Source organism: Adiantum capillus-veneris, chromosome 6, assembly GCF_014529385.1.
Source record: "Adiantum capillus-veneris isolate H3 chromosome 6, ASM1452938v2, whole genome shotgun sequence".
NCBI lineage: Eukaryota > Viridiplantae > Streptophyta > Polypodiopsida > Polypodiales > Pteridaceae > Adiantum > Adiantum capillus-veneris.
This window is the reverse complement of record NC_140936.1, coordinates 83,673,191-83,745,279: the sequence shown is the minus strand read 5'-3', so window position 1 is coordinate 83,745,279 and position 72,089 is coordinate 83,673,191. Positions and strand designations below refer to the sequence as shown.

The following is a 72,089-nucleotide window of genomic DNA, read 5'->3' as shown; positions in this document are numbered from 1 at the left end:
AATCACTGGCTTTCTCTCTATTCATTCGTAGCAACTCTAGAGAAAGAATTCTTTCTTGCAACTTGTCATTATGCTCACCTTGCATTTTTCACAACAACTTCAAGACATCTAACTGCACTTGTATGGGCATAAGAGCTTCTTTTCCATAAACAAACTCATATGGTGTAAATTGTGTTGACACTCTATACGCAGTTCTATAAGCTCATAAACACTTATCCAAGTCCAAGTCCCACTCTTTAGGATGCTCTCAAGCATACTTTGATAGCATCTTCACAATTTGACTATTGCAGTTCTCAACCAACCCATTGCATTGTGGGTAGTAAGGAGAAGAGTGCCTATGCTGAATTTTCAATTTCTCCATGAGAGCAGCAACAAGTTTTCCCCTAAACCCTGGTCCATGATCAGAAATGATAACCATAGGAGCTCCAAACCTGCAACACACTTGTTCATATAAAAAAGAAGCCACTCTTCCTACTGTTACATCTTTTACTGCTCTTGCCTCCACCCATTTTGTCAAATAGTCTACAGCCACAAGGATATACCTTTTTCCATTGTTGGTCCTTGGCATTGGACCTATAGCATCCACTCCCCATTTTTCAAATGCATCAAAAGACATTATAGCTTTTTAAGGCTCAGCTAAAAGCTTCCGATTTGCAAACACTTGGCATTCATGGCATGACTTGCACCAAAAATAAGCATCTCTCATCATAGAGGGCCAATAGTAGCCTACTCTCAGAACACAAAAGACAACCTGATCCTTGCCTTGACGGCCTGTTTCTTCATGGCAGTGCTCCAAAATCAAGCCTATCTCTTCTTTGTATGGCACTTTTCTCAAAATGCTATCCTTGCCATAAAGCATGAGATCCTCACCTACCAATGTGTAGTTTCTTGCTTTTGCAACTATTCTCTTACTTTGAACCTTTGACATGCCCTCTGGACATTTCCCTTTACCAAGGAATACTTCTACATCTTGCAATAATTCCCTTCCTGCATACAAGGCTTCCTTGACCTTTAAAGAAGCTACCAAGGCATCCAACTTGTCCCTAGCCAACTCATCAGCTTCTTTATTCTGCTCACGAGGAACATGCTTAAACTGTATCTTCTCAAACTCATGCAAAAGCTTCTTGATGCCATAGAACCACTTCTTCAAATTGTCTTTCTTAACATTCCACAAACCAAGCAACTGATTCATGACTAGCAATGCATCCCCTTTTGCAATGACCCTCTTCAGTCCAAACTCAACACACTGCTTCAACCCAAGGAAAAGCGTGAGATACTTGGCCTCATTGTTTCTTTAAGCTTCATCAAGATCATAAGCTCTAGAAAATATTACATCGCCTTTTGGGTTCTTAATGACTACCCCACCACTTGCCTTTTGAAGAACTTTCCCGTATGCACCATCAAACATCATTGTATACGCATCTGTAATATCTACTTCCTCTTCATGATCCTCCTTGTCCACCCTTGGGTAAGATGGAAGCTCCCCCCCCTTATGTACCACTATGTCTGCCAAGTGAGCTTTAACAGAATGATCCACTTTAAACTCAAACTCATACTCTTGAAGCTCCAAAGTCCACTTTAAGATGCGCTTGCTAGGCTTCAAATGTTGTACTACATCAAGAAAAATATTCGATATGGTGAGCACATAGAACTTTTGGGGCAACAAATAGGTTTTGAACCTTTGACAAGCAAGAACCAAGGCAAATACCCACTGTTCCATTTCTGTGTAGGAGAACTCGCTTACATTCTTCATCTTGCTCTCAAAATAAATTGGCTTGAAGTTCCTTCCTTGCTTTTGTAAGAGAACCGACCCAAAAGCTATTGACCCCACACTAATAGATACATAGAAAATGGACTGCAAGTCAGGAGGACTCACTGTTGGTAAAGCACACAATACCTCCTTGATGCCATCAAAAGCCTGTTGCATGTCTTCATTCCATTCAAACCCTTGAACTCTTTGACTCAATTTCTGGAGAGGATACACACACTGACATAGCATCCAGAAAAAACGTGACAAGTACCTGAGCTTATGCACAAATGATGCTAAATCCTTTGTGTTGTTGGGCGGATCCATAAGCAATAAAGCCTTAACTTTCTCTGGGTCAGCTTCTATTCCATTTTGGGAAACCACATGTCCTAGAAAATGGACTCTGGCATGAGCAAGCTTACACTTCTTTGGGTTGAGTTGCCCACCCTCTTGTTGAAGCCTTTCAAAACTCAACCTCAGATTCTCCAAATGTGTGACCCTTGAGCTATAACACCCAATGTCATCCATGAAAACACGAATGAACTTACCCAAGTAGGGACCAAACACTCTATTCATCCATCCTTGGAAGGTAGCATATGCATTAACCAGCCCAAAAGGCATTCTTTTGTAGGCAAAACAACCCCAGGGAGTAATGAAGGTCGTCTTCAATCGGTCTTCAATTGCTATCAAGATCTGAAAGTAGCCAGAAAATCCATCCATGATTGAGTAACGTTCATGACCGGCAACCTGATTGAGGATTTCATCTAGGAAGGGTAGTGGATAATGATTTTTTTTGTGGCAGCATTCAAAGGTTTGAAATCAACACATATCCTAAATCTTCCATTCTTCTTGGGCACAATAACAAGTGGAGAGACCCATTCAGACTCCTCCACTCGAAAGATGAAATCTGCTTCCAAAAGCTTCGTCACCTCTTCATGAAGTGCCTTCTCATGAATGACCCCCAACCTCCTAAGCTTTTGAACCTTTGGCTTGGCACCTTCTTTTAGATTGATTCTATGCTCGACTCCTTTAGCTCCTTGCAACTCTGTATATTCAGTGGGGCGAATAGCTTTGGAAATTCCTTGAACATGTCTTCTTACTCCTTTTTTTCTTTTTCTGTCAAGTCCTCTCCTAGCATGCTCCTTACATTCACTTTGGCAGGCTCTACAATTGCTTTTGGACTATCCTTCTTCTCCTTGACATTCACATCATGCATCGATGCTTCCTTTTCAACACTTATCCCAAGAAGATCAGGACATAATTGCATCAATCCTTCCTCTACACTTTCTTCTGATGTCGTAGACGACGCATCACTATCGTATGACGTAGTTCCTGTCGAATTTGTATCTTGCATCTCCAATAGGGGCTGTGTACGGCTCTCGTGCATCTTCATGTTGTAGACAATGGTCCTTCCTTTCTCTTTATCGAGGATGGTGATCAAGCCCGTGCCCCAATCTTGCTTAGCACCAAGGGTTATAAGCAATGGCCTCCCTAAAATGATCAGATAAGCATTCTCACCTGCTTGCATCGCGTAGCAATCAACCAAGCACTCAATCCCCAAGACTTTTATCTTCACATCTTCAGCTATTCTAAGACACCTTGCCTTTTTGTGGTTGGCCATCCTCATACGGATCGAAGCATTCACTGACATCTTAATGCCTGCTTCTTTCATGATAGCCTCGGTCATGACACACACCTGGGCACCACCATCCACATATGCTTGCACTTCCGTCTTCTTTCCCGACATAGCTTCAACTATTGGCACCATATCCACTGGATGACCAACCCTCAAAGATGACACCATGCTTTGACGCTTTTCCTTCTTGGAAGGGAGCCGCGTACTCACACACTTGGTCGACTGCCTCCTCAATTTAGCGTTCAAAACCACCAACTGACCAAAAGATATATTTGCCTTTTGATTTTGTATGTCGTCGACAATATCATAGTCTTCAACACCTTGGCCAAGGAGGTAGTCCTTTGGACCAATTTTCCTTCTTCACCGCCTCTTGCTACTTTCTGGTTTGTCTTCTACCTTAGCCTTTCCTTTCCTTGCTCTTGTTTCCCTCTCTTCTTCTGTCTCTTTCTCCCTATCATGCCTAGCTCTCTTATTGGCCAAAACATCCACATCTTGATGCTCAAGGGTAATGATGTTGATAGCCCTACCTTCTCCATTTGCAGGCAACGGTTGTGGTGGTTGTTGCGGCGGTGGTGCTTCTAGTGCTCGATCTTGATGATTTTCTTCTATTCTCCCTCGACCACGTCCATATTTAAGGGGTATATCCCTACTCTCTCTCGTGGTGGTTCATGAAAATCAGGGGCGTAGTGACCCTCTTCATCATAATTGTAGCATCTACCTTGTAGCCTTCGTCCCCTACCTCTCCCGGCTGGCCGCTCTTCTCTTTGGTACCTATTCATTATGTTAATTCTTAATTCTTGCAACTGACCGGCAAGATCATGTAGAACCCGGGCCGTAACAGGATCTGGACCTTGAACCACTCGCTCCACTCTATCATCCGTTGCTAGAGGGACCATTGGTTGCACCACAACTGGCTCAACTTATGTCATGCCTTGCTCCCACCTTCTCTTGATCTTCTTGCTCTTGGCCTCGACAATTTCCACAGCTCTTTCAAATGTAGTAGGCTCCTCTTGATCGACCTTCTCCCTTACACTTGGATGGAGACAATCCATAAACTGACGCACTTTAAAGAAATCCCCTGGAGGTACTTGGGATGCCGCCTCTAATTGAACCCAAATTCCTTTGAAGTGTTGCAAAAACTCTTTAAAGTTAGCATGAACATCTTGCTGCAAACCTCTCAATTTTGTCGTCGCTTCTGTTGCGGTTAGTTTCTTCCCAAACCTGTCAAAAATTGCCAACTTCACTTGCTCCCATGTTTGCTTTTTGTCTTCCTCTAAACCTTCAAACCACTCCCGAGATTCTCCTTTGAGTGCCAGAATAAATACATGAAGCTTTGCTTTGTCATTCACAATGTGCATACCAAGCGTATGCCACTCAAAATCCGCAATCTAGTCCTTCACATCCTCCTTCCCCGTGAACACTGGCCGATTATAAGCCATCTCTTCGGAGTCGCTTCTGTTGCTTAACTCTACAAAAGTTGAAGTCTTGCACCTCAAACAAACCACCACTTTTATTCAATGAAGCTCAAACTTCACAGCAAAACCGCTTCACCTCGGTGCACAACCGGCAAATTTCCGCTCCCCAGCGGGATCGCCAAAGGATTATGGAGAAAAGGATGTTGTGCGCACACTCACACACCCAAAAAACTCAACACAATACAAGGAATTTGCTTAAATTCCTCACCTCACTCACCACCACTCAAAAGCTCCCTAAAAATTCTACCCACAAGCTCAATTCAAACTCCAAACGCCTCGACCTACAAGCCCTTGCCTGCCCGCAGACACTACAAGGTGAGTCGAGGTGATCAACATTGGAAATCACGCTTGATGGTGACAAAAATATACAAGCAAAAACATTAAAAAACCCAAAAACTCCAGCCACAAAAGGCCACTCTCAAACCATTTCAAAGCCTTCACCAAATTCCACTCTGTTGGACTCTTTGGAGTAGCGCCAACCCTAATGGCACCAATACAAGGTCACATAGTCTTGCAGAAAGCCGCACCTTCTTCCCTCAATTCCTTGCACACACACATCCATGGAAACCTCAGAACTTCCATGGAATCTCCCAAGTGCAAAATTGAAGAGAGAAATCTCTCATTCACTCCTCCATACACTCGAAAACAGGAAGGGACTGCACTAGACCACCTGTAGGAACCCTGCTTCCTTCCCCACACAGAGAGGTGAAAGTGCCAAAACTTGGCTTCCAAAATTCTCCTTCATCCCAAGCACTCACGGAAGCGTCACTGATGTGGAACTTTGATGCATTTTCACACCTTTTTTGACCTTTTTTTGGGCCAGTTTTGACCGCCGACAGGCATTTTTCGCGGGAAAAACCCCAAACGGACTCCAAAATTCACCAAATTTTGAATGCTTAATCCTCAATACCCAAAGCACTTTTTCACATCCCCACATTCTATTTTTGACCACTTCTAGGGAGATGCACGCATCACCGCAAATCAGGGACAGAAGATAGACAGTTATTGCATGTTTCAAACTTCTCGAGCGGGATGAGAGTACCCATACTTGTCACTTGCATTATTTACATTCTAGAAAGCTCAAACACATTATCTAAAACCAAAATAAGCCACCTAGAACCATATCCAAGGCCCCGATACCCTATCCAGGCATGTACATATGCTCGACTGTCGACACGCAAGCACGCATATTTACAATGTGCACACGTTGCACCTTTTTTCGAACTTGAAACCACTTTCCAAAGCTCCCAAATGCATGTATTTACATCTTTTTGTACATATGACCATGCATATAAACGCTACTTTGTACACGCCAAAAGCGGTCTATCAACATGTGTGTGCATGCGTGTGTCTTGGCATGTGCGTGTGCATATCCATGGCCTTGTGTGTGTCCGTGTGTGCGTGTGTGTGTTTGTGCCACACACAACATGCACACACGCATTGACGTGTGTGTATGTGTACACACACACGTGGACTTTCCAATGTGTGTGTATGTGTGTGTGGAGACACACGCATGTGGCAGTCCACGTGGCCACGGAGCGGCCACATAGGCCACCTCGTGGCCACGTGGATTTTCCACGTGTATGTCGACAGCCGACGGTACACATGGCGTGCCACGTGGCCTAGGGAACTGCCATGTAGGCAGCGTGCAGGCCATGTGGCATGCCATGTGTATTATCGTTGGTCGACAGTACACGTGGCATGCCACGTGGTGCGTTGGCAGGACGTAGGTCAGGTGGCGTGCCACGTGTACTGCTGTTGGTCGACGTGGCACGTCGCATGTACCATCGGCTGTCGCTAGGTGTGGCAGTTCGCTAGGCCATGTGGCATGCCACGTGTACCATCGATTGTCGATGGTACACGTGGAAAATCCACGTGGCCACCAGGCAGCTTGCGTGGTCGCTCCGTGGCCACGTGGACTGCCACGTGTGTGTGTCCACACACACACACGCACATTGGCGTAAATGTGTGTGTGGAGACTACATCCGCTGGCCACATGTTGGCCAGGGACGGACACATGCCTCCACGTGGGGGCGTGTGGCCGCCCATGGCCAACGCGCTGGCCAGGGACGCGTGGCCGCCCATGCTCGCCAGGGGCGCGTGGCCGCCCATGGCCAACGCATTGGCAGCCCGCACACACAGGAGCCCCGCCCCTGTGTAATGGCCATCGGCAAACCGTGCCCCACCCCCCCTAATGGGGCCCCTCACACATGCCCCCGCCCTCGGTAGCGCCCGCGCTCGCACACACGCCCCCGGTAGCGCTAGTGCACACGTCCCCCTCCTTCCTCACCGCCCGCATGGCGGGGGAGGTGGCGGGGTGTACTATCGACCGCACGCCCACATGACCTCGCCTCTCCAACCCTTCGACTTACAATTTCTTGCCCCCCTCCCGTTAGCACACCCGACCGCTCACACATCCCCCTTACACACAAACATTGGAAGAAAAAGTTTAAATAATTATTTGTATGATTTTTTTTTAATCTATTGCATTAGACTAATATTCACGTGCTCATACAGTCAAAAACAAATATTTTTTAATTAAATATTTTGTATATTTTTTTACATAAATTCATTAAAATAATAAAATATTATTAAATTTAAATTTATAACGGCTATATTCATAGACGTGAGTATATAAACAATTTGTTAGTTTATACAATGTGATCTTGTGCTTAATTATTTGTTTAGCATATTATTATGGCTTGCTCTTTATTTTTCCTGGGTAAAGAGTTTTGTTATCCTTTTTACAATGGTAAATTTATAATATCTGAATCATTTCTTTTAGAATTAATTTCTCTAATGCAATTTACAACTTTAGATGCAGTCATCTAAGTTGGTGATATTGAAATGAATTTGCCTCTTGAAAGGACGCTCAACAATTTGGGTGAATTCATCTATGTATTGGGATGAACAGCTTTCACGTAAATACAAAGTCAACGTATCCCATCAAACACAATATGCAGACTCACCTAACACGACTCCAATTGCCATTGTGGATAGTCCGTCTCACAGGTGCAATTCGCTCAATAGGAGTTAATAGATCTATGCACCCCACCTCGAGTTTTTCACTCAAATAGCTTCAAAAGGAGTACAAGACAAAAACTCTTACAAGCCGAAAAGAAGGGCACATTGACAAAGCTTTTAATGCAAATAGAATAAGTGGAACAAGTTACAGAGATTCCAAGGTCTTACAATGGTGATCTTGTTTTAGAATTTCCACCTACCATGGGAAAGTTGCACCATATGGATGCAATGGAACATAAGTATGATCCTTATTTGTGGTCGAAGCCACAAACGTCCAATATAGTTTTTCTAGGTGTAGTGCGTCTTAGTCATTGCATAGGATCTCTCAAGTGCATGAATGAACAATGTGTCCGCTTGGTTATTTATCATATTCCCAATACAAGTCATTTCAACGGGTACATACAAAAGGCAACTGCACCCAAACAATATTGTAAGATTGGAGATAAGAGCCTTACATGCCACTTTTGTAACGCAATTTCTTTCTATATTGCAACATGTGATTGTATAGTATGCTATGTCATGCCAGCCGATGAAACTGCCACTAGATTCATGATTCATCGTGGCACACATCGACACGATGTGGACAGCGGCACCTCCAAAACACTAACGGACAACAATTTTGACTGTTGGCCCACATGCAGGAGCCAGGAAGTTTCAAATGTGTTTGGTAAAAGAAAGTATAAGTACAACACTTCTTTGCAACAACACCAATGAAGGAATTTTAGACGAGCAACAGCTATTTGCAATCGCTGAGGAGTTGGGGCCATTGGTGCAAGATAATTGGTATGAGCATTTCCTAGATTCTCATTTCGATGCAAAACTCTATGCTAAATTATTTTTTATCTAAACACTTTGAACATTGTTAGGTTTTGAAGGTCGGTATCTATTTTACGTAGAGGGATTGACAAAGAATCTTTCGGCATTGATGCACTTCTAAAGCTGAAGCGAGACTGCACATATGACTTTTTCCATGGAAGCCGGTTTCTTGGTCAAGGTACGGAGGGGGAAAAATGTTATGTCTTCAAAATGTCCACAATTGGTACAGCATCTGGTGTGGACCTGGTGAACCGAATGATACAAGATCAGGATGGCGATCTTCGACGTGTGTGGATCCAATTTGATCACACCAGACATGTTAACGAATGGGTGACTATGGCCTATCATGTCTATGATCCAAGGTACATGGTGCACCTTAATAGCTTTGTGGGTTGCCTTTTACTCTCTAAAATAATTTGTTTACAGCATGCAAGACCTTTTGACTACTGCAACTTGTGAAATGAAACAGGAAGACATGGAAACGCAATGTTTGTTTTGGGAGCGCCTCAATGATGTAATGATATCATGTGGGTGTGACAGAGCTAATTTCTTTGGCTTCATGGTGGATGAAGCTCAAGAAAATTGGAATCTAGTTTGCATTGTTTTCAATGGTGGTGACAAGACCAATACAATGAGCGGCCGAGAGCGTTCTTGTTTTTTCCATTAGAAGCAAAGCTTAAATCAACACACAATGAAGTATGTGGTGCAAGCTTCTGAACACACACACAGAGATAGTGTGAGAAGTGGAGGCAAGCACCAACAAAAGAGGCTCTGCAATAGAGGCTCGTCTGATACGACAATGGTGGCGTAACGGTCATTGCATAGACCGTAACATTCCATACATGGATTCATGGCTTAGTTGGTGGAAAATTTGTATTGCACATTGGGGTGGCATTATGACGTGCGTAGAAAGTAGCTCTGATGGATCAAACACTCCACGCACAAACCTTGCGGAGACGAAACATGGCAGCTGGCTAGCAAGGGGAGGGTTTTCGTAAACACATTTCATTATATGCTGTAAGTACAACCGACCTTGTAAATTCCATCTTACAGTGCATATAGGCCATTTCATACAGCCATGGAAAACATGTTGGGAAGGGTCCATCAACACAAAAGCTTGTGGAACGCCATGAAAAATTTCCCAGCCAAGTGATAAGAGCAGTGAATGAGGCTACTGAGTGCACTCCAATGTATAATCAACCAACTCCATTGACAGGAGATAAGGAGACATCAAGGAAAAAACGCAAGCCAAATGATGTTATCAACGTGAAAGATGATGCATCGCATAGGCCTGAGTACAACTCGGTCACCAAATATCGCAAGAAGTGTGGAATACCACGTAAGATCAACTTTGTAGAAGAAGGGATGTCACAAACCCCAAAACAAAGTATAGGTTCTGGTGGGTAGTATGTAGTTGAGCGCAAGGTCAATGATGCAATGTGGTCCATACACCGAACTCCACAAGGTAGTAGGGTCAGATGTAGCGGCACGCCAAGAGGAGGACGAAGGTGTGGATGCAGTATTGCAGGTTCTAGCCTTGGTATAACGGCCCCATCTTTTGAAGAATATCGAAAGCATCCAAAAGATGTGGTGCGTCAATGGTTTTGGTTTTGTCCGGATCATGTCTTGCATTGCCATATACTAGACCAAAACATTGAGCCACAGCCTCAGCATCCACCACACACTTGGCCCGTGCATGTGGGCACCAAGCTATCGGAGGATGAGGTGCAAATATTACATGAAGGGGGGTATCAAGTGGAGCTCAGCAAAGAAGGAATATCTAATGTAATGCCCGTTGTTCCTACACAAAATATGACCAACTCTCCTTTCAAGTCAAAAGATACATCCACTCCAGAAGGCAGTGCAAGAGCCACAGTGGGAGATGGTGTGTGTGTACGATATCGGACTTCCATTTCCCATGATGCTACTCGCAAGATCAGTTTAGTACTATCCCTGAGAGTGAAGGTCGTAGAAGAGATATGTGCAGCAGATGGTGTTAATGAGGTCTTCAATGTAGAGACCAAAAGTGAAGATGGTCATGTCGGGATGTACAAAGTTTGTATTTGCAACCAGCCATCATGCACATGTCCAAACTTCATGGAACGGGTGTCAAATCAAAAACCATATCTTGCATGTAAACATTTTTATTTTATTTATCTGTGTGTGCTAGGGTTAAGCCAAAATGAGAACATGTTTATCCATCAACCAATTCTGGCAGATGCTGATATCTTCAGGGCACTGAGCCGAAGCTAGACCTATCCAGGCATGGATGCATAGCATTTGTCATTTCTCACTTTTTGTTTGTATGCTTCACAAAATGGACAATTGTACTAGTTTCTAATTTTACCTTATGATGGCCACATTTTGGTACATTGATTTTGCAGTTTTTTTCAAATTTGGGAAATGGTTGTTTATTTGTCAAATCCTAAATAAAGTAGTATAATATCTGCACAATGGCTATGAATTACCATTGCTTGAATTTATTTTTGTGAAATCATCCATTAGCTTTCGTTCCACACCTCTATTACTTTTCACGATGACCGATGATCTTGAGAATAAAATCAAGTCTTCGTGGGATGCCATGTAAGCCATTCCCAACGGAGAGGAGTTGTATGGAGCCAACTTGTTTAGGGAGGCTCTAAAGGCAACAATCAATGTGTATCATCTCTATCATTTCCACACAGAACTCAATATGCGAACCTTACTCAGCTTGGTCGAGAAGGGACAATTTTCTTTCTCTTGCAAGAAGAAGACTGGGCTTATCACAGAGCAGAAAATGACGTAGCAGGTAGGGAATGTGGTGAATCTTCTTTTGCCACTCGAAGGCAGCACATCTACTCCTAAAAGCGGGCCTTCCAAAAGATGAACGCTTCTTGCCTATGTAATGCAAGTGCAATAAAATGTAACTTTCTATTATTAATCGATGTTATTGTTTTAAGTACCCTTAGCTCACATATCTTTGTCTATGTCTCAACCTCTCTCTCTCTCTCTCTCAGAGATAGAGATATGAAAAAGGTGAAAGAGTCGACAAGGAGGAAGAGAGAATCTCTTTAGTAATCTTCTCACCTGATTCCTAAAAAGCGCTCACCAAAAATTGCTCGCCTGGAAATTTTCCCCATGATTATTCTGCAAAGATGCTCTGCATTGGGATACTTGATTTTTATCTTAATACTTGAATGTGATGGAGGTGCTAGTATTTAGAATGAGAATTCTGTGGCTATGTTGCAAGGTGTGAATGTTTTAAAAGATCTAAAAACAGCACAAGTTGCTCTCAGCTACTTTATGTCTGTGCAATAATAGTAATATTCAAAAGCTTCCAGAGAAGATATTGTGTCTCTGTCAATGAGTCTATTACATCTCTCTTTAGATAAAAGAAGCTTTTATGTTCATACTTGCACTCCTTTGCACATACATTGTAAACACCTAGCCATGGGACCACATGGTAATTGGGTGAAAGCATGAATACGTGGAAAGCTATATATGTGATATAATTAAATAGCATAGCATGACACTGGGGGTGTGGTCACTGGTGCCATATTTCAGACATCCAAATTTATATTCTAAAAAATGTTATACTTAAAAAATTCAGCCTTCACACACCCACTTTCTTTTATGAGTAGTTGGCAGTTTCAGACACCATGCCACCCCCCCCCCCCCCCCCCCCGACCCCACGCCTCTCTCTCTCTCACACACGCGTGCGTCCTCAAGGTCTACTGTGCTTAGATCTTCTACTGTGCAAGCTTGGCTGCTTCAAGGACAATTGCAGTAACCGCCCTCTTCTCTTCGAGGTATGTCTCTCCCATTGAACATGTACACTCTCTACTGCTTGAGCACACGCGCCCCACCTGGGATCATTTAGCTACATTAAGCTGCATTTGGAGCTGCATGAGTGCCACACCTTGCTCATTTGCAACAAGAGGCGAGCAAAACCTAATGTTGCTACTGGTTGCATGAGAGGACATAGACTTCCGAGGTAATTTTCTAGTCCACAAGCTGCATGCAACCTTGGGGCAAATCCCATAGCACATCACCTTGAATGCTCTGCTTACAAGAGCAGGCCCATGAAGTTCTTGTTTCTTTTTAGCAGGGATGATAAGAGAGGGCACACCATGTCTCATGAGTTCATTGGATGGTGTGTAGGTATATCACTTGAGACTGCATCATGGCACCTTCCTCAAAGCATCTGATTCAAGCAAGCAGCAGTCTAGTTAGGAACATTGAACCACCTCTGCATAGGAAGTTTTGTCGTCTTGTTGAGGAATTTCATATGGAGCGTGGATTGCCATTGGAGGGAGTTGATACACATAGCTTGACAGGAAACAATGACATCTCTGAGGAGGACTGGGAAGCTGTCTTTATATGCCCAAAGCCTGCTCCGGGTATCCAGAAGAAAGTGAAGGCATACCATGCTCGGTCGGAGTTCTTACAAATTAAGCTTGTGTGGAGACACTAGGATGTCTACCAGGAGGGTCGCTTCATGTATGAAGTAGGGACTCAATTTGCAAAGTCCTTTGCATTGGAAAACTGCAGCGAATCTGGCAAACATCAAATTTCTTGGGCTATCTTTGTAGAGAGGGCAATGAGAGCCTCAGAAGAAAGACACAACTTGCAAAACAAGATCAAGAGGTGGGAAGAGCAGATGAGTGGTAGAGGGAGAGGTTCCAAAACCACTGCTAACTCTACTTGATCATCATTGAAAACAGAAAGTACATTTGTACCATTGTCAAGTGTGTCTACAGGAGGATGCCTGGTACAATTGGCAGAGAAGGATAGCAGGGCACTTGCAAAAATGAAGAATATTGCAGAGGGCAGATTGTAAGACTATAAGTCAAGACTAGAGGGTGCAAAGAAGCAAGTAGAGGATCAAGTCAGAGAATTGTATAGGGCTGAGGGTGCTCAAGCTCAAACACTTTGGCCATAAAGTTGCAAACGGAGATTGATTCCGTGCAAGACCTTGTAGCTCGACAACGCCTAATTGATTTGATTGGATAGTTCTTGAGTACTACTCGAGAGAACGTTGCTGAATTAGAAGCCAATGTGGCTAAAGCAAAGGTGCATACCCTCCTACATGTGATTCACGTTTTTTTGGAGTATGTGGTTCACTTCCATGTGGTTATGTGGTTAGAGTGTTTTGGATTGTATGGTTATGTAATGTATGAGCATATTCTATTTCTTCTATGTGCTATATATCACAAAATATGTGCTATATGGTCACAACATAGCCAACATCTTCATGGAGTGGGTGGTTATATGCTATGTGCCATGTGTGGTTATGTGCTATGTGCTTTATAGTTCAATCTAGGTGCAGCATGTTCACAATAGTACCCTCATCTATTTGGAATGTGTGTGATTCTATGCTATGTGCTCTGTGTGGTTATGTGCTATGTGATACATAGCACAATGGACATGTGTAATATTAGATATATAGCATAACGTGCATGCTATATGCTCACAATATAGCCCTGAAGTGTGTGTTGAATATTGATATGTGCTACATAGCACAATCTTTTTATGTGCTATGTGCTAAATAGCACATTTTGTGTGTTATATGTTCACAATATAGCCCTGGAGTGTGTGGAATAGTGAATTGTGCTATATAGCACAATCTCTATTTTTGCTATGTGCTACATAGCACCATCTCCAATTGTGCTACGTGCTACACAACACAATATTTGTGATATATGCTATGTGCTATGTCTCATATAGCCCACTGCATATCATATACCCAACAAGCTTGTGCTATATAGCATATAGAGAAGTCTCTCTGCTATGATCTACAGTGCATACTCTATGTAGCACTTATAGCACATTATACTTGGACTTTGCTATGTGCTATATAGCACAGTGCATATCATATACCACATCAAGCTTGTGTTTATAGCATATAGAGTAAGTGCTTGTCTTATATGTGGTATTGCAAATAAGGAATAAGATTCACGCTGCATATTATTTTCAGCAATCTGCTTTTGTTGGGTTATTGAGACTTAAATTAGATGTGTTGTCTTCTTTGTTTCACACACACTACTTGCAGAAGTAGAGACCAACTTAGCAAAGGAATCAAAGCACTTTAAATTTTGTGTTACCATGGACAGGACTTCACATAATATGGGGGCCAGTTTGATGAAGCCTTTTCCTCCTGTGGATTTTGAGCAGAGCATTAGCGAGGTGGCACTTAATGGGTTCTACCATTGTGTAGGATGTGGATTCCCATTCGATGCCAGAAGCTTGGATGTATTCTCCTTGCCTTGCAACCATGTCTACCATATGCTATGCTTCATGAATGTATGTAGGGACTATGGTTATTGTGTTGCACTAGATTGCAACATGTCTGTTCCCCCTAGAGCTAAGCATATGATTGGTCTGAAGGTGAAGAGTGAGATGAAAGAATCAAGTGCAGGTAGTCACTGTGTCAATTATTTACTAGTACTATTGCAAGACAACTTTCCATTGGGAGTTTAAACTCTTGCATTCAATGAAATTATTTGCAAGTACAGACATGGCAGTAGAGACCTGTATACAAGAATCATTGAGGAAAAAAACAAAGAGAGTCTCTACGCAGGTCACTGGTAGGTCCAAAATCAGTATTTATGTGCTTATTTTGGGATACTCCAAGTGAGACTTTGTAAATAGCTTGCTTTGTAGAACAATCATCACATGCTTGCTTCAACAAGACAATGCATTTCACAAGGAAGAATGGCCTGATTACCCCAGGGATGCAGCCAGCCCTTGAAGCGGAGTCTGTCGTAGGGGATGCAGTACGAGTAGTTGAAGACCTCTTGATGGCAAAGTCTTCTGCAGTCAAATCACCTAGGCAACAACTAACTCCAAGAAGGCTTTTTCCTTCTTTGTTGAGTGCCAAATCATCACCAAGTGTGGACACTAGAGATGAAGCATCAGATGAGGCAGTCGCAGATGCGGTGAAAGCAACACCCCCTCCGGTGGGGAAGAAGCCAACACCAAAGCGCAAGAAATCGACTCCCAAGAACTGAGGTGGAAGTCCCACAATCGATATACCTCTTAACTCATTTAGGAAGAGGAAGAAACCAAATGCAAAGCAATGAGTGTGTTTTTGTTGTAGCTTCATGCAATTAGAAGATGTCTTTAGAAGGCATGTGCAATCCATTGCACCTGGATTGCACCCCTATTGTATCCATGCTCATTGATGAATCAAGTGTTGAAATTTGTTAGTGACATGTCTCTTAATTCTTTGCATCGAGTAGTTGCAAACTATTTGATTTATTTTATGTACATGTTTAGTAATATGTTTCTACTTTCTCTTGTCGTAGATAATCAAGAATCTGAAAAAAGAGGAACTTGCATGAGACACACTCACTCTTCAGGGTTTCTAGATGAGGGGTCTGTAGGTTCACTGGCTCAGTCTTATCCTATGAAGAATCCAAGAAGGGGTGCTACAGCTTCCAGGGGGGTTACAGGCAAAAAAAAAGTGTCTTTTGATACAATTGAGGGGTCTGTAGGTTCACTGGCTCAGTCTTATCCCGTGAAGAATCCAAGAGGGGGTGCTACAACTTCCAGGGGGGTTACAGGCAAAAAAAAAAGAGTCTTTTGATACAGTTGATCCCTGCACACCTACTAGTACTGCTGAATTTTTTCCAAATGTGCCTAATGCAATTGATGTGCAGGTTGTGCATGATGATGTGCATACAAATATTGACCATGCTAAACTTGAAAAGGGTACATTACCCACCCCCACCCCAGTTGAATCTGGCACATATGCCATTGATGATACTATGGTAGTTGATGCCTGCACAGATGCCATTGTTGATGCTATGCTAGTTGATGCCTACACAAATGACATTGTGGATGCTATGGAAGTTGATGCTTGCACAGATTCTGTTGGGCTGATGGCAATGTTAATGATGGTGGAACAGAAAGTATTGTTCATGCTGTCATGGTGCAAGTGATGTCACAGCCCAAGCCGAGGTGGTTTGTCCAAGTGATGCAGTTGATGACATTGTTGATGTAGAGGAGGCAAAGGGTACAGATGCCGCTGTTGAAGATATGGGAGGATTGGGTGAGGAGGACCTCACTAAGAGAGTACCTGGAATAGGCTCAGCAGTGGGTAACAGTGATGTCGCAGCTTCTGCCGGCACAACTGAGGCAAGTGACAGAGCAGTTCAATCGGGAGAGGCAATGGGAGAAGTTGTCGTGGCTGCAACAGACATGAAAGAGGAAAATACACATAATACAACTGAGGCATGTATAGAGCAAAACAATGAGGCAGGGAAAGGCACAGAGGTGCTCACTGACAGAGCAGCTCAATCGGGAGAGGCAATGGGAGAACATTTCATGGCTGTTGTGGACACGAAAGAGGCAGTTACACATGATACAACTGATTCTTGTACAGATCCCACTATTGGGAATACCAAAGGTCCAGAGGTCCCTATGGGTCGAGCGGCTGCTACAGATACAAATGAGGCAAGTACAAAGAATGCTGATAAAGAGGCCAAAAATGGACATGAATATGAGAGGCAAGAGAAGCCAGAGTGTCTTGTGGTAATGCCAGTACAGATTGTTGCACCACCTCCTATGTCTTGTGAGGACAACAAGAGAAGGGACAATTTACGCATCATACTGGATGTGAATGGGCTTCTCATAAGGAGGTATAAGGTCTCCTTCTACAAAGGAATAGCGAGAAGCAGTACTCTTGATTGGGCAAGATCAAGGTATCAGGTAGTCACTAGTCCAAATGCTACAGGAAAGATGCAATTTGAATATGTGGTCAGGCCCAATGCATCAATCTTTTTGCATGCACTGCTGCAAAGATCACAAGTTGCACTATGGAGCTGCATGACCTAGAATAATCTAGCACTTGATTTGAGTGCATGCTTTCCTAGGCTGAACAAACAACTTTTTCTCGATATTATCGGTCAAGAGAAAAGCCCATATTTTTCAAGTGTTTGAAAGACTTTTGGAAGCACTATCCTAAGTTCAACTCTGATAATACACTGGTGGTGGATGACACACTCTACAAGTGTTTGCTCAATCCTCCTGCGACTTGGGTATGTCCTGCTTCATTTCAACCAATAGAGATTTGTCAGTCCCCAATTTACTTGGTTAGCACATTGTTCCCTTGGTTAGTCAAGTGGACAATCTCACACAGCCCTACTGCTTATGCAAAGATGAACCAGTTTGAAAATCCTTTGGACATAGTGTCTGCTCGTGTCATCAGCCACTATAGAAGTCAACGACAAGTATGTAGGGAAGGCTGATTGTGATTATGAAATCATGTATACAGCATTTTGCGCACTGAATGTACTTACGATTACTATACAAAAAACTGACATGTTCAAATTTCTCTAAACTTAATGATTGAATGATGTAATTTTATTTTGGTGATATGATGTTGTCATACTGTGATAGAGTCCTGCTACATGGCACACATAATATCATAGACAGGACCATCGGGCTATTATTACACATAGTTTATGCTATATAGCACTCATACTGCAAGAAATACTATGACATAATAGCATAGATAGGGATATTGTCCTCTTATTACACACACTTACGCTATATGGCACACATAGTGCTCTCAATATGTAATATATCCCTTTCACATACCACACATCATATCATAGACAGGAACATTGTGCTATGTGATACACACACTTTTACTGTATAGCACACATGTTGCTATCTTACTACAATAGAGTCCTTTTATAGCATAGACAGGGACATTGGGCTATTATTACACACACTTGTGCAATATAGCACACATAATAGCCTAGGTAGAGACAATGGACTATCTTGACACATTACTTGGCTACATATCACATATAGTAGCATGTGCACAACTCCATAACACCCAATGGGTAGCTATTCATAAGAGTGAGATGTTTAACTTGAGAGTTATTCATTGTAAGAATGAGACATGTTTACCTGAGATTCATCAAGAAAGTGAATGGGATGCTCTTGATAATGTTTTCTTCCCAATCGTTTCTGACAAATATCTTGGCTAACTTTGTTCAAGGTGCAACATGTTCACAATAGTAACCTCATTATCTGAAATGTGTGTGATTCTATGCTATGTGCTCTGTGTGGTTGTGTGCTATGTGATACATAGCACAATGGACATGTGTAAGGAGGTACTGAATGGTGAAGGCTATATAGAACATAATATAAGCCTGTTAAATAGGTATCATGCTGCTTCATAGGGCATGGCATTGTAAATGGTTTCATGTAGTTCCGGAGATAAATAATATGTATTTGAGGTAGCATCTACCAAAGGCATGTCAAACTTGATTGCCCGAACAAGGTGAGAGTACAGGTTAGTAACTCCCCTGTCATCAAGTAGAGTGTAGTGATTTGGGTCCCCCTCTTGCTATTGATAATAACACCCTATGACAACATCAGTGTTTTTATCACATTTGTTTTTCCACTTATCTCTTAAGATGCAATCTGTCATCCATTTTCTCTTTGTACATCTCAAAAGAAAGAACTCTACACCTTCTGCATTGCCGACGTCTGCATTGACTGCAAAGTTATCACCTTCAATGACATACTCACTCAGCATATCCTGGGATCCCTCAAACATTGCAGCTTCATCTTCAGGTACCTCAGTCTCTTCTGGTACCTCAAAGAGTGGTTTCAATGCCTTATGTGTCTACTTGCCTGCATATCGTTTGCTGGAACAAGTCCTCCAATGGCCCTTCATGCAAGCATCACAAAAACAAGAAAGCCGCCTGGTCCTTAATTGAGTAGGATCATGACGACAAAATCCTGAAATGCAATGGAGTGATCGAGATCCTTGTACTCTCTCACAACCCCATAGATTAGACCTGTCCACTTCTGTCTCTTTTACTAGCCAAAATTTCTTGTTTATAGTAGGACCTGCTTTAGTGGATTGTGCATAGAGTTACATGCAGCATTGGACATTGTTCTCGTCAAAAATGCAACCACATCTGCAGATTGCCTAAGAACAACTCCATTACTCTTGATTTGTTCATGTGTAAGGGCTCTCTTTATCACAGTGCCAACGCCATCATTCTCCCCCTTGCCATGACCAGAGCCGAAAAAATTCCATGTCATCTCTGTACCTGTTAGTTGGTAATATCTAGCAACAAAGTAAAATGGTCTTGCAGCCTTGAATTGCGAGGCTACACCATCTGACCACACCCAGTGCTTCTTGAAATTCAGCCCCTGGTCTTTAAGCCACATCACAAAGAAGAAAACAATGTTGGACAAATAGCGTATCATGTTGCCTATCATTGGAGATGTAGAAATGCATATGCTTGATAATACTGTCATCTTAGTTGTCACGCATGTACGTTATGTGAACAAGGATGGTGCATTGATCTGTATGCCAATGCATGGATTGTACTTCATTTTTCTCTTTGAACGAGTAATTTTCAGCAAAGTCTACTACAGATATAATGGTATCTGAAGGAACACCTTCAAACATTCTCTGTATTGATGTGCCTACCATCTGTAAGTGAAATTGTGCTCGATGAAGATTCTGATGTCGTCTTTTATCCTCCCTGTCAGCTCACGTAAATCCACCTGTTTGAGTGACAACATCCTTCTCTTACTTAGACCATGCTTAGTTTGAACTTTAATGTCCTTGAAGACTTGCAGTGGAATTGTCTTTGTCATCTCTGCACGTTCTTGTGGACAAAGGATGAGCTTTTCCACACCACAGTTTTTGCATTGGCCCATCGAGCAGGTGTGTTTATGGAACATATCCCCCTCAGCCTTGTACATACGCATGATTCCCACAACTTCGTGATCCTTGAAAACGAGTGCTCAACAATAATACATTCTGCATTCACCCCATCTGATTTGAAAACATTGCACTTACATGTACATGACCTCCCATGAAAACCAAAAGCAGATGAGCGCATAACATTAAACGCATCTTTGAGATACATCAGTTTGATATGATAAACACAACAGCAAGTATTTTGATCTTTCATAATAGCCTAGGTAGAGACAATGGACTATCTTGACACATTACTTGGCTACATATCACATATAGTAGCATGTACACAACTCCATAACACCCAATGGGTAGCTATTCATAAGAGTGAGATGTTTCACTTGAGAGTTATTCATTGTAAGAATGAGACATGTTTACATGAGATTCATCAAGTAAGTGTATGGGATGATCTTGATAATGTTTTCCGCCCAATCGTTTCCGACAAATATCTTTCTTGTTTGGAGACACCCTATTGTGCTCTATCCAAAATGTAATAATTGTCTGCTTCAATTCCTCCGATAAGGACCCAGCATTTCCAGACTTTCTTTTGCATAAGTCGAACCTCAGCGTACTTGACATAGGATCGCTGTCAAGTCTACCCAAAGGTGAATATAAATTCCTTGGATGAACATTTAATAGCTTTGCCACTTTATGTAGGGTAACACCTCTACCTTGGATCCCATTATCATGCAGTAATCCATTCACCAGCATGTTGAATGTGCTTCGTTTTAAAAACATCTCTTCAGCTGATTTTGGAATCTTTAATTCCTGTAAGGAGACCTTGAGTGCAGAAATAAGTCCATTTGCAGGAAGATACAAATCTTCACAGAATGGCAAGATTCTATCATCATTGAAAACATCTTGAAGGATTGCATTCTTATCTTCTTTCCCGTAACTATGCAACTATCTCACAATGTGTTGAACAATATTCTGAATAGTATGTTGCTTCTTGTCTTCCTTTGTGTGTACATCGACGTCCTCCCTATGAAAATCTTCCGCTCCAATGTTGACGCTTGGCTGTACTTGCTTTCTTGCACGACATCGCTTTCTGTACTCACGTTTAACCTGTGCTTCATACTTCCTCACTGCAATAATTTCATCCTCATTTACACAAGCCTTTCTCTTGGAGTGCACCTTTCTCTATTCCATGTGCCTCATCATAAAATCCTTCGTCCACCATCCGGGATCAGTCTGCAGTAGTTTGAAATGAATGAAGTCGTACAAAACTTCCTGATTGTAATAGTGAACTGAAATCCATTTGTGCTGCATTTTTGAGTTCAAGAAGCTCCATTGCTGCCTGTGAGGAAGTATGAGCTGGAACCAAAGCGAGAGGAAAAGAGTCTCCATCATCCATGTTCTGAATAGGAGAGTAGGAGAGAGAGAGAGAGAGAGAGAGAGAGAGAGAGAGAGAGGGATGGAGATGGGCATTGGAGGCCATCTGAGATAGAGAGAGAGAGAGAGAGAGAGAGAGAGAGAGAGAGAGGGAGAGCTCCACGCGTGCTAACCGCTCCATGTCTTTCAATCCGTGTAGTGGAGTCATGAAGTCAGTTATCTTACCTATATTCTTTTACCAATATTCTTCTAAAAATTATTGACTTAAAAGCCCAGCTATGGTGCCATCCATAGCATCATACTTGGTGTCCATTGACACCAAGTATTTAGACACCATGCTATGCTTTCACCCAATTGCCTTATTCTAAAATAGTGTGACCTTGAGAGCAACATCTCATTATTGGACAAAACAAAATTTGTTTAAATGTATCTTGTGAATCCTGTCGATCAAAAAAGAGGGTTGCAGGGTGTTTGGGCAAAATATTGTGTCACTGTACAGGAAAACAGCCTTTGTCCGGATGAAATCACCTGCGCGTGCATATCTTGATTGCATCAATCAAGGGTCTCTCTCTTATGCAAACACATGCGTGTGCATCTTGAAGGCATGTGGCTCTACCCAAGATGCTAATATGGGCATAAAAATTCACACTGATATTCTTGGTAAAGGGTTGCTAAAAAAGATATCGTGCTGCCTTGGTTGACATGTTTGCTAAATGTGGTGCACTTCAGAGAGCACCATAACTTCTTGAAAAGCATCCTATTCAGAGTGTGGACTGATTGCAGGATTTACCCCATAGGGGGCAGGCCAAAAAGCTTTAGTCTGTTCTCAGCAGATTTGAATCGATGGCCTCTCTCATGATTGCAAGATTTGCTCCAAAAGGCAGCGTAAGAAAGCTCTAGGCTGTTTTCAACAAATGCGAAGCAAGGAATCTTGGAGAAATATGTCATACTTGGCTGTATTTTAATCAATATGTATGTCAAATGGGGTGCCCCAAAGACTACGACTTTGTGTATGTGTGCATGTGAGCCTATGGACGAACAATACGGAGAATTCAACATCAATCGACATGTTTGTAGAAGTTGTAGAATGGATGACGATGGAAAAACGTATACTGGTGGGAAGGTGGCGGAACAATGTAAGGAAGGTCTAGAAGCGGCTCCATCCAAGATTGTGCGTTGATCCACACGATTGATACCAAAGGTACACTTATATTCCGTATTTTGATTTCCTTTATGTGATCTCAAAAGTACTTAGATTAAATCATGTATACATTAAAACAATAAATTTACATCATTTTTATTTAAAAGATTATAGATAAGCGTGACAAAGGCTAAAGAATTTTGTGATGCCCAACAAAGGGACACGTTGACAATATGCCACGGAAAGGCAACGTGGAATGATACATGTCTTCATAAAACATTGGTAATGAGTTCTTCCTTGTAAAGCTATAGTATTTTTACAATAAGAAAGTCCCTATGATGTTAAAGGAGAAGCATAAGTCCCCCTTCAACACTGAACGGGATAAAAGTGGCGGGGGAGGGGCACACTCCCTACGGTATTATTATAAATGTAGAGAATGGTGCCAACTCCACACCATACATATGTATGGTTTTTCTTTTTTTTTATCGGCACAAGCATTGTAAATGCACGAAATGCATCTCGTTTGTTTTTATTATAATGTGGAACTGTTTACATTCATACATCTTTTCATGAAAAATCTCATTTGTGATGCGAGGCCGAAGAGCTTCTAGTGAAAGCTTCGAGGAGATATGTTAACGAGCCATCAGCACAAACTATGCCATGAGGTAAGAGCCACACCATTATCACTTTTTGAATTCTTACCATGTGCATAGTAAAGCAATCAAGGCAAACTAGTTTGTTTCCAAAACATCTCCCCTTTACTCACTAGCTCTGATACCAATGTAGAACCCTTGGGATTTCCGTGAACGATCGTCCACCCAACCACCCTTTTATAGCCTCTTGGCTTGTAGGATCCCTTCTCCACTGGGTAGACGACCCCCCCTTGGCCAAGTCCCTGACACTAATATGACAGCAAAATTTCACAATTATATTGCTAGTTAGAGGTTGTTGAAAAAAAATAATGATATGGGCAAAAGATTGCACGATGATACTAACAGTCAGAGGCTGTTAGAAAAAAACATCCAAATTGGTCTGCCTTGGTCGATATGTTCTTGTGTCCAAAACATCTTCTCTTGGAACGCATTGATTGGGGGATAGGCCTAACATGGGCGGGACCAGGAATCGATGGGCTACTTTCAGCAGATGCAAGCAAGGGAACCTCTCCATATGCAATCATCTACACTTCTATCTTGACGGCATGTAGCACCATGCATGTCATCTCTTGGACTACATAGATTGCAGAGGCTAAAGAGCGATGCACCTCCTTGCACCTTGAAACAGTCTTGTAGGAGGAGAATGTCTTGTTGGACGTAGGTACTGGCTGGGACCCATAACAAGCCGTGAAGGAGTGCTTAGTATCTTTTGGTTTTGGTTGAACATGACTATGGCAAGGAAGCTGCTCTCAGCACACCCAACGTTGGAGCAGCCTTGGAGAAGGAGAACATCATGTTTCTTTGGTGGGAGGAGCGTGTCTATGTGATATTTCATGGGAGGTTATGTGTATGTATATCATGTAAGGTGGGACCTAGGCAAATGTGGGAGGTGGTGATTGGTAGGTAGCTGGGGTATGGTATGTGAGGAGATGAATCATCTACACAAATGCAATGAGGAATATCATGATTATATTGAGCACAAGTCAACCTCTATGTGGCCAATCGAATCTACAGTTGTGGAGGTAAATATGGCATGTAGCAGCTCATCAACAAGAAGATCAACCATGGCAAGAGCATGGTGTGAAAGAGAATAGAAGGGCTCGTAGCCACATGGATACCCTATAGTTGGCACCATGATAGATGTCCCAAAGACGAAGAGACCTTGATAGGGAGGATGAATATAGAAGGGATAGTCACCAAGGGAAATGTGACAGTCAGCAGGATGACAAAGGTTGCATAAGATATGATGATGGACATCGCGGAAGGCATAATCAACATGTGAATAGGCTATCAAGGATGACAAACATAAACCAGAGAAGGCAATAGTTGATAACGCATGGAATCCTTGGGAAGTCTAACACCCAGGATTGAACCACGCCATGAGAAAATGTTATTGATGGTTCAAAGAACGAGCAGTATAGTGAGGAGCCATGCTTTGACTAATATGACAGATGAATTTGAAGTTTTGAATCTACTTACTATCTAACATGAGTAATCGAATCGAGTATTCTAGTCATCGTTATCCAACACAAGAGCCGATAGGTAGTCAAGAATGATCAATCTAAAGAGGGAGCATGATCAAAGGAACATGATGTTCGTGATTGATCATCAGACATACCATTCTGCAATGAAAGCATCATGATGCCACTTTTTCAAAAAAATTGAATTGCAAATCCAAAAAAGGTGACCTTCCTATAATGGAGGAGAAGCAAACATAAACCTTCCAACATCGGAAGAGAAGCATATCGTATTTCTTCAACATTGGAGGAGAAAACAAGCATACGGGGGAAGGGCACATTCCCTACGATTTATAATATCTGGGTGAGGACGGTGCCACCTCCCCGCCATACTTCACACATGGTTTTTTCTTTTTTGGGGGCACCAGCATGCGAGCACGTAATGCATTGATCATGATCTTTTTGATCTATGTTTGTAAATTTTTTATCACTGTGTGGACATTTACTGACTTCTAATTTTTTACTCTTTCGAGATTTGGACGATGGATAACTCGTACACACATGCTTCAGGATATATTTTTGACACAAAGTGTAGGTACATCACTACCCTTTTATTGGAGCATTTTCAATTGTGTTTTACTTCATGAATGTGACTGGAAATTTTCCCTACAGAGTAATCATGGCACACTAGTTTTCTTCTATATAGAGAGAGGAGATGCTTCTATATAGAGGGATTCTCCTCTTTAGTGCCAGAATATAGAGAGCTGGTTGGGGTTAATTGTTGCTCTTGGGTTGCGGGGCTGGCTTCAAAGCTTGAGGCTTGGCCCTTAGTGCGCGCTCAACTCAAGGCCAATGGGAAGGTAGCATTTCAAACGTGGCAAGTCACCATGCAACCAAACTACTCTTGCTAAGGTGCCAAGCTAGAAGCAAAGCTGGCGTTAGAGACACGCTAGCATTTAAAGACCAAACACTATCATGCAGCCACGTGTAGGCTCAGGTCTTCCTTTTTAATATAGATATAGATAATATCCTTATCCTTTGATTGCTTTTCTTAACTAGGCATTTATCAGGCCTTTTGATCAACCTCTTAATTTGTAGGTTTGGATCTTTCTAAATTTAAGAAGGCATAAGTACCTATTCAAGACTCCAAGAGCTTGAAGAGTGTGTAATGAGGATTGAGGATGTAGGTACACTCATAGTGGTGTGAGTCAAAAGGTTCGGAGAGTCAAGAATTGCATATGGAATTTTGCAGGCAAAGGGCAAGGGCTAAGAACACTTTGCATGAGCATCGAGTGTACTTGCTTAGGTACGACACACATAGGGTCCCAAAATTCTTTCTTATTTGCCCATACTAGTTATATAAGAAAAGTGATTTTCTCAAGAAGGAGAATAAAGAGCTTTAGGATGTGCAAGATCTTCTAACGATGTAGGGAGTCAAGGTCTACTATATTGTCTTTGTAAAGGGTTAAAAATAGTTTGCCAGTTTTTAATGAAGTTAAATTGTATAGGTGTTGATTTTTATGATAAGAGACTTGTTAAGCTACAATAAACGCCTATTACATAGGCTGGTAAAAGAGGGCATCAAGAGATGTAAACCTTTAAGGACTGGCACCTTCTCTTCTATGTGGGGCTCATGTAGGCTCTCACAAATAGAGAGAAAGCGACTCAACATGGAGAAAGGGTGAACCGAAATAATAGCTTTGTTAAAGATGCAGAGATTGGTTGAGTACTTGACGTCCGTGACCAGGGTCATGGGTTCAAGTGCCCAAAAAAAAAAAAAAGACAGAGAGATTGACGCCCACGAAAATGTGGGTACTGCTACAAAAGAAAGATGTAGAGATTCATGTTGAACATGTAGCCCTCATGTAGAAATCGAGGTTTTTCTAGAGGGTATAATGCATTGCAAGGAAGCCTCCCCATTGAGCGTTGTTTTCCAAATCTACACCTTTCTTCATATTCGCATCTCTCTCTCTCTCTCTCTCTCATCATGTGAATAGATTGTAGAAAAATTGGTTCAAAATGAAGGTGGCATCGAGTTTTACTAAATATGGACTAACCAAGGATGCGCTTGGCAAGCTTAACACATAAAGCCAATTGTAATGGTTGGTGGGTATAACCTTGCTACTAGCACATTACATGTTTAGGGACTTTAATTAGACTTTCTAAAATTCCTAGCTATGTAATATCCCAATTGCTCAAGTAGGCATCTACGATCATCGCAGGGTACCCCAACCCCCGGGCCCCGCCGTCGCCTCATGTATCTATTGTTGCTCTGAATTGGAACATCCAAGATGCAGCATTTCAATTCAAAAAGTGACATCTCACAAACAACAAAAGCAAAAGACTTAGGTAAATGTTGATGAACTACGAAACTAATGTTGTATTCTTAAATTCAACTGTCAAAATATTAAGGATGTGCGCATCAAGTTGCAACCAGTAGCACTAGTACTTGTAGACTCCCAAATGGTGGACTAAGAAGCACTGGGACGTGTAGATTATGTTCTTCAATTTGTTGAACAAAAGAAATCGAGAGCCGGGAAAAGAGCTAGAATCACACATTGCGAATTTCCATTGAGTGCGTAAGAGCAGTCTTGTATAGTAGGTAAACACAATCTTCTCTACTCTGTTAAAGGCACCTTATACAAAAACATATGATATTTAATTTTAACACATGCAAAGACACCCGGAGACATGATGTGTGTCACGTGTGTGTTTTGAAACATGAAGGTATTTAAACTTATGACTAGTATGTGACCCGCACGTTGCTGCGGTCAAGAAGGACTATCATTCAATTTTGGGTAGCCCTTTCTTCAAAGGGATAACATGTGTCAGTATTCTTGATGCATCTAATTCAAGGTAGTGACAAACATATCTTAAATGTTTTATTATGTGCAATAAGGTTTCACATGCTTTATGGTATCAACCTAATCACGACTTTGTGCGTGACAACAGAAAGTGCATAGAGAATTGAATTAATGTAACAACTATAGATAATAAACTTAAAAGATTGCACATTTGGAGGGGGGGAGAGAGAGAGAGAGAGAGAGAGAGAGAGAGAGAGAGAGAGACACAGACCCACACACACACACACACTGAGAGAGAGAGAGAGAGAGAGTAGAAGAAGAACATGGCTTTTTTAACTTTAGAGAACTATGATTCAAAGCCACATTGATGTGAAAGTATCCTTGTAGTCCGCCAAAAAACTCATGCGCTTCCATTAAAATGTTATCACGATAATAGTGATTCCTACAAGCCAATAGGTTAAGTACAATAAGTTCAATAACCAACCAAAACATTAAAACGTATTGTGCTTTATTGATGTTTCTTTACCTAACAACTTCAAAGCTCTCAACAATGTGTACTACATCGTGCGTAGTGAGTGGGCCTCTCCAACCAGATGGATCTACATGAGAAAATTGTCAGTTTGAACACCAACCTGAAAATTTTACAAAGGATATACTTAGATGTTACCATAGATATGAAATGGTGGATGATGAAGCATCCAAATAAATGTAGATAGTCTCCAATGCCTTCTTTGACGTGGCAGTTATAAATAGAACATGTCAACCCCATCCAAGAAACATCATAACATCAGCTTTTCATGATCGAAGTGTATAGAGAATTGAATCAACATGCTAACTATAGTATGTGAACCATATGCTGGTGCGAACCAAAAGAGCACACTATTAATACCACTACAACTCTTAAATCTATGTCAAAATCTTAGCTCTCGATCACTCACAGACATGCAGTAAGAACCGCACAAATCTACTCATTTATGTATACATAAACCATAAAATTTCAACATTCCCACATAATGAGATGAGAAAACATGAAAAATATCACACATATGTAACAACTGAAAATAGAAGGCAACACTTAGTTTTGAAAAGAAATAACTCCAAATGCAATACCAATAAACCTTCAAACAAGGAAAGATTTTATTCATAATTTACAGTGTCCACTGGCCAAATAATTAGTGGCAAATGATGCCTTGGTGGAGTTTCAACTGGCACTATACAATAACTATAATAATGTCCAAATTCCCTACAATTATCATACATCGACGACCCTTTTTGCAAATGAAACCCACAAACTCTACCGTCTTGTTTGAACCTTCCACAAGGTCTACATTATATGTCCTTTGTGGATACACGTCGTAACAGGGGCCAAATGGTCCCTAATTTTTAAATCAAAGGGTTTCATAGGAGGAAGTTTGTTGTTTTCAAAACAAAAACAAACTTCAGGCATGTGCATATGCATCAATACAATAAAACATCTAGCTGAAGTGGTTTGATGTGCATGACCCCAGTCTGAAGTTGTCTACAATGGTCATTACGTCAAACTAATAATGGGGTCTAGAAATTAAGTACCTCCCAATTATCTGAAAGTGCAAAAAGTGAACCAAATCTAAAGGAGCAAGACAATTTCTACTTGTATACCTAGATAGTTTTAGTGACCGGAACCTCTTTTCTAATGACATGCTACCTTATGTACCCAAGCCACAAAGGTAGTACTTCATATTGTTTTGACACAAATATCATCTCAACCAAGGTCTCAAAACTTAATTTAAGTGTAATATATGGCTTCATGCAATGTAGATCAAGCAACACAAGCATAAATCCAAACAAAACAACACGTTCATTAATTTACCATACCAACGTAGTTCAAAGCAAGGTATGCTTTAGTACATCAAGACAGTGAATCCAATTAGTACACTCAAGTACGTGCTTCAATTATTTCTAGTAGCCAAGGTTGGTGTAAAAAAAGCTTTATAGAGCTTTCATTTTGTAAGATAATAGTATGATAGACTCAACCACAACATTGACATTGATTGCGGCAAGACCATTTCATCTTGGTGTCTCTCCTCCCCTCCTCCCCCTTTTCTTCCTCCCTTTTTCTTATCATGGGGTAAGATTCGCTCGCTGGTGCGCGAAAAACCTGGTTTGATGTAAGCGCACCTGATAAATTTTGCTATTTACTTCTAAAAAATGTAATTTTAAAATGGTCATTATGACCATGAGCAAAGCTAGAAAAATACCTTTTTTCTAACCGAAGACTATAAGGGCAAACTTGAAATGCTACCAGTTTTCAGGTCAAATTTGAAGCTTTTGCCAGTATTTACACTAAAATTAAACTTGTGTAAATTTGCGGGGGTTCTTCGAGGCAAGCTCAAAATCTAACTGCGATTCTATGATTTTAACTAGTTAAAATTCGATAAACCCCAATACATTTTTCCTAACCAAAGAAAATAAGGGCAAACTTGAAATGCTACCGGTTTTTAGGTCAAATTTTGAAGCTTTTGCCGGTATTTACACTATACGCGTTTAAATTTGTGGGTTTTCTTCAAGGCAAGCTCAAAATCGAACCGGGATTTTATGATTTTAGCTGGTTAAAATACATTGTATCCCGGTTTTTATCTAACAATGACCGTAAGAACACGTAAAGATGATTGCACATGCGGAATGGAAACGAAGGAATTTTTTTTAAACATAAAAACCTTCAAATGTAGCCGATGTAGCCGAGGTTGTCGTTCGCCACCGACAATCAGGTCACCCACGTCCCCCCGTCCTCGTCACTTGCCTTCGCCTCCCATCGACCGCTCGCTTAATTCACCAACCGCTTTCCTTCTCCACCCAAGGGTTGCTCGCTCCCACGTTGGATCTCCTCGTCTCGTTGGCTTGCCGAGAAACGATCGCCTATTTCCTCCGATTTGTTGAAATGCTACCAGCTTTCAAGGCAAAATTTGAAGCTTTTGCCGGTATTTACACTAAAACTTGTATAAATTTGTGGGTGTTCTTTGAGGCAAGCTCAATATCTAACCGGGACTCTATGATCTTAGCCGGTTAAAATTCAATGCACCCCCCAATACATTTTTCCTAACCAAAGAAAATAAGGGCAAACTTGAAATGCTACCGGTTCTTAGGTCAAAATTTGAAGCTTTTTCTAGTATTTACACTAAAACCCATGTAAATTTGCGGGTTTTCTTCAAGGCAAGCTCAAAATCTAACTGGGATTTTATGATTTTTACCTTTTTAAAATACACCGTTATCTCGTTTTTTTCTAACAATGACCATGAGATTGCACATGCGTAATGCAAACGAAGGAAATTTTTTGCAACATAATACCTTCAAATGTAGCCGATGTAGCCGAGGGTGCCGCTCGCAATCCGCTCACCCGCATCTCCCTTCCCTCGTCACTTGCCTTCGCCTTCGCCTCCCAACAACCGCTAGCTTAATTCACCGATCGCTTGCCTTCTCCACGCAAGGGTTTCTCGCTCCCACATTGGATCTCTTTGGCTCGCTGGCTTGCCGAAAAATGATCGCCCATCTCTCCGATTTGCTGGCCTGCCGTTAAGAGGCTCGACTGGCAAGGAGCCCCCTCCCTCTCTCTCTATCTCTCTTGCTTATGGAAACTCTCTCTAGCGATTCAATTCCATGCTCCCACTGTCCCAAACAGGCACTCGCTCAATACTGCAAGGCTTTGATTTTTTCACTCTCTCAAAAACGCACACACTCAAGTAGCTCTCTTTCTCTCAGACTCTCATGCTCATAAAATGAAGGTGGTCGATGACTCGATAGGAAATGGATGCCGAGCTCTCTCTCTCTTTCTCTCAATCAATAGAATCAAGTCTCTCTCTCTCTCTCTCACGCAGTTGGAGTCTGGACTCTAGAGGCCAATCAAATCTCTCTCTCCACACTCTCTCACACGCAGTGATGCACAATTAAGCCTAGTCATCATTCTCTCTCTAGTCTCTCTCACACGCGCAGTTGTGGGTCGTGGCGTTCTGCAGGAGACATAAATGATCTTGTGTGTGTGCGTCCACAACTGCAACAGAAGCCAGCCCGCTTCCCCACACCCGTAGTGACACACACACTACTGCGAGAGAGGACACACTACTGCGCTGCCGGCTGAAGGTCCTGAGCCTGCACACACCCCCACACTCGTAGTCCTGCGCTACCGGCTGAAGGTCCTATGTCATAGTCCGGCTGAAAGTCTTGCGCTTCCATCTGAAGGTCCTGAGCACCTCAGCACACCCCCACACTCGTAGTCGCACTGTCGTTGTGACACACACACACACACACAACTTGCACACGAGAACACACTGCTGTGCTGCCACCTGAAGGTCCAGCTCGTAGTGTCACACACACACACACACACCTACGCAGGAGGACACACTACTGCGGTACATCTATATGAAGTGACCTGCAGACTGGACGCTGCCAACATTGTCGACCTGTAGTATGAAGCGACCTGCACTGGCCGCTGGCAGTATAGATGTACCGTGAGTGAGAGAGAGAGAGAGGAGCGCCTGGAGTCCTGGACTCTACACTCGGCTGGACTAATCTCACTGCACGTACACCAGGTCAGTCCTGGTTGGCACGCATGTTTTATTATTTGGTGAGAGGTACCAAGTAAGAGCGCATGCATGACGAGGAGTTTATAAGCCTCTAACCCATCAACTCAATTAATTTTTTGAAAAACCAAACCCCTCCAGCATGGGACACGTGGAGGGGCTCTTTGAGCTTGAAAATCTCAAGCTGCATAATAGAAGTATAGAAGTAAGCATCAAACCCTATCTACGAAGCGAAAAGGCTATGGTAACCTAGCCTGTCATGTCCCTCCTTCCCATCACCCCCTCTTCAAACGGGGGGGTGGTACCTCCCCCTTTTCATGAGAACGTATGGAGATCTTCTAATCCCCTGCCGCATAGATCCCTGCTCAATCAGTATATCGGCCCTGCATTCCAAGAGTGTCCATCAAGTTTGTTCACCGAGCAGCTATTCCAAAACCTCCCCCAGGACCTAGCCGAATAGGTGCAAGAAGCTTGGAAGAAAGGAAATGTCCTCCCACAGGAGCCTCCCACCGCGGCATCAAGCCCGAATACGGTCCCTTCTTTTGATGTCCCCCATTGGTCATCCCCTGACAGTACCCCGGGCGTTCACCATGGAAACTGCGAAGGAGTGGCTGATGTCGACGATGGAGCTACTACTAGAGGTAAACCCTTAGTCATCCTTCCTGCAGCAGAAGTTAGAAAATTTGAAAAGGACCTAGAAAACAGGGCCCTCATCGGCCTTGTGGCGGGACCACGGCCACCGGTGGAAGTGCTCCGAGCATGGGTTCACAATCAATGGGGAAACAGGGGCTGCGAGGTGGAAGCCATTCGAGCCCTTCCCAAAAACCACTATCTCTTCATGTTCAAAACCCCTGAGATGGCTTTTGAAATTCTCAGTTCGGGACATTGGGTGCTCCGGTCATCACCCATCTACTTGTTCAAATGGTCTCGCAGCTTCAACCCTGAGAAATCGGCCCTCGAAAACTACCCTGTGTGGGTAGAACTACCCAACCTACCTCTCCATTTTCAGCATCACCTCCGTCAAATCGAGGGAAGATTAGGTAAAGTCCGGGGGGGCAAGCCTCAAAGGGACTTCAACCCCTCATGGCACTCACAGATGCTCATAGAGTTGGACCTCTCAAAACCCCTTCCCGACTCTATGACAATAGCAACTGACGAAGGAGACTGCTGGGAACAACCCATCGTTTACAAGTACCTGCCAAATGCTTGCTTCAGCTGTGGGGGAACAAGACATTTTTTTAGGAACTGCCCGGCTAAATCCACTCCGACGCCAGCCCCCAGTCAACCGCCCCCTCCCCACAAGGAAGGGACCAAGAACAAGGCCCCCCAGAAACCTGAAGCTACTACAACCCCTCCCGCTCCCCCGTCTAGGGACTCCAGACGAGGCACGAATAAAGCAAGGAACCACAACCGGTTTGCTCTGCTAGCCGATATCCTTGACTGGGTGGAGTCAGACATCCCCGAATCAGAGTCGGACACTAAGGTGGAGGATTTAGGGGCCACTCCAAAGGAGCAAGGCAAAGATGCCCCAGAGGACGACAGTCTAATGCAAATTGAGGTAAGAAACAAGGTGTTGGACCTTAACCAAACCACCCAAGCCATCTTGCAGGCAGGTGACCCCTCCACTGTGCCTATGGAAACCCAGAAGCTCAACAAAAGGACACACAGCTCAGTAGCAAAGACGCCTACTAGGACCCTACAGAACAAGGGGGAAAAAAATACCAACAGATGAAGCTCATATCTTGGAATGTCAAGGGGATCACGGACCCCAACAAAACAAAGAAGCTTAACAAATGGCTCAAAGACCAAACTTGGAACATCTGCGCTCTGCAGGAAATCAAAGCAGAAGGAGAAGATCTCCTCAGAAGACTCAAGGAAATACACCCCGAGGTGAGGTGGTACTCATCTTCCCATAACAGGGGCTCAGGAGGGACTACCATTGGAATCAAGAATCAGCTAGCCGATGGAATTTCAGCTAGTCGAAGCCACCAGTATTGGTGCTCGGTCCAGCTCCCATCCCCCTTCAACTGCGAGCTAGTCTCTGTCTATGCTGGAGGCACCTCTGCCAACAGGGCACAAATCTGGGAAGAAATATCTGCAATCCTAGGGCCGATTATCCTCCTAGGTGACTTCAACATGGTCGAGGCCAGGGAGGATAGATTTCTCAAGAAAGGGCAAACCCTCCAAGGTAACGAGAAAACAAAGTGGGAAGCATGCAAAGGGAAACACGACCTTTGGGACTCTGGCACTGAGGGCTGCTTCACTTGGCAGAACTACAGTAAGGGTGAGCTTGCAAGGAAGGCTAGATTGGACAGGTGCTACTTCTCCCTCTCAACTGCCAATAGGTTCAACAGAGTCAAGTCCAAGCCCTCATTCACCACATGTGCCTCTGACCACTACCCACTGGTGACCACTACCCATTCACCACATGTGATGACAAGTCCTCCAAAATGAGGAACAGCTGGTTCCACACGGATCCCCATCTGTTTGCTCTCACTAAAGTCCAGGCAAAAATGACAGAAATCTAGACTAGGGCCTTCACCAACAAAGACACCCCGGCTAAGAACTGGAACAAGGCCGTGAAAGATACTCAACACTTTCTCATTGCCACCAGAAAAGAAGCCACGTACGCTCAAAGGGTAAGGGCAGAGGAAATGTATGCAGAACTAGGTCAGTTGGAAAATTCTCAAACCTCGACTTCTATCACTCAAAACAGAATCTCCTCCCTCAGAAATCAGTTAAGAGTTGAGGAGGACAAGGCCTTGCAACATACCAAGCTCTTCTTCAAGGAATGGTGGGCAGGCAAAGCAGATGGACCCTCAAAAGAAATGTTCAGAAGCCTTGGGAAAAAAAACACTAGAGATACGGTTCCCATGCTCAGCACTGACCAGGGGAAAGCCAGTAATGAAGCACAGAACTTGGACTTCGTCAGGGGCCACTTTGAGAAAATTTTTAGCCCAAAGGATATCCTCACCGAGGAAGTCACCAATAGTAGGGAAACCATCTGGAAGTTCAGAAGGAAGGTCATCCCGCAGGAAGACCTGGCACTCCTCGACTCCCCTCTAAGCTTAGCTGACCTCAACATGGCCATAGAAGGACTAAAGCCCAACAAGACCCCTGGTCTTGATGGACTACTTAATTAATTTTTTCAATGCTTCCAAAAGCTCCTCACCCCATTTCTCCTGAGAGTCTGGGAAGAATCGGTGAAGTTCCAAGCCCTGCCCAACCTCCTAAATACAGGGGTGATCAAGTTGCTCCACAAGAGAGGGTCGAAGGAAGACCTCAACAATTGGAGGCCTTTGACCATGTTAACCACTGGCTACAAGATATTCGCCAAGGCCATTGCCAACAGATTAACGACTCATCTCTCCAAATGGATTAATGAAGAACAGAAGGGATTTATAAAAGGGAGGAGGATTCTAGAGGCTGTCATTTCGATGTGGGAAGGAGAAGAGAATGCTGAAGAATCCAACCAAGATTTTTTCTTCATCAAAGTCGACTACGACAAGGCCTATGACAGACTGGAGTGGTCCTTTATCCTGGATAGCTTGAGTCACATGGGATTTGGGACCAACCTAGTGAGCTTTGTCAGAACCCTTTTCGAAAATGCCCATGCCAAGGTGGCCATCAATGGTCTCCTTTCTGAGGCTTTCAGCCTCAACAGGTCAGTCAAACAAGGCTGCCCACTGGCTCCACTCCTATTTGCTATTGCAGGGGATGGTTTGAATTGTCTATTCAAAGGCTGGATGTCAGGCAACCTGATCAAGGGGATCACCCTCCCCAATTCTCAGAAACAGCAATGTCTGTCTCAATTTGCAGATGACACTAACGGATTGGTAATAAATGAGGAAGTGTTCCTCAAGAACTTCTAGAATGCCATCTCCATCTTCTGCCTTGCTTCAGGTTCCAAAGTTAACCATGCAAAAACTGGAGTCAGAGCATTTCTTTCCCCCATTCCAAACTGGATGGCTGAACAGGGATGTAAAGTCATCCCAGAAGGGCAAATATTCAGGCTGTTGGGCATCCCATTTGGGTTTGGGGTCTCTATGAAACAAGGATGGGACTGGGTTCTGGAAAAGTTCAGAGGGAAATTGAACAGGTGGCAGGGATTTCAAAGTAACCTTGCTGGAAGAGTGCTGGTAATCAACCACTTCATCACGGCCTATCTTCTATACTTCCTCAGCTGTTGGAGGACCCCTGATTCCCAACTCAAGGAAATCAGCAAGATATGCAGGAACTTCTTGTGCACAGAGGACCCCTTAAAAAAGGGGGGAGCAAAAGTCAAGTGGGAAATCTGCATAGTACCCAAGAAGTTGGGTGGATTGGCAGTCAGAAACATATGTGCTTGGGCTGACAAATTAGCTATCAAAACCGTTATCAGAGCCCTAGAACAACCAGAAGCCGAATGGGCCTGCCTTCTTTTCAGGCACCTCAATAGGTTCCACATAAAAGGGCAAAAACTCTGGTGCCACCTCCCGTGGATCACAGTGTTCTTTGGAACACAAGAAATCACCCCCGTTGGGTCTACTCTCCTCACTTCTCTATGGCAAGCTTGGGAAAGAGGAAGGCCTAGGCTGGGCTTTAGCCAGGAGCACATAAAGGATCAGAGCATCAGAAAGGAGGAATCGATGTGGTGGACCAGAGACCCTATCCCTAATATCACCATCCATCGGGCCAGAACAGCCAGGAGAATTCACCTCAAAGGATTTAGAGTGTGGGAGGATCTGTGGTGCAACACCAATCACTCCTGGCTCACCAATGATCAACTTATATCGACAGGCCTTCTCCAACCTTGGGAAATCCAATTGCTGGAAACCAGAATCCAACAGTTCGCGAGAAGCTTCCAATGGATCTTTGAAGCTGATGTCACCCCTTCAGCTAAGTGCATTCGATGGAATGGAGGGATTACTCTAAACAACCCCCCATATTTTATCCATGAGCCTGTCCCTCCTCTCCACGTCACCCTCAACAGGAAGTGGGGAATGTAGCTCGACAAAAAGCAATGGCTCTTCAAGTTCCAGTCGATATGGAACAAAAGTGTTCAACCCAAATAGGCCGCCCTCCTGTGGCTCATCCTCCACAAAGCCGTGTGGACTGGGGCCAGAAGTCTACAAGCACATCAGGGAGATGGGATATGTAAACGATGTAATCGGACGGTGGAAGACATTCCCCACTTCTTTCTCAACTGCCACTTCAACCCCCCCATTCTGGCCCCGCTAGTCAACACCCTGGGGTACCAGATGGATTGGAAACAATTGCTTATAGGAGACTCTGTGGGCGTGCTGTCTGACTTCTGGAATAGATTTAGAGCTGAAATTTTGTGGATAATTTGGAAGCTTAGAAACTCTTTCATCTTTGTTCCTAACTTTAAGCTCCCCAGTGTGAAATCTTTGTATGCCGGGTGCTCTGTGCAGGACGCCAACTTAAAGCTCGAGCAAATGAGGATTTACCGACAAAGAGTGGCCGTCCTGAGGGACTCCATTGACTAGTACACAAGAAGTAATGGCAACCTGCAGAGCCTGCTGACTGACAACAACACGCTGGGCACCATCCACAATTGGGTCCAAGAAATGAGAGACAAAGTGGCTGAGCTGGCGATCAAATATGAAGAAGCGGTGACCTTCGCCAACAGGCTGCAGGACGAGATCGACTGGCTGTAAAGGAAAATTGGCCCCTTTTTTTGTAATGTTTCTTTGGTACCAAATGACAAAAGTATCGGTAGCTACCCCTTCCCTGTTTTTCAAGGGATTGTCCCTGCTGTATACTCCCTATTTACCCACTCCTTGGGTGAACACATGTAACATTTTGTCTCTCTAATTAATGCAAAAGCGTATTTGGTAAAAAAAGAAGAAGTATAGAAGCATTATGTCTATTTATGCCATACCATAACAGACTTGAACTTTATGGAGAGCTTGATCACACGTTTTTACTAAATTGAGACAAGAGTCGAATATAGAGAAAGTGACCAAAAAGAGTCCCTTCATATCATTACTTCCCACAAAAAAAGATTACATTGCTCGAACCTTGTAAAGTTCATCGAGCAACTTTACATGAGCAAACAACCCATAAAGTAATGATATCTGATAGGATATGAAAAAAAGAACTTCTCCAAAGTAATTGGGAGCTTCGAGAATCGGTATCAAAACCACGAGTCACACTGCATGAACGTAACCAAGTTGCATTCATCCTGTAAAAACAAAGCAATTTTAGGACAACCGAAGTAACAAGTTATTTTAGACACCTACCAAAAACAAAATAAGTACCACAAATAAGTACCACAAAAATAGTCACGACTTAAACTCAATTTTTACCTTCATTTATAAAATTGTTGAGCAACCTATTCAATAGGCGAGGTGCATCAAGTGCGGTTCCTAAAATGGTTTCAAGCTCAGTAAGCTCATTTAGAGCCTGTACACCTTCTGGGCTTGAAATTGGTTTCCCCTTAAGATTAACACTATTTTCTGCAAACTCCATTGTCCCTATGAACGAACATTATTACAAAAACATGAATCATTTGTCGAATTGAATTAAATTTCTCAAAAAATATTAAAAGATGATTCAAACACTTACTTTCATGTGCCTCTTCAATTTCTTATTTGGTCAAGCTGAGCCTAGCTTGGAGACATTTAATTGTTGTACTTCTTGAGAGAAGAGATTTGTCTCTTAGAGCTACCATCAAGCGTTTGCCATAGACTGTTGATGTTGCCGTAGAAAATTTTTCACGATCAGAGCTTTCATTTGTCGCCGACGAAGGACCTTTTCCATCAGGGGTCGTGGAGTAGTGTCTAATGTGTTTTTCAGTGCCAAACAATTTGTCTTTCTTGCTCAAGCTAGTAGTGTTGGATAGTGGCTCATTCTAAGTAACAAATTTTATTGAGCTTTTGTTTCCATGGGACCCTCACATAACTTGACCACTCTCCTGCTGACTTCATCATAGCCCAATGAAAAGTCTGTTGCAACAAATTAAATCATTTTCTTAACAAGATGAACACTCTTAACTCTCTATGACAGGCGAAAGGCTCCCCCTACAACACACACCCAGAGAGAGAGAGAGAGAGAGAGAGAGAGAGAGAGAGAGAGAGAGAGATTCCATAATTTGTCATTCCCCTATAATATCAATCAAAAATAAGAGGAGGGTATCTCCTTAGATACCCTCTCTAAAGTGGAAAGGGAAAGGCGAGTCAACGAGCTAAAGGGAACATGTGGGCGGGCAGGTGGAAGGAAGAGCCGTGAATCGCCATGTGTTGAGATACGAAAAAGACACGCGGGGGGAGGCGGCAGAAAAAACTGTGAACAGTTGTCAGATGGGCACCCCCTTTCTAGTAAATTACCGAGAGAGTGATGCGTTGTATGGAACCGCCATTGGCACTACCGTGAGCAACAAACACAAGGGACTGCCGTGACCAAGTAGCTAGGAGCATGAAGACACCAGGGCAGAAAGGTGCAAAGAGCTTTGCAAGGAAATGAGGAGAAAGACCGAAAGTGCTACCTAGCAGCTTCGCACGGAACTAGGGGGCGGAATGAAGAAGGGAACATTGCTAGATTCCATGTGCACAGTGCTGCAGGAGCAATGGACTTTTATAGGGTGCTAGAGAGAGAGGCAAGCCATCAGAGAGAAGTGGGTGTGGAGCCACCAGTAGCCGCCTTGATCAAATGGAGAAAAGAACCTTTCCGTATAGATTAGAAGATAAAATGTGTGTGTGTGTGTGTGTGTGTGTGAGTGAGAGAGAGAGAGAGAGAGAGAGAGAGAGAGAGAGAGATCCCTCTCCCTCCATAGCTCTCATGCAGAGCACGATTGGCATGGGACTTGTCCTCTGTGTCTCCTGCATTCATTTCACTGCATTCAGTAAGTTGCGCAAGGTGAAGCAGTGACAGTCCCGCTTATTGACATCCCCGAGCCGTGCAAGCCAGAGTAGAGCCTGTTGACGTGGCTGATGTGGCAGTTAACCTTGGCAAACACAAAACAATAGGAAGCTGTTGAACAAATTAGTATTCCAGACAATAAATTCATTTCAAAGAGGAAACATGAATTAAACTTAGGATTTGGAAAGTGGTTAGCCCTTAATGGAAGCTTCTTTACTATATGTGCCTCTGCAAGTCAACCAAATATATAGCCTCAACTTGCTCTCTCTCTCTCTGTGTGTGTGTGTGTGTGTGTGTGTGTGTGTGTGTGTGTGTGGCTGAATTTGCAGAGAACTCGGCCGACAGGAAGGATGCAAAGGGCAGGCCTTTCTCTAGATATGGCATTACTCAAGACACTAGTGATGGAGAATTCACCACAAGATTGCTATTCAAAAGTTGTTGTGCTTGGCGGTGCTTGACGCGTGCACACACACACACACACACACACACACACACACACACACAGACACACACAGAGAGAGAGAGAGAGAGAGAGAGAGAGAGAGAGAGAGAGAGAGAGAGAGAGGGGGGGGGGGGGGGGGGGGGGGGGGGGGGGGGGGGGGGGGGGGAGACAGAGCTACAATGTCTCAGGCAAAGGTGGGTAGAGACGCAGATTTGTTTGTCGTGAGATGCAAGGGGTGAGGTGCAAGAGGGAGCTGCCCGTTTCTTCCCTTCGCTTTGCAGATGCAGAGTGGCGTCTCCACTGAGAGAGGGGGCCAAAGAGAAAGATCCATGTGTGATGGCCAAGGCAATCTTCCTCTGTCTCTTTGCCTTCGTCGTCAAAACATTGCATATCTCCCTCTCCGTCCTACTGTCTCTTTGCTCCATGACCACACTCTCTCCCTCTCTCCCTCTGTGTCTTTGGGACGAGAGAGTTGAAGGGTAGGCCTGGAGAGATCACAGAGCCTTGTTCGGCAATGGCGGGAGGGTAGGGGGCAGCCTGTACCGCAACACAAGACGGCAAAGGAACCTTGCTTGGCAATGGTGGGAGGGCAGGGGGCCGGCCTGCACATAGCACAAGACAGCGACATTAGTATTTGCTTTTGAGATGCCCAAATGCACAGAATCTAATTAATTGAACTTTGTTGCGAGACCCTAGGTCTCTATACTCTCCTAAAAAAGTAAATCAAATATACCTCCAAGAAAAAAGAACAACATATTGACGATAGAGAGAACTCAATATAGTACACAAAAAAAGTTCACAATTATCTAAAAAGAAGTAAAGTAAAGATCATAGAATTCACCTCTTTTACTGTCACGGGATATTTTTGGTTGCTCGAAATACCTTTAGGAATGTATAATTCCTTATTTCTCTTCATTTTTAAAATCCAAGTGGTATCGACACATGTTAACACTCCTCTACTAATTTGCATTTGCGGAGAGATTTCTAAGTGCATTTCCAAGTAGTTGAAAATTTGAAGCACAAAGTTTTGACTGCATGTGTTTTCCATGTAACTACTTGTGTGTATATATCTACTAACATAATATGGCGGAAGGGGGAATCCTTTACACGTGTCAACAGATCCTAGCTTGAGCTTGGAGAGAGAGAGAGAGAGAGAGAGAGAGAGAGAGAGAGAGAGAGAGAGAGAGATGAAATGAAATGATATATTAACGTCTACAAAAGGCCAAAATGACTTATGAGAACAAACTGATTACAATGGTGAGTCTAGTACCAAGTTTGGTTACAAACAAAGAAAACTACAAACTAGAAACTGAGATAGGAGTGCTACCGACTCCTATGGGTGGCTGGTAAGTTGAGCAATGGTATCATGCCACAAAGGTACAAAGTGGGGATAAGTGTCACCATGATACAATATAGCAGTAGCATGAAGCCTATCCTGATTGACACTCTGTGTGTCGTGCTAGAATCCTGTGGACCCTCTACCGCAATCTCCGTCGGTGCTACGTGGCTCCCCTCCTCAGTCGTCGTCATCTCGATCTCCTCAACTCTATAGCTCGGTCAATGAGAGTACCGCTGGTGTGTGGATGGGTGGGAACCGAGCTCTGTGATGGTGGTGTGCCTTCTGCCTCTGTGGTATTTGGACTGAAGAAATCTGAGATGTGTCTCTGGGAGTGTCTCTGTCTGTGCCCTCACAGAGTGTCTATATCTCTGTATCTCAAGTAAAAATAATCCGAGACATCTTTGATCCTGACATTCATGACTCTATCTAAAGAGTCAAACCATCTTTGAATAAACAGTGAAAGCGTCCCCGTATCTCATAGTAGACTGTGTAGTGACATATGTAGTGAAACTGTGTCTTTGGCTTTGCATGGCATAACTGACATATCTTATTGTCTGTTGGTATGCCTTTGAATCTTCCTGTCTCGATCCCAAGTTGGTGTGAAGATGTGCAAATCTGGCCTATGGCACATCGTAACCCATGAGATAATGTGTGTCCATGTGTGTGACAAATCCGTCTGTCGTGAGTTGGAGAAGATGCTCTCTATAGAAAGCCCTCTTCGTACCCAACTCCAGTGATGGCTCTATCCATGTCCTCCTGGTATCAAGCTGGATAATATCCTACTGAATGAGTCTAGTAATATCCATCCGTGTAAGAGCCAAAGATGGTGCATCAAGAGAATACTGGAAAGGGGACAGCCTATCCATGCTGAAACCATGCCTCTGAAACGATGAGCTCATCTATGTATACCAACATGATGTATCTCCCTGTAATGCCAGCTGTTTGGATGACTCAAGAGCAAGCCTAGCATATATGTCCCTGGTGATGTCCCATAAGCTGTGTACAAATGATACTGATCTCCGTAAGTGCCTCAATCTCCATAGGTGGGCAGCCAGCTCCGCTCGTATGATTGCATGTGGAAATGAGGCCTTGGCTCTAATCAGCCTAGAAATCATAGATACTAAGGGCCTCTCCATATTACTCCATCTAGCACTGTCCACAGATGGTTCCCAAACCTAAACCCCGTAGTGCATAACTGAAGCGACCAAAGTGTCGAAGAGCCAGAGCTTTGTTCGAGGTTCCTGGAACTGAGCCTGCGAACAAATCCTCTCTAAACCGCTTAGGGCTGCATAGGCACGAGTCAATCTAGTGTTTGCTGCCACTTTCAATGTGAACCTCGGTCCACTAAAGACCACCCCAAGATATGTGTATGCATCAGTGTACTCCATATTGTCCTCACCATATGTGAATGTAGGTGTTGATCTCCTGACCCACTGTGGTATGGTATTAAATACCATGACCTTGGTTTTACCAAGGTTGACAGACAATCCACTCCCCTGCAAAACTATGCAATGCGTCCAAATTTCTCTGCATACCCTCTGATGTGTCTGATATCAACACGATATCGTCAGCATACAATAAAAGAGGGATCCATGTCCCTGCAAGCTGAGCACCTCTATCTCCTCCTCTGTCAATATAATCAGAGACCTCATCAACATACATACCAAATAAAGTAGAGGACAATGGGCATCCCTGTTTCACTCCGATAGTGGAATGAACTATGTCAGATATCCCCTCTGGTGTGTGTACATGACCCATCACTGAACTGTATAATGCCATAATCCCCCATATCAGCTCTATGGGTACCCCCAATTCCATAAGTTGGTGCATCAATCTGGCCCCCGGTACTGTGTCAAAAGCTTTGCGGAAGTCCACAAAGCTGCAATATATCAATCTACCATGTGCTGGACCCTCCTCAACGATAGCTCTGAGTGTAAAGACATGATCCAGTGTGGAGAAACCCCTCCAAAAACTAGCCTGTCCAGGTGCCCGTATGCCCATAATCTCTACCCAACTGCTCAGCCTATGCTCAAGGATGGATGCATACAACCGTGCCAATGTGTTTGCTACCATGATATTACGCTAATTCCCCGGCACTGTGGGGTCTCCCGTCTTGAAGATAGGTACAATAGTAGACAATCTCCAAGACTCAAAAAATCCCTCACACATGACACGGTTGAACAACCATGCAAGCATCTCCCCAATTAGTCCCCAGTATGTATAATGTGCTCTGCTACCAAACCCTCATGATCCTGTGCCCATTTGGTCTTCATCCTGTCAATGGTCTCCTTTACCATCTCAGTGGTAAAGAAGGTGCTCGTAGCCAGACATGGCTATGGTGGATCTGGTAGTGGTGGCTGTCCAGGTACAGTGTATAAAGATGTTGCATGCTGCACCCATATCTCTGTAGAAGTAATCACTGGTAGGGGAGACTGCTCATGGAATAGACGCCAAGCCTCTCCCGACTCTACTAAGGAAGAGCTGATATAAATCCTGCTCCATCTGGACCAAGAAAGCTCGCTTCTTTCGTTGTACTAGTCGTCGTGTAGTAATACGAGATTGTCTATAGGTGATCACTCCCAATGCAAGCTCCCGCTGGATCTGAGCTCTCCTCTGTCGACACTCCTCATCATACCAGTTGTTCTGAGGCATGTGCCCAGAACGACGTTTCTGACCAGGCTGAGTGTGTGGATATGCCTCTGTCGCTGCCCCATGTAATGTCACTGTTAGCATAGATGTGATCTCCTCCACTATGTATACCGGCTCTGATGTGCATAAAAGCCTACGTATCTCCTCTGCATAGACTGAGTCAGCCTCTGGTGTAAAAGCATAACGTGGATGTCTACCACCCCGTGAGGCCTGAGATGTATTGTACTCAAAGGAGACTGATAATGTCAAAAGTGCATGATCTACTATTATCCCAACAGGCCTGGGCCCCACTGTAAAATCGTGAATGTGAGAGATAAAGCTCGGATGTGTTAGAGCATAGTCTACAGTACTCGACCCTTGTCTATGTGGAAAACAAGTAAAATCTGTAGACAATGGAAAGATCAGTACGCAATTCAGTATGGCTAAACTGTGAGTAGTCGTCATCTATCTGAGGTATCTCCCATATTCTGTATGCTTTTTGTCGTGTGAGCATCTCTCAAGCCCCATCTCCTCTGGCTCTAGCTCTCTGAGCATCTCCTCTGAGGTGTCATAGAAAACCGTTTGTGAACTGCCTGTACGGGCATTGAAATCCCCCAAAAGTATGATGTCTCCATCCCTGGAGAACTCCCAAATATCATCATCAAGTACAGAGTAAGGAGACTGTCCTCTGGGTAAAGCACATCCTGAAGTGCTGGGAGGAAAGTAGCATATGGCGATGTACAAGAAACGTCCAATCTTTGCCCTCAGCCTCACCCACATGTATCTGGCCTGATCATCTCTCCGAACTATGTGCAGTAGTGGCTGGAGCTCCTCTCTGAAAAGAACTAGTACATCTCCTGATTCTCTAGTTCCATGCTCAAATTTGGTGCATGTCCGACAAGCTGTCTCCCATTTGTATCTCGAAATATGAGGCATCAACTGTCCTGGAGCCTGATGAGTCTCTGAGTAGAAAATAATGTCTCTATCTCTAAAGCTGTCCTCAAAGGCCCCCACATTAAGTCTATACGAACCATTACAGTTCCAAACCGCCATCCTGAGAGTGGTCCCATAGGTCTCGCACCGTCATGTAGAGCAGTCTTCTGTAATCACTACTCGCCCATTTCTGTAGAAGGCTAACTTTCCCTTCTCCCTCGCTGCTATAATCTTCGGCATAACCTCTCATATGTGCAAGCTGTGAGAGGGTAAGATCATCTCCTAAAAAGATACCTGTTTTCTTGAGGGTTGGCCTCTTCTTTAAAAAGTCTTTCTTTTCTTCAATGGAGGGAAAGCGCAAAATGAGAGCCTGTTCTTTTGAACTCTCCCCATTACCTCCATTCTTCTTGCCTAATCTCCAAGCTTGTGTGTGCGAGGGCTTCTCCAACCCCATCATTGACATGAGGCTCTTCACTTCTTGGTCCACCTTATTTGAGTCTTTTAGGCCGGTCACTCTCACGTGTAGAGCGCTTACCCGTCTTCGTTGTTCCTCTTCAAGTGTCTTGTTGATGATTTCGGGTGTAGCCCGAATGTCCTTGACCTTCCCCTTCTTGAAAACTTCAATCCACTTTTCAGTCTCTTCCACCTTTTTTTGCGTTTCGGAGAGAACCTCCACCCATGAGGTCTTCTTTTCTCCTTCCTTCTTTATTTCTTTGACTTGTGCTCGTATAATATTCATCTCATCTATGATTTATGGCTGAATTTCTCCATCTTCAAGGCAACCTCTCTCTCTAGTTTCGGCGAGTTCCTTCTGAAGGGTTGAGATGTTACCTTTTAGCTTGAAATTTCAGCCCGGAACTCTTTGCGCTCTAGTTCCCTTGCTAGTTCCTCCCTCTCTTTCCATTCAAGAAGTGAGTTCTTCTCTTTCTTCCACTCATCCATGTGAGCTTTGCATTTTTTCAACTCTCTTTCAATGACTGTCATCCTCTTGCTTGTGACCATGTAGTGCGCCGCCATCTTTCTTGCTTATTTGTTTCACTTCAAAGAGAGAGAAAGAGAGAGAGACCCGAAAAGAAAAAGAAATATAATGTAAAATATTGATGCGTTATGTCTGCTCCTGAAGGCTCAAACCCCTTTTAAAGCAGTCGACCACCACTCTGAAGGTGCTATCTTGTGCCCTGCTCGTTCAACCCTGTCTTGCGTGCTCTGCCCTGTATTGCGTGACCTGCTCCCCCTACCTGCTGTTGCGAGGTCTGTGTCTCTGCTACCACGCAAAACCTACCTCTGTCTGTGGCCTGCTGCTGCTGCTGCTGCGAGAGAGAGAATGCGTCCCGTTGCAGAGGGAGAGAGACTTCCGTGCTGCTACTTACAGAAACCTACACGCGCTGCTAGGAAGAACCTGCACGCTGCTGAGAGAAACCTCCGTGCTGTTGCTTACAGAGATTTGCGCGCTGCTGTCCGCCATGAGAGAGAGAGAGTAGGAAGGGGAGGTGTGTGAATTTGAACTTTTGTCGCTGATCGCATTCTTTCCCTCCTAGGCAAACGTGCCTAGGCTCAAACTTGAGAGGCGTGGTGACTGTAATGGAGCAACACAGCAGACACGCGGGCGTGCAACAACGATGGAGGCGGTGTCGAAACCTGGGGGACAAGGCGATGTCGATGCATGGAAGTGGCAGCTTGAGCAGTCTCTCTCTCTCTCTCTCTCTCTCTCTCTCCTTCTCTGAAGGACGGGCGCAAAGTCTTTCTATCTGTGACTTTGAAGGACAACAATGGGGCCGGGTCAGGGTCGAGCAGATCCATCAGGATTTTGATGTAGCTGAGTCGTTTGCATATGTTGGAAGAGGGAGGAGAGGGCCTCCTCCATGATGGGAGAAGTATAAGGTGCAGCACCAACATGAGATTGGGCAAGGCCACTCATGAAGGCCAAAGGTGGAGAGTCTCTACCCTCCATAAAAGTAAAGGGCGACATCAGAGCAAGGAAGGGATTGGGAGCGCTCTTCACCCTCTCTAAAAAAACCTTCTTCACATGTAGCTGGGCAAGCAAGCTTGCCACCGCCTGTTGTGAGTTTGTGAGTAGCCATGGCCTAGCACATGCTACAAGGCGGTTTGAAACCATAGAGTTTTAATCTCTCATTTTCTTTGTGTTTCAGTTGTTCTCACTTAGTTTGAACGGCCGTCACAGTAGCCACGAGACTTCCTTACACACACAAATACTGTACAGCCACACCTGTCGGTTCCATGGCAATTGCTTGCAGTCGAATCGCAGATCGTAAGCTCATGGGTGAGAAACCAATCCCTAAGCATTGCATGTAAATAAAGTTGTAAAGCACCTTTCATTCTTCATTCTGTGCTTAAAATTATGTTTTCTTGAGAAAGGAGCTAATAGTGGTGCAACCCATCATCCATGTTGTTTGTGCATTTTAGGGCGCAAACAAGCTGGGGACTACTAGACAAAAGAGGGAGCTTTTGGCATTCTGGTGAGGGGATGAGCAGTTGCTTATTAGAGAGGTATCCGGTAAATCCATGCAAAGCCATTATTATGAGATCTAGATCATTGCATATAGCACATGGTGTTGCCTGCACTAGCCCCACCTACTACCTACTATAGAAAATCTCCACTCTTGCAAGTTGGTGCCGTTTGGCAGCCTCTGTCCTCACACACCCACACACCTCTTGGCTCGCGCATTGTAGGCAATCGTATTGTACCAAGTTTTTGGTATGTAGGTTGTGTAGAGCTTATGTCACTATTTAGAAGTTATGTTGGTCTTGAAATGTTTCTATTATTTTTGGAGTGATGATGAGGGTACATTGTATCACAATGTATGCGAAGGTTTTCTGGATGCTTGAGATGTTTTCTAATTTAGTAGCCATAAGCTTTTGTGATAATGTGGATATTCTTAGTAGAGCACTATAGATTGTCTTAGCTAATCAGAGGTATGTTCTCTTTATTTTTGCTTCATCCAAGTTCATTTTAATTTCTTGATTGAATATGGAGCTGATTGTATCATATCTGCGGATGACTACCATAATTCCATAACTTAGATTTCACATTGGGTGATTTTTGAGCGGATACGAAGTAAGGGTGTCTCCCTAGATACAATCACATGTGCTATAGGCTGTTTTCAGCTAATGGGAATAGAGGGTGTCTCTCTAGATGTATGTTGTCTCATGGAGTGCCTTGGGTTGTTTTCGATAGATGTGAAGCGAGGGTTGTTTTCGATAGATGTGTAGCGAGGGTGTCTCTCCATATGCAATCACATACACTTGCACCCTGAAGGCATGTATCATTACACAAGATGCTGATATGGAAAAAAGAATGCATTGGTTGTAGAATATGCCCAACTTGGTTAGGGCAAAATAGCTATGGGTGTTTTTCAGCGGATATGAAGCAAGGGTGTCTCTCCAGATGCAATCACATATGCTCTAGGCTGTTTTCAGCTAATACGAAGGAAGGGTGTCACTCTAGATGCATGTCGTCTCATGGAGTGCACTGATTGCAGGATATACCCAACAAGGTCAAGGCCAAGAACCTTTGGGCTGTTTTCGACGGATGCGAAGCGAGGGTGTCTCTCTAGATGCAATCGCATACGCTTGCATCTTAAAGCCTTGGGCTGTTTTCGACGGATGCAAAGCGAGGGTGTCTTACATATGCTTGGAAAAGAAGCTCTGTGTTGTTTTTGATGGATGCAAAGGGAGGGTGTCCCTCCAAATGAACTAAGTCTGGGCTATGTCGAGACCTCCTTGCTGGTGGCAGATGCGAAGCGAGGGTGTCTCTCCAGATGCAATCACATATGCTTGCATCTTGAAGGCAAGGGTCCAAGTTAGGAAGGTCTCGGTTGTTTTCAGCAGATACAGAGAAAGGGGATCTCTCCAAATGCAATCACGTACACTTGCATCTTGAAGGCATGTGGCATTACACAAGATGCTGATATGGGCAAAAGAATTCATGATGATATTGTTAGGAATTTCGGGGCTGAAAGAAAACACCGTGCTTTTGGCACTGCCTTGGTCGCCATGTATGTCAGAGGTGGCGCACTTCATAAAGCACGAAAAGTGCTTGAGGAGCTTCTTGTTCAGGATGTTGTTTTTTGGAGTGCATTGGTTGTGGGATACTCCAAGACAGGGCCAAGAAGCTCTGCTGTTTTCGGTGGATGCGAAGAAAGGATGTCTCCATATATGCAATCATATATGTTTTGGACTCTTTTAAGTTGATGCGAATCGAGGGTGTCTCTCCTGCTGCAATGTTGTCTCAAGGAGTCCAGTCGTTGCAAGATAAGTCTAATAGGGTGAGGTCAAGAAGAGAGTTGTTTTCAGCAAATGTAGAGAGACGGCATCTCTCCAAATGCAATGATGTACACTTGCACCTTGAAGGCATGTGGCATTAAACAAGATGCTGATATGGGGAAAGAATTCATAAAGCACAAAAAGTGCTTGAGGGGCTTTGTGTCTCGGATGTCGTCTCTTGGAATGCACTGATTGCAGGATATGCCCAACTTGGTTAGGGCCAAGGAGCTCAGGGCATTTTTTAGTAGATGCGAAGAGAGGGTGTCTCTCTAGATGCAAACACATACACTCTAGGTTGTTTTACCTGATGCGAAGTGAGAGTGTCTCTCCATATGCATGTTGTCTCATGGAGTGCACTGATTGCAGAATATGCCCAATAGGGTCAGGTTCTTGAAGCTTCGGGCGAGTTCAATGAGGGTGTCTCTCTATATGCTTGGCCAAGAAGCTTTGGACTGTAATCGGCAGGTGCAAAGTGAGGGTGTCTCTCTATATGCAATCACATATGCTCTGGGCTGTTTTTGGTGGATGAGAAGTGAGTGTGTCTCTCGAGATGCAATGTTGTCTCAAGGAGTGCATTGGTTGCACGATATGTCTATGGTTGAGGATTCTCATCTCTATGATTCTGTGTTTGTGTCCTACATTTTGCATATATCAAATATCAGCGTGGCTTCTCAGCATTTGAAGGGTAACATGTAAGAGGGTCGGTTGGAGGATAGATTGTTTGAGTGTGGGTGGATGAATACCAAAGCGAAGTAGCTTGCGAAGCGAGGGTGTCTCTCCAGATGTAATCACATATGCTTGCCTCTTGAATCTTTGGGCTGTTTTGGGCGGATGCGAAGCGAGGGTGTCTCTCCAAATGTAATCACATACGCTTGCATCTTGAATCTCTGGGCTGTTTTGGGCGGATGCAAAGCAAGGGTGTCTCTCCAGATACAATCACATATGCTCTTCGCTGTTTTTAGCTGATGGGAAGCGAGTGCATTGATTGCAAGATACGTTCAATAGGGTCTGGTCAAGAAGAGAGAGGTATTTTTAGCAGATGCAAAGAGAGGGTGTCTCTCCAAATGTAATCACATACGCTTGCATCTTGAATCTCTGGGCTGTTTTGGGCGGATGCAAAGCAAGGGTGTCTCTCCAGATACAATCACATATGCTCTTCGCTGTTTTTAGCTGATGGGAAGCGAGTGCATTGATTGCAAGATACGTTCAATAGGGTCTGGTCAAGAAGAGAGAGGTATTTTTAGCAGATGCAAAGAGAGGGCATCTCTCCAAATGCAATGATGTACACTTGCACCTTGAAGGCATGTGGCATTACACAAGATGCTGATATGAGCAAAAGATTTCATAAAGCACAAAAAGTGCTTGAGGAGCTTCGTGCTTGGGATGACGTCTCTTGGAATGCATTGATTGCAGGATATGCCCAACTTGGTTAGGGTGAAGGAGCTCTGGGCGTTTTTGAGCGGATGCGAAGCGAGGATGTCTCTCCAGATGCAAACACATACGTTCTAGGTTGTTTTTAGCTGATGCGAAGGGAGTGTGTCTTTGCAGATGCACGTTGTCTCATGGAGTGCACTGATTGCGGAATATGCCCAATAGGGTGAGGTTCAAGAAGCTTTGGGCTATTTTCAACGTGTGCAAAGCGAGGGTGTCTCTCGAAATGCAATCACATACGCTTGCATCATGAATCTTTGGGTTGTTTTGGGTGGGTGCAAAGCGAGGGTGTTTCTCCATACGCTTGGCCAAGAAGCTCTGTGCTGTTTTCGGTGGATGCAAAGCGAGGGTGTCTCTCCAGATGCAATCACATATGCTCTCTGCTATGTTTAGCTGATGCGAAGCGAAGTTATGTTGTCTCAAGTAGTGCATTGATTGCAGGATATATTTAATAGATTCAGGTCAAGAAGAGAGAGGTATTTTCAACAGATGCAAAGAGAGGGCATCTCTCCAAATGCAATGATGTAGACTTGCACCTTGAAGGCATATGGCAGTACACAAGATGCTGATATGGGCAAAAGAATTCATCAAGCACAAAAAGTGCTTGAGGAGCTTTGTGTTTGGGATGTCGTCTCTTGGAATTCAGTGATTGCAAGATATGCGCAACATGGTTAGGGCCAAGGAGCTCTGGGCGTTCTTCAATGGATGCGAAGGGAGGGTGTTCTCCAATTGCAAATACATACAATCTGGACTGTTTTCAGTTGATGCAAAGCAAAGGTGTCTCCTCAAATGCATGTTGTCTCATGGAGTGCACTCATTGCGGGATATGCACAACAGGGTTAGGGTCAAGAAGGTTTGGGCTCTTTTTGGCGGATGCGAAGTGAGGGTGTCTCTCTTTAGATGCAATCACATACGCTTGCATCTTCAAGCTATGGGTTGTTTTGGGCAGATGCAAAGCGAGGGTGTCTCTCCAGATGCAATCACATATGCTTGCATCTTGAAGTTATGGGTTAGGTTCGATGAGGGACCAGAGTGTCTCTCCATACACTTGGCCAAGGATGTTTTTAGCAGATGCAAAGCGAGGGTGTCTCTCCAAATGCAATCACATATTCTCTGGGCTATTTCCGGTGAATTTGAAGCAAGTGTGTCTCTTGAAATGCAATGTTGTCTCAAGGAGTGCATTGGTTGCAGGATATGTCTATGGTTGTGTGTATGTGTCCTATATTTTGCATATATCAAATATCAGCGTCACTTTTCAGTGTTTGAAGGGTAACATGTGTCAGGGTCGGTTTGAGGATGAATTGTTTGAATCTCGGTGGATGAATACCAAAGCGAAGTAGCTTGCAAAGCGAGGGTATCTCTCCATATGTAATGACATACGCTTGCATCTTGAATCTTTTGGCTGTTTTGGGTGGATGCGAAGCGAGGGTGTCTCTCCAAATGTAATCACATACGCTTGCATCTTGAATCTCTAGGCTGTTTTGGGCAGATGCAAAGCGAGGGTGTCTCTCCAGATGCAATCCCATATGCTTTTCGTTGTTTTCAGCTCATACGCAACGAGTGCATCGATTGCAGGATACGTTCAATAGGGTCAGCTCAGAAAGAGAGAGGTATTTTTAGCAGATGCAAAGAGAGGGCATCTCTCCAAATGCAATGATGTACGCTTGCACCTTGAAGGCATGTGGCATTACACAAGATGCTGATATGAGCAAAAGATTTCATAAAGCACAAAAAGTGCTTGAGGAGATTCGTGTTTGGGATGTCATTTCTTGGAATGCATTGATTGCAGGATATGCCCAACTTGGTTAGGGCCAAGGAGCTCTGGGCGTTTTTGAGCGGATGCGAAGCGAGTATGTCTCTCCAGATGCAAACACATACGCTCTAGGTTATTTTTAGCTGATGCAAAGGGAGTGTGTCTCTCTAGATGCATGTTCTCTCATGGAGTGCACCAATTGCGGAATATGCCCAATATGGTCAGGTTCAAGAAGCTTTGGGCTATTGTCGACGGGTACGAAGCGAGGGTGTCTCTCTAGATGCAATCACATACGCTTGCATCATGAATCTTTGGGTTGTTTTGAGCGGGTGCAAAGCGAGGGTGTTTCTCCATACGCTTGGCCAAGAAGCTCTGTGCTTTTTTCAACGAATGCAAAGCGAGTGTGTCTCTCCAGATGCAATCACATATGCTCTTGGATGTTTTCAGCTGATGTGAAGCGAGGTTATGTTGTCTCAAGTAGTGCATCGATTGCAGGATATGTTCAATAGAGTCAGGTCAGGAAGAGAGGTATTTTCAACAGATGCAAAATGAGGGCATCTCTCCAAATGCAATGATGTAGACTTACACCTTGAAGGCATATGGTTGTACACAAGATGCTGATATGGGCAAAAGAATTCATAAAGCACAAAAAGTGCTTGAGGAGCTTTGTGTCTAGGATGTCATCTCTTGGAATGCAGTGATTGCAAGATATGCACAACATGGTTAGGGCCAAGGAGCTTTGGGCGTTTTTCAATGGATGCGAAGCGAGGGTGTCTCTCCAAATGCAATCACATACAATCTGGGCTGTTTTCAGTTGATGCAAAGAAAAGGTGTCTCCTCAAATGCATGTTGTCTCAGAGAGTGTACTCATAGTTTCATTGCGGGATATACCCAATAGGGTCAGGGTCAAGAAGGTCTGGGCTGTTTTTAGCGGATGCGAAGTGAGGGTGTCTCTCTAGATGCAATCACATACGCTTGAATCTTCAAGCTATGGGCTGTTTTGGGCAGATGCAAAGCGAGGGTGTCTCTACAGATGCAATCATATATGCTTGCATCTTGAAGTTATAGGCTATGTTAGATGAGGGTGTCTCTCCATACGCTTGGCCAAGGATGTTTTTGGCTGATGCAAGGTGAGGGTGTCTCTCCAAATGCAATCACATATGCTCTGGGCTATTTTCGGTGAATTTGAAGCAAGTGTCTCTCTTGAGATGCAATGTTGTCTCAAGGAGTGCATTGGTTGCACGATATGTCTATGGTTGTGTGTATGTGTCCTACATTTTGCATATATCAAATATGAACGTGGCTTCTCAGTATTTGAATGGTAACATGTGTGAGGGTCAGTTTGTGGGTGGATGAACACCAAAGCGAAGTAGCTTGCGAAGCGAGGGTATCTCTCCAGATGTAATCACATATGCTTGCATCTTGAATCTTTGGGCTGTTTTGGGCAGATGCGAAGCAAGGGTGTCTCTCCAGATGTAATCACATACGCTTGCATCTTGAATCTCTGGGCTGTTTTGGCGGATGCAGAGCGAGGGTGTCTCTCCAGATGCAATCGCATATGCTCTTCGCTATTTTCAGCTGATACAAAATGAGTGCATTGATTGCGGGATACGTTCAGTAGGGTTAGGTTAGGAAGAGAGAGGTATTTTTAGCAGATGCAAAGAGAGGGCATCTCTCCAAATGCAATGATGTACACTTGCACCTTGAAGGCATGTGGCATTACACAAGATGCTGATATGAGCAAAAGATTGCATAAAGCATAAAAAGTGCTTGAGGAGATTCATGTTTGGGATGTCATCTCTTGGAATGCATTGATTGCAAGATATGCCCAACTTGGTTAGGGCAAAGGAGCTCTGGGCGTTTTTGAGCAGACGCAAAGCGAGGATGTCTCTCTAGATGCAAACACATACGCTCTAGGTTGTTTTTAGCTGATGCGAAGGGAGTGTGTTTCTCCAGATGCATGTTGTCTCACGGAGTGCACCGATTGCATATGGTCAGGTTCAAGAAGCTTTGGGCTATTTTTGACGGGTGCGAAGTGAGGGTGTCTCTCTAGATGCAATCACATACGCTTGCATCATGAATCTTTGGGTTGTTTTGGGCGGGTGCAAAGTGAGGGTGTTTCTCCATACACTTGGCCAAGAAGCTCTGTGCTGTTTTCAACGAATGCAAAGCGAGTGTGTCTCTCCAGATGCAATCACATATGCTCTTGGATGTTTTCAGCTGATGCGAAGCGAGGTTATGTTGTCTCAAGTAGTGCATCAATTGCAGGATATGTTCAATAGAGTCAGGTCAGGAAGAAAGAGGTATTTTCAGTAGATGCAAAATGAGGGCATCTCTCCAAATGCAATGATGTAGACTTACACCTTGAAGGCATATGGTTGTCCACAAGATGCTGATATGGGCAAAAGAATTCATAAAGCACAAAAAGTGCGCGAGGAGCTTTGGGCATTTTTCAATGGATGCGAGGCGAGGGTGTCTCTCCAAATGCAATTACATACAATCTGGGCTGTTTTCACTTGATGCAAAGCAAAGGTGTCTCCTCAAATGCGTGTTGTCTCATGGAGTGCACTCATAGTCTCATTGCGGGATATGCCCAACAGGGTCAGGGTCAAGAAGGTGTGGGCTGTTTTTGGCGGATGCGAAGTGAGGGGTGTCTGTCTAGATGCAATCATATATGCTTGCATCTTCAAGCTATGGGCTGTTTTGGGCAGATGCAAAGCAAGAGTGTCTCTCCACATGCAATCACATATGCTTGCATATTGAAGTTATGGGCTATGTTCGATGAGGGTGTCTCTCTGTACGCTTGACCAAGGATGTTTTTGGCAGATGCAAAGCGAGGGTGTCTCTCCAAATGCACTCACATATGCTCTGGGCTGTTTCCGATGAATTTGAAGCAAGTGTGTCTCTTGAGATGCAATGTTGTCTCAAGGAGTGCATTAGTTGCAGTGTCACAAGACGGGCACCACGTGCCAATAGAAAAGAACAGATTGAACAAACTTTTAGCACTTCAATAACAACTGAATTGAGAGAGAGAGAGAGAGAGATGACACGCGACACGGAGTGGCGGAATTCCACCCCAGAGTATTGGCCCAAAACCTTGGCGCCTCTTTCGGTATTTCTTTATATTGCATTAACACAGTACAAGCCGCTACTCCAGACTCTGCACCTTCTCCAGGAAGCATGCCAGAGAATGAGCCCTAACCTCATATTTAAAGGCCCTAGGCCCCAAAAGCAGTTTACAGAGAAAAGCCTTCAAACTCAAAAACATCAGGTCCAAAAGCAAAGCCAAAAAGCTGCCAGCGTAAATCACGAAAATCCGTACAGCTGCCACGTCATGAGCCAACGCAAAACACGGAAATTCGTAGAGCCTGCCACGTCATCATGCTAGTGCAATTTTTGGAAATCTGCCACGTCATTAGTTTTTGCGTGTGTGTGGGTCCTGCTTTATTTTAATCCTTTATGTCACTTGCCCCATTGGACCGGGTCCCCGTAAGTTGGTAGGAGTTCTTCTTTTGTTACTTGTTCTCTTAGGGTTTAGGCCCCTCGGCCGGCATTTTCAAGTTGACTCCATTCTTCAGGGATTTGACACGTCAGTAGTTTGTTACATGCAGGATATGTCCATGGTTGTGTGTATGTCCTAAATTTTGCATGTATCAAATATCAGCGTGGTTGTTAAGTGTTTTAAGGGTAATGGCATGTGTGAGGGTCGCTTGCAATGTGTGTTTGTGTGTGTGTGTGTAGCAAGGCTACAGTGTCACTTCACAGGGAAGACAGTTGGACAGTTGGCTACACTGGGTCTAGTTCACACTGGACGGACCCTCTGGACGGACCTCTGGTCTAGGGAGTGACACGTAGCAGGGTACCTACCGATCGTGGTCTAGTGGACCTCGTGGCCAGGTCACCACATGGCTAACATTATGAGCCGTTGGTGGCTTTTTATGGTGGTACATATGAGTAGTAGCGGTTGGTGATGTTATCATCTGCTTCACCTTTGGTCCAGCATCGTCCTCGAGAGCAGGGAGTCTTAACATAGAGCACGTCTTCACCATCCCTGCACATCTGAGCCTCGACACCCCCATTGTACCTGTGAGTCCTGGGCTGGAGCTGAGTGTGCTGCCACGCCAGAGTCTGTATCAGTCGTTGAGGTAGTCGAGTCATATGTTCGGGTCTGCTGTTGTGTCTTTGTGAGCTCTGTTGATGTCTATGGTTCCCTTTTCTGTTCAGTTTGCTTGAGTGAGATTGTCACGCACATTGCACTGAGGACCACCCACTGTAGAGAGCACTACACATTATCCGTGCTACAGGTGCTCTCATTTTGGCGATCACGGTGGGACCTCAACTGAAATCTCACTCTGTGAGGTGCAAATCTTGAAGCTAGTTGGGCCAGCTTTGCCGACCTTGCCTTGCACTGTTCTCCTCTCGCCTGGTCCAACGGGTCTAGTCATCTCTCGCCCTGGTCCAACTTGCCCTCGTCTCTGGTCTAGACCTCCTCGACCCTGGTCTAGTCCTCCTCATCCCTGGTCATCTCTCGCCCTGGTCCAACTGCTCTCTCGCCCTGGTCCCTGTCCTCATCCCTGGTCTAGACCTCTCGACCCTGGTCTAGTCCTCCTCGTCTCTGGTCCAGCCTGGTCTAGTCACTCCTGGTCTAGTAGAGTCTAGACCAGTATTCAGCTAGTTCAAGGTCTTCTTGCCCAAAGGTTGGGTAGATTGATGGTCACTGCATGACACATACAAGGCGGTCAGTCGAGCGTCAAAGCGCACTACTGAGCCCTCTGAAGTACTATAACAGAAGACGAACTTTGGTATCTAGTAGAAGTCCATCAACCTCGTCACCTATACCTCCACATACATCACCCATTCCTTCATCTGGTTCCATACCTTCCAGATCACCTTCTCTAGTAAAGCTCTCTTCTATTCTGCTACAACAGGCTACTGGGCAACAAGCTCAGCAAGGCGCCATGTACCGTTGGCTAGCGTTTTGGCTAAGGTAAACATCAAATTCCCTACATTCAAAGGACTCTCTTCAGAAGATGCTGACGACCATGCAAGGAGGTTTGTATCTCTCTGTAGGGGTCGTGGTCTTAACAGGGAAGATGCTTATTTGGTACTCTTTCCATCCACCTTGGATGGCTTAGTAGACAAATGGTACAGCCAGTTTGCAGAGAACCATTTTGCAACCTTGGCAGCCTTACGGCAATAGTTTTGTGCAGCTTTCAGGCCCGGTGACTACCAGGAGAAGGTGTTGGATGAGTTAGCCAACATGGTGCTCCAGCCAGAGGAGACTTTTGCAGAGCTTATGACTAAGACCAAGTCTTTAGTTGCCAAGATTCCTCAGCAACCAGGTGAATTCATGGTTAAGAAGTGGGTGGAGAAGGCGCTTCCCAAAAATTCTCAGCAAAAACTACGAGAGAGTCTCCGAGCCGACGCCACTCTGGAGGAGTTCATCGCAGCTGCTACGAGGATAGAGGGGGCTAGGAAGCTGTTCTCCAACCCCCCTCACATAGAGACCCCCTCTATGTTTTTGGAAAGTCCTTTGGATCCTTTATCTTCTTTACGCAGGGAACTGGAAGCCCTAAAGTTACAGTGAGCTCTTCAAGAGGAGAGGTCCTTCTCTCTTAGACAAGAGAAGCCTCCACATCATGAGGCATCGGAACAGATTAAGCGCGAGCTAGAAGAGCTCAAGTTTTAGCAAGAGATTAAGGCTAGTGTTTGGTGTAGCTCATGCCGCTCTCCAGGGCACCCTCCACAGGAATGCCCCCTTCGGGTTTACTACCACTTCTGTGAAAAATCTGGACATGAGGATAAGGACTGTTACTACCTCAAGGGATTGCGACAAATACAGCAAAGTCTTGGTCCTACTCTTCAACAAGGGCCATCACCTGCATCTAACATGGTTTCTCCTTGTGGCCATCCACACCATATGCCACCTTTGTTGACAGCCCCTCCTATGCAAGGTATGCCAAGTACTTTTCTGTCCCAGAGCTTTTATCATACCCTTGCTCCCTCATCACCTCAAAGCTTATGAGAGAGATATGTGTACTCATGAGTGAGCTTGCAAAATCGTATAAAGATTGCCATTTGAGATTGGAGGGGAGAGAGAGAGAGAGAGAGAGAGAGAGAGAGAGAGAGAGAGAGAGAGAGAGAGAGAGAGAGAGAGAGCGAGCAATGTGGGGGGTGGCTATTGTCAAACGTCATTAGCTTTAATTTGAAAGCGCAACATCGTCAACTCAACGCTCACTCTTTTATGTCAAGCTACACTAGGCATGCTGGTTTTGCAAGGCTCAAGCCAGTGTCATGTCTTGCTCCATGTCTGGAGTTTGAACTTTGAAGCTAGGTCCCCCCCCCCCCCGCCCCCCCCCAACTCTCTCTCTCTCTCTCTCTCTCTCATACACGTGCCGAAGGAGTGGGTCACCGGCATTTTAGCATGCGTAAAAAAGTGTCCATTGTGTGCGTGTGCACACATGTGTGATGGGGAGATGTATAAACACAGACACACACACACATACACATACACACCTGTACCAATAGTAGGAACGAGCGAGACCTACAGGTAGGCAAGTCGCGCGAGCTGGTTGAACTAAAGAAGGCTTGAAACCGTAACGATCTCGAAGCATGGGAGGAAAAGCCTTTGGCTTTTTAAACTCAAACGATAACAAGGAAGACCATTTGTCGAAGAGATTGTATGCTGAAAAATCGGGTTTCAAAGGTTTACCCGATTTTTGGAGAGCTAGTGGTAGATTTGCCATACTTGGCTCCAAAAAGAGCAATTAACCACAATTGGGAGCTTGGAGAGCATGGTTCACGAGCTCTATGGCAAGACAACAAAAATAGAACACTAATGCCCTTTCACAATCATGCACCCCCGTAACCACCCTAAATTGATTATCGATATGGGGTAAATGAGGGAGAGGTGTATAACCGGCCTATACAACGTAGAGGGTGGTACTATTTCAATTACCTGTTAACTTTACACCAAGCACTGAGAAGGGAAGAGAACACAGTTGCGTCCAACGACTAGAATGTCACTACGCCCACAAGACCGACACCCTATAGGCCCCAAAAACTACCGCCCCTTTCGGTATTTCTTTATTCAAATTAAGGTAGACTATCCGACCACTTAGTACAAGCTTTCACAAAGCTGTCCAAACCTCGCGAGGGCTCAAAACGCAGGTTTTCGACTTGATTTCGGCAGCATAACGTCGCAAAAACCCTTGTAGGTCAAAAGCACCTGTCCAGGACGAATTCCCTCGCTATCTGGAAGCTTTCTAGTGAGCTATCACAAAAATTTAGCGGGCTGTAAATCTCTGTTTTTCACTGCGGAGTGCCCAAAAGCCTGTACACGCATCCCAAGGCTCTCACGAGGCTCCCCCAGTGTTCCCTTGCAGTTTAGGTGCGAAACCCTAAACCTGCAGAAAAACACAGCAGGCTGTAATTTCCTGTTTCGGATCGTTTTTAGCAGAAAAAAGATGCCTACACGTGTCCCAAGGGCTCCCGCACACAATGGGACAGTTCCCTTGTGAATTGGACGAGTTTTCATGCAAGAAAACTCTCCAAACTCGCAATCTTTCGTGATGGAACTATGCGTACCTGTGGGGGATTAGCAATTAGCTAATCCGGTTCCTGTTCAGAAGGCTCTTGCCTTGGCAAACACACATAAACTCCCAAAACTGTACATGTTCATCTGAGTAGCCCAAATAGTGGAGCATTACCATATGTGCCAAAGGGGAGAGAGAGATGCATGAGAGAAAATCATCGCACTACATGAGACAGAGGAGAAGGCAAGCTTTCCATTAAAGCTGTAGACCTGCACCCACTACTCACACACACATTGTAGGTCACTTATCAGTGAAAAATCAGGCCCCTCTCTCTCTTGGGCGCCTCCTCTTGCTGAGGTGTCCTGCAGGCTGCTCTCCTCCTGCCAAGTGTCCAGTTTGCCCCTTTGAGTTAATTCCGTAGTTCCCATTGACTTATACAGTTATAAGTGACTTTTCGAGTGGCCCAGACTTCATTTGGCGCACACAAGCTTCGATACTCATCAGAATTTAGTGCTAATTGGCCCGACCAGTCCCAAACTGACCAACTCAGACTTCCGATGTGAGAAACCTATTCAGCCACAGTTGTTTCATACTGGCCATGCAATGTCCACTTGCACCTTTTCAAGGGTTCCGGGGAAAACAAGTAGAAATAAAAATAAATAAAAATATCTAGTACTTATTTACGAAATGCAACAGGAAAAATACACCTCCTAGTGACACACCCCACCCTTGAAATACTGCAAGCGACCTCGCTGGCATGACAATAATACATGCGAATATCTCCTGATATTTGTGACACACCCCACCCTTGAAATACTGCAAGCGACCTCGCTTGCATGCCAATAATACATGCGAATATCTCCTGATATCACATATATTGTATGATGGGAATCCAAGATATACATGCTTCTGGAAATGTAGCGTTGGACGATTAAACAATCCCACCAACCTGGCTACAACACATATATCAAACATAGAAGTCTTCTAATGTACGCTCGAGCACAAAATTCTCTAGCTACATTCAGTATGGAAAGAGTAGATATAATTGCTTAACTACTCTTTTGAGCATCATGAACCATGCTCTTGCCTTGCTCCAAAAAGGGTACATCAAGTCACTGTGGGTTCCATCTGAAAGGCTTCAAGATACCATTGCAATAGCTAAGGTGAATCAACCAATTCAGACTCTTCCATCCATTTGGCATCCAAGGATGGATAGTTCTTGAACTTCACCAAATAGCGTCTTGCAACCTTTCCTCTAACCTTCCTTTCTTTATGTGCCAATAATTGTTCAAGAACAAGGATCTCATCCAATTCTTCCACTTCGGGTTGTTCCTCGTCAAGCATAATCTCTGGCACATCACCAATAAAGGGTCTTAGAAGGCTGACATGAAAAGAATCACGTATTTTTCAGCCTTCTAGTAGCAACATGTAAGCTACATCGCTGATCTTTTCCGAAATCTGAAAAGGACCATCATATCGCATATTAAGCTTAAGAAACAAACGTTCCTTGCCTTTCCTTTTCCTTAACCTGGCCTTTTCAAAGCGCAAAAGCACCCAATCACCAAGTGAAAATATAAGTTCACGACGGTGACGATCAGAAACTTTCTTTTGCATAGTATGAGTCTTCTCAAGAGCAATCTTTATCTTCCTGTATGTTTCATCCACATCTTGGACATACTTGTCTTCCTCAAACATCTTGTCCTTAGTCTGCAAAATGGGTGGGACTTTCTTCCCTCCTTCCACTATCTCAAATGGTGCCTTACCTGTTGACGTATGCATAGTGTTATTGTAAGCATATTCAATCAATGGAAGATGGTGTTCCCAAGTTGCCTTGTGCTCTGACACATAACATTTGAGCACGTGCAGAACAGTAGAATTTACCTCTTTTGACTGTCTCATCACTTTGCGGATGAAACGAAGAAGATAACTTTAGCGTAGTGCCCATATTCTCAAACAATGCTTTCTAGAAAAGACTCGTCATACGTAGATCCCTATCCCTGACAATTGACTGAGGCATCCCATGATATTTAAAGATATTGCTCATAAATATCTTGACCATGTGTTCTGGCTTTATCTTCCTAACAGGAATGAAATGGGCCTGCTTACTAAACCTACAAATGATAGTCCAAATCCCATCATTGCCTCTTTGTGTCCTTGGAAGATAAAAGATAAAGTCCATTGCTATGCTTTCCCATGGCCTATTAGGGATTGGCAATGGCTGCAACAATCCTGGTTGCTTTTGCCTATCAAATTTGACTTTTTGGCAAACTAAGCATGATCTTACAAATGTGTCAACATCTTGACGTAAAGCTGGCCAATAGAAGAATGCCTCAACCCCTTCCACTGTCACATCAATTCCACGACGTCCAGCATAAGGTGGAGCGTGACTTTCCATCAAAATCTTTGGTCGTAAGTGTTTAGTAATGCATAGCTTTCCATGCATCATGAGAAAGACATTCTTAAGCATAAAGTGCTCATAGTGCTCATGATGTTGCCCATCAACAAGCTGGTCATAAATCCTTGCAAAATCTGAATCTTCAACATATTGTGTCTTCATTTCGTCTAGTTCACAATGGTACGGAATTGACATTGCTGAAATTTGGGGCTTTCGTGACAACGCATCAGCCACCACGTTCTTTTTTGCTTGCACATGCACAATCTGAAAATGGAACATTGACAAGATGTTTGCCCATCGCATGTGCTTCTCAAACAACTTCGTCAGTGTGAGAAAATATCCCAAGGTTTGATGATCCATTTGGACAACAAAATCAGCCCCTAGCAGATAGTGTTTCCAACTAGTGAGAGCATGAATTACTGCCAACAATTCTTTCTCATAGACTTGCAAGTTTCTTTCAGTCTTCAAAATAATTCTACTCTCATATGCAACTACTTGGCCATTCTGCATTAGAACTGCACCAAGACTATGGCCACACGCATCACACTAAACCACAAAAGGTTTTGAAAGATCTGGAAAAATGATTACCGGATCTGAAGTCAACTTCTCTTTAATGTTTGAAAGATAAAATTTCCTTGGCTGTCCACTTGAAAGTAACTCCTTTTCCTTGTAGTGCATGGAGTGGCGAAGCAATCTCAACAAAATTTCGGATGAACCTCCTGTAGTAGGAACATAAGCCTAGAAAGCTTGGAATGTCATGTACAGACTTCAAGTCTGGCCATGACCTAATTGCTTCCACTTTAGCAGGATCCATGCGTACCCCATCCTTTGAAACAATGTGCTCAAGGAAGTGAATCTCTAGCAAAAAGAATTCACTCTTCTTTGGATTAATGAGTAGCATGTTCTTACGTAACTCATTGAAAACTGCAGTCAACTGATCCCTATGCTCATCTTCAGACTTCGACTAGACAATCATGCCATCAAAGAAGGTACCCACGAAGTTTCTATGTGGTCTAAAAATTATGTCCATCATTCTATTAAACGTGGCAAGAGCATTTGTGAGACCAAATGGCATGACAAGAAACTCATAAAGACCAAATGTTGTCCTGAATGCAGTCAACTGGACATCTTTTGGCCTTATGCATATCTGATGGTAACCACTCTTTAGGTCTATCCTTGTAAACAATGACGCTCCCTCAAGCCGATCAAGAATGTCATCTATCCTCGGTATGGGGAACCTGTTCTTGACGGTATTCTTATTCAAGGAGCGATAGTCAATGCACATGAGCCATGAACCATCCTTCTTTTGCACTAAGAGTACAGGGGAACAAAAAGGGGATGAACTGGGCTGAATCAGCCCCTTCTCTAAAAGCTCGTTAACCTGACTCATAATCTCTTTCTGCTGGGCTGCACTAACCCTGTATGGTAGTCTATTCGGTGGACTAGAACCTGGCACAAGATCTATAATATGATCCTCAGGTCTCTCAGGAGGTAACTCCCCTGGCAAAGAGTCCAAAAAACAATCACTGAAACCACTCAAAAAAGTTGAACTTTCTTTATCTAGGGTAGACAAATTAGATACAACTTGAGATACTTCTTTTGCAAAGATCAAGTACGTAGAAAGATGATTCTTTATTACATATGAAATAGCAGAAGCAGAAACAACTGGAATAGACTCGCCTTTAAGCTTTACATCAAGGACATGAGTCTTTGCTCTATGTACAAGGGTAATCTTTTTGTTGCAAGTATCCACCAGAGCATGCAACCTGTAACACCATGGGATACCCAGTAACACATCACAGCCCTCAAGTGGCATAATATGAAATTCTTTCGCATCCACATAGCTCTGAATGTGCAGACGAAGCTTTCCCAAAATGGGAGTAACAAGCTCTGAATGACCTGGACATGCCAAACCTGCTTCCCCTGTCATACCGATCTCCTCTGCACGAATGCCCAACTTTGATTCCAATTCTGGTGATATGAAATTTGCTCGGGCTCCTGGATCAAAGAAAACCAGCACTAACTGGTCTCTAACTTTTCCCCAAGATCTGCAAAGCTCCGTGGAATCTGTGTTTGGCTGGTCTCCAATCAAATCTGAAACAAGTCCTGCACTCGGCTTTGGTTTCTTCCCTTTATGGTCTGACTTGTCATCCTTATCGTGTGACTTCTTCTGTGGGCATTCATTTGCAAAATGTCCTTCATGTTCACAAATGTAGAATTTCTTGGCCTCCCTAAGAGCTTTCCTTTCTTCAAAAGTTTTTCCAAAAAAATGCCTTTTTTGCCCTTGTCCTCTTCCCGAAGAAGACTTAGACTGCTTCTTGGACGTATCACCTTTTTCAGTGGAGGGCTTCTTTGTGGGAGGCTTAGAAGGCTTTGCTGCAACATTGACCTTGGCTGAAAACTGTTTGCCCTGGGACCCTTTCTTGTGGCTATTGAATCCATCGGAATCGCCCTTCGACAGATTGCTGGCCACTCTTGCATTCTCAATCAACTGAAACACATTCATGGCAGTAGTCTTTGTGCAGTAGTCCTTGATTTTCTTGGGCAATCCGCAATAGTACTTCTCAATTTGTTTTGACAATGGCACAAACCTGCAAGAGGTAACTGGCAACAGTGCGGCCCAAAACTCTTTATTGTACTCTTCTAGATTCACACACAGTTTAGCATTCAACTCATGCCATTCTGTCATCACATCCACTTCAAAAGTGTTTGTCAGCCATGCACGCGTAAAAAGCTGTTTGAATTGGACCCATGTTGTTGGGGCTTGACCCTGGTTCAACAATGCGGTCCACCATTGAAGTGCATTCCTTTTCAAAAAAGTGGTAGCCTTGAGTATCTTTGAAGATTCCGGGAAGTGTCCTCCAGCATAAGCTGCATCGAATTGTTGTATGAAGGTCAAAAATTGGTCCTCAGTTCCTCTGAAAGTTTCAAACTTCATTGCCTCCCACCTTCCTTGTAATCCTTACGCTGACTCAAAGGAGCCACATTATCATAAACAGGTGCCTGTAACAGTGGTGCTCCATGATTGTTCATTCCAGCACTCACATCAACTGTTTTACCTATCATATCTGCATTTTGTATGTATGGCTGTGAAAAACCAGCCATACCAAATTGTGTTCCAAGCACTCGAAACTGGCCATAGGCACCCTGAAAACCTGGTTGGATACCCATGTTCGCATCGATAGGATTGCCCATGACTGTTTGCATTGTACCAAACACATTCCTTGGCATATAACCTGTGGAAGGTCCAACCATAGCTTGAAACACTGAACCACCTCCAAAATAACCAGGATAAGTATTAGGTAATGGAAGGGTCTGACGCATAGCCTGTTCATTACTCCCTTGACCATTCACAAACAGTTCCTATCTAGCTTAAGAAAGCTGCTTTGGATCATTGGACACCGCTAGTTGCTCAACCACATGGGCTCTCCCTCGAGCATCATGAGTCCTCTGCGCATTGGAAATCTCCTTTTCTTGCAACGGCTCAATCATGCCCTGTGTAGGAGGCTGAAAACCGTGTATCGAAGCCTGTAAGAACTCCTGCATCCTTGGGTGTTAGGTGCATAGGAATGAATGTTTGCGCTTTGCTCAAGTTGAGTGCTCCGAACTGTGCTCAAGGTTCCTTTTTGTTCTTATGGAAGGGAGAGCCTTCCGTTCTTAATGAGAGAATGCTATGATCACAAAAAAAGTGAATGGACACTGTGTGTGCAAGTGTATGAGTGTAACATTTAATGGCCTAATAAATTGTGTGTAGTGGAAATGAGCATGAACATAGTGGGCATTTCATTAGAATAGATTCCTAATGAGAATTACAAGAGTGCTTGGGTGGAGAGAGCAACAAAAAGCATAACACCTAGTTAGATAGCATCGACAATACTTTCAAAAGAGAGAGAAATTAAGCTATTAACAACAGTTGAGGACCGGATTTGCATGGAGCCGGTCCCCCCTCCAAACGGCTTTGTATTATGGTTTCTCCCATCAAGAGAGACATTGTACAATACAATTCTTTGTGTTCCTTCAAGACTAGCTAGTGCAATGAAGATGAAAGCTTCATGCACTAAGCAAAACAGTTAGCAAACACAACTTGAATTATCCCCGTTCTCAGACCCAAGACCTCACACACCTTCGAAGATGGTGAGAGCTAGCAGGGTATGAGAGTAGATTGAGAGGAAGAAGGAGTATCTTACGAGAAAGATGTACATCTCCTCACATAATCACTCATATTAGCATAGCTTTAGCTTAGTAATTAGCTTGGTAGAGTAGATGAGCATGCATTGAAGCTTGGCTCTTGGTTGGATTTGCATCCACATGCCAAGAGAGTGTTGATGTAGGCTTCTATCTCACAAGCTTGGAGTAGGTGATGAGCTCTCCATTAAAGCTTGGGAAGAGATAGTCTTCTTTGCTTCACACATAGACTATGTGTGAGTGTGTGTGTGATAATGCCTTGCAAAAATCAGCCCCCTCTCTCTCTCTTGGGCGAGCCCTCTTGCTATTTGCTCTTGCTGAAGCCTCATTGGCCCTCCCCAAGTCAAGCCAATCACCATTAAGTAGCATAAGTGATAGCCTTTTGACATGTGTTCCCCTTTCCCCTTTTGTGAGAGCTTTAGGTAATTAAATAATTAAACTAAACTCTCATTGGACCCCTTTTCCTCCTGGCCAATAGGAATCAAGCAAGCCATTGGGCTCCTGAATGCTCATTGGACCCCTTGGGAGACTGCCCAATAGTCTTCTAGGAGACTTAATTCTCATTGGTTTCTTTTATTAAATGTTTTTAAATTAATTAAACTAGATTTACTCTAGCTTAATTCTCATTGGTCCACTTCAAGGGTCATCCAATAGGAACTGAGCACACCTTGTGGGCATCTGGCCTAGGGAGCTGACATGTGTCCCTCATTCCCTTTGTGTAAAGGGAGCCTGTGTGTGTGTGTGTGGCTTTCTCTCTCATCCCCTAGAAGAAGGGCTCGCCCCCTCCCATGTAGGGATATGCATTGACTTTGGAGAGCACACAAAGCATCCAATTCCCCCTAAGCTTTAACCCTTTGGACACAACCTTTGAATTTTGGAACTAGAGCATTTTGGAAGTCTTAATGGGCTGAACCTTAGGGTCTTTTTAGCCCATTGTTGCACATGGCTCTTTTGCAGATGGCCCCCCCTTTGGATCCCTATTTTCCCTCCTTTGGATCCCTACTGTGGCCGGTCTGCTAGCTTAACCAATATTCTATCCTTTTCTCCCCTGGCACTTCCCCACATTAAATGATCAGTTTAATATGAGAAAATCATTTATGAGAATCAGATATTGATTATTATGACATTACCTCTCTCTTGAAATCATAGTCGTCCTCGACTATGGTGTAGAGAAGATAAAGCATATTCATGAATCCTTTTCTTAGCGGGTAGAGGATCCCTATGTTACCCTACGATATCATTCCACAATGGATGACTAGTCCATTTGGCGCTTGAGAGCCCGAGGCTGCCGCAAGCATGTCTACACATTAGTCCTATCAATCTTCCATAGTAGAGTGACAAGCTCTACTTGGTGTTTGGGAGACGTCGTCTCCTCAAACTTGATCTAAGCATGCATACTACTTCATTTTTGTGCACAATAAAGAAAAAGAGAGTCTTATAAGACAAAAACTTTGTTCATTTTTAACATTTTGTATATTTTCTTACTCTTGGGAAGCATTGTAAGCATTGACAAGGTTTAGGTTATCCTTTAATTGTATGCCTTGTATCCATCTAGAATCTTCAAAAGGATAATTCTTAAACTCAATAAGATATCGTCGGATAATCTTACCGCCTCTTAGTACCTTGTCTTCATGTCGGAGAATGGACTCGGGCTGCAGCACCTCCTCTTGGTCCTCGATCTCCGGTGGGTCTTCAATAGTTGGTTCTTGAGGTGGCTCTCCTTTATAAGGCTTTAATAGGCTCACATGGAAAGCATTGTGTATGAGCCAATGATTGGGCAACTTGAGTTGATAGGCCATCTCATTGATTGGCCTAAGAATCTGAAAGGGACCATAGTACCTTTTTGCTAGTTTAGCATAGTACTTTTGGTGGCCCGTAGGATTCTTGCCCGTCGTGTGCCTTAATCGAGCCTTGGGAAACTTTAACAAGACCCAATCGTTTTCTTTAAAGGTTTAGGCTCTTATGTGCTTGTCAGCAGCAGCCTTTTGCCTTTGCTGTGAGATAGAGATAACATCCTTAATCTTTTGGAAAGATTCTTGTAGGTCTCGGCTATACTCATCTGCAGCGAAGATCTTCCCATGTACCTTAAGTAGCAAGGGACTTTTTGATCTTCCCTCAATTACCTCGAAAGGTGCTTTTCCCGTGGAAGTATGTACAGTGTTGTTGTAAGCATACTCCACTAAGGGTAAGTACTTCTCCCATTGGGATCTTTGATCTACTTCCGTTACATAGGCTTTTAGTAGATCAAGAATGGTTAGGTTAGCTATTTCACTTTGGCCATCCGTTTGTGGATGATAGGCCGAAGAGAAGTTTAGCCTTGTCCCTAAATTCTCAAAGAGACCCTTCCAGAAATTACTGGTCATTCTAGGATCTCTATCCGACACTATGGACATTGGCAAGCCATGGTACTTGAAAATTTGTGAAATGAAGAGGGTTGCCATTTGATGGGCTTTGATAGTCTTTTTGACAGGTATAAAATGAGCTTGTTTACTGAACCTGTCTACTATTGTCCATATTCCCGTATTCCCATGGATAGACTTAGGCAATCCAAAGATAAAATCCATGGATATGCTCTCCCATGGTGAATTAGGGATTGGCAAGGGTTGAAGCAATCCAAGTTGCTTCCCTCTATCAAATTTTGTCTTTTGGCATACCACACATTTAGAAACATACTCTTGTATAATCACTTTCATGGTAGGCCAATAGAAATATGTTTCAATTCCCTTTAAGGTAGACTGAATTCCTCTATGCCCCGCATAAGGTGGAGCATGATATTCATACATTACTTTCTCACGTAGTGAGTTAGTAACGCATAGTCTATTGCCATGGAGAAGATAACCATCTTGTAAGGTAAATGGTTCTTCTTTCTTCCCCAATGCAAGGGCTGAAATCACATCTCTAAAATCGGGATCGATAGCGTACTCATCTATCATTGAAGATAGATCATTGTGAGCTGCTATGGAAACCGCATTCACTCTCGGCCGTCTTGAGAGTGCATCAGCTACTTGATTATGCTTGCCAGCAATGTGAGCAATATGAAAATGAAATTGCGAAAGGAAATTTGCCCACCTCATTTGTTTGTCGGAGAGCTTGGTCTGCGTCATGAAGTACCTAAGACTTTGGTGATCCGTTAGCAGAATGAAAGAAGTCCCCAATTAATAGTGCTTCCATGAGTCTAAGGCATGTAGAACTGCAAGGAGTTCCTTTTCATATATGCTTAAAGCTTGCTCAACAGGCTTGAGCCTTCGATTCTCATAGCCTATGGCATGCCCTTCTTGGAGCAAAACAGCTCCAAGGCAATCACCACAAGCATCACATTGGACCTCAAATGGTTTTGAGAGATCCGGTAGTGTAAGCATAGGTTGAGAGATAAGCTTTTCTTTAAGCTTTTCGAAAGCATTGTTCTCCTTATCAGACCATGTATACCTAACGCTTTTCTTTGTTAGGTCATGTAATGGTCCCGCAATTTGTGAGAACTTTTCTATGAAGCGTCTATAGTATGCACACATACCTATAAAGCTTCTTAGTTCATGAAGATTCCTTGGTTTAGGCCATCCTTTTATTACCTCTAACTTTGATGGATCCATTTGGATGCCATCTTGAGAGATAATATGACCTAAATACTGAATCTCTTGCAAGAAAAATTCACTTTTCTTTCGATTAACATAAAGTTTATTCTCTCTCAAGACTTGAAATATTACCTGGAGGTGTTGCTTGTGTTCCTCCAATGAATTAGAGTAGATGATAATATCATCAAAGAACACTCCAGTGAAGGTTCGATGAGGCCTAAATAGCTTCTCCATCAAGCGGTTGAATGTGGCTGGTGCATTGGTCAAGCCAAAAGGCATGACAATGTATTCGTAAAGACCAAATGTGGTGCGAAATGCGGTCTTTACAATGTCTTGATCAACTATCCTTATTTGATGATAGCCACTTTTTAGGTCAATCCTACTGAAGTAGGTCAATCCTTGTAGCTTTTCAAATAGGTCTTCTACCCGTGGAACGGGAAACCTATTCTTGATAGTGATCCTATTTAGTGCTCTATAGTCGACACACATACGATATGTGCCATCTTTCTTTTGCACTAATAGCACAGGTGAGCAAAATGGAGATGAGCTTGGCCTAACCATACCCTTCTCAACTAACTCATGCACTTGCTGCATAATCTCCTCTTGTTGAGCTTGAGAAACTCTATAAGGAGGTTTGTTAGGCGGTGAACTTCCTGGAAGAAGTTCGATTGCATGGTCATCATTACCTCGTTTAGGAGGTAGCTCACAAGGGATGTCGTCAATAAAAACATCTTGAAACCCCTTGAGAAAATTGGATAACTCTAATTCTTTTTGGTTGCTTTTATTTTCTTTTGCTAAAGCATTAAGTTCATTTTGAGAATCTTTAACAAAAATCATGTACAAGGAAATAGAGCTCTTTATTGACTTGTTGAAAGCTGGTGTATGTACAATGGGGATAGTGTTACCCATTTCCTTAGCATCTATATACATGTCTTTTTCCTTGAACTTAAAGGAGATTCTCCTTTTAGGAAATTTAACATCGGCAGCCAGGCGGTCAAACCATGGTGCCCCTAGGATTACATCCTCATGCTTGAGAGGAGAGATAAAGAAGTCCTCTTTGTCCACATAGCCTTGGACATGAAGCCTCAATTTCCCGATTAAGGGAGTAACTGAAGCTTCTTGCCCCTTGAAGGCACTGTCTGCGGATAGGACATCTCCCATCTCGTAGGATTGTATGCCTAGCTTGGTGGCCAACTCTATAGATATAAAATTGTGAGTAGAACCAGGGTCAAAGAGAATAAAAGCATCATGTTCTCTTACCTTTCCCCAAGCATGGCATAGAGGAGATCCTTTGTGGTGAGTTTGGTGAGTCTCCTCCTCTTGGATTTCAACCAAGGAAGCTCTAGGAGGATCTTGGCGGTTGTTCTTTTGGGGACAA

The 72,089-nt window shown here is 43.8% G+C and overlaps 1 protein-coding gene and 1 pseudogene across 1 annotated transcript; one reads left to right on the top strand and one right to left on the bottom strand.

Moving 5' to 3' along the window:
* Nucleotides 1–18,857: 18,857 nt before the first annotated feature.
* LOC147455800 (uncharacterized) lies at nucleotides 18,858–19,373 on the bottom strand (annotated as a pseudogene).
* A 27,323-nt stretch (nucleotides 19,374–46,696) lies between these two features.
* Nucleotides 46,697–48,407, top strand: LOC147455799 (uncharacterized). The gene is made up of 4 exons (XM_086515337.1): nucleotides 46,697–47,628; nucleotides 47,710–47,740; nucleotides 47,815–47,840; nucleotides 47,984–48,407. The coding sequence occupies exons 1-4, from the start codon at nucleotides 47,476–47,478 to the stop codon at nucleotides 48,038–48,040; spliced, it is 267 nt and encodes an 88-aa protein (XP_086371463.1). The 5' UTR covers nucleotides 46,697–47,475; the 3' UTR covers nucleotides 48,041–48,407.
* Nucleotides 48,408–72,089: the final 23,682 nt, after the last annotated feature.

Coding starts and splice junctions, on each gene's coding strand:
- LOC147455799 (XM_086515337.1), top strand. CDS start 47,476: ATGAAGGCCAAAGGTGGAGAGTCTCTACCCTCCATAAAAGTAAAGGGC. Junction 47,629..47,709: donor CCACCGCCTGTTGTGAGTTT/GTGAGTAGCCAT, acceptor TTTGTGTTTCAG/TTGTTCTCACTTAGTTTGAA. Junction 47,841..47,983: donor CGCAGATCGTAAGCTCATGG/GTGAGAAACCAA, acceptor TGTGCATTTTAG/GGCGCAAACAAGCTGGGGAC.